At 30.6% G+C, this 69,874-nt stretch overlaps 8 protein-coding genes across 15 annotated transcripts in view; 7 read left to right on the top strand and 1 right to left on the bottom strand.

Annotated features, from left to right (window-relative positions):
• Positions 1-1,295: 1,295 nt before the first annotated feature.
• Positions 1,296-10,706, top strand: LOC108334118 (uncharacterized). Of its 3 annotated transcripts, none has more exons than XM_017569767.2 (12): positions 1,296-1,551; positions 1,838-1,985; positions 2,545-2,643; positions 4,282-4,385; positions 4,735-5,519; positions 5,641-5,763; positions 5,890-5,978; positions 6,058-6,258; positions 7,116-7,556; positions 8,511-8,594; positions 9,333-9,574; positions 10,383-10,706. In XM_017569767.2, the coding sequence occupies exons 2-11, from the start codon at positions 1,851-1,853 to the stop codon at positions 9,372-9,374; spliced, it is 2,103 nt and encodes a 700-aa protein (XP_017425256.1). In that variant the 5' UTR covers positions 1,296-1,551; positions 1,838-1,850; the 3' UTR covers positions 9,375-9,574; positions 10,383-10,706. The 3 variants fall into 3 exon arrangements, with proteins under 3 accessions (XP_017425256.1, XP_017425257.1, XP_017425258.1); XM_017569768.2 differs by having other exon boundaries at positions 1,838-1,973; XM_017569769.2 differs by lacking the exon at positions 1,296-1,551 and having other exon boundaries at positions 1,968-1,985; positions 4,328-4,385.
• LOC108334119 (probable peroxidase 61) lies at positions 10,626-12,739 on the bottom strand. Its single transcript, XM_017569771.2, has 4 exons — positions 12,201-12,739; positions 11,652-11,834; positions 11,366-11,525; positions 10,626-11,273 (listed from the first exon to the last, which is right to left on the bottom strand). Exons 1-4 carry the CDS (start codon positions 12,447-12,449, stop codon positions 10,852-10,854), a joined length of 1,014 nt encoding a protein of 337 aa, XP_017425260.1. The 5' UTR covers positions 12,450-12,739; the 3' UTR covers positions 10,626-10,851.
• Positions 12,740-18,352: 5,613 nt separating this feature from the next.
• LOC108332474 (uncharacterized) lies at positions 18,353-23,777 on the top strand. The gene is made up of 7 exons (XM_017567755.2): positions 18,353-18,880; positions 19,964-20,063; positions 20,758-20,823; positions 21,869-21,983; positions 22,192-22,274; positions 23,144-23,205; positions 23,381-23,777. The coding sequence occupies exons 1-7, from the start codon at positions 18,726-18,728 to the stop codon at positions 23,493-23,495; spliced, it is 696 nt and encodes a 231-aa protein (XP_017423244.1). The 5' UTR covers positions 18,353-18,725; the 3' UTR covers positions 23,496-23,777.
• A 6,169-nt stretch (positions 23,778-29,946) lies between these two features.
• On the top strand, positions 29,947-34,511 carry LOC108333584 (uncharacterized). Its single transcript, XM_017569053.2, has 11 exons — positions 29,947-30,318; positions 30,652-30,767; positions 31,362-31,474; positions 31,554-31,750; positions 32,255-32,536; positions 32,625-32,683; positions 32,801-32,837; positions 32,958-33,029; positions 33,147-33,297; positions 33,579-33,722; positions 33,805-34,511. The coding sequence occupies exons 2-11, from the start codon at positions 30,659-30,661 to the stop codon at positions 34,201-34,203; spliced, it is 1,563 nt and encodes a 520-aa protein (XP_017424542.1). The 5' UTR covers positions 29,947-30,318; positions 30,652-30,658; the 3' UTR covers positions 34,204-34,511.
• Positions 34,512-35,928: 1,417 nt separating this feature from the next.
• On the top strand, positions 35,929-40,813 carry LOC108332472 (uncharacterized). Of its 5 annotated transcripts, XM_017567751.2 has the most exons (11): positions 35,929-36,204; positions 36,340-36,536; positions 36,621-36,681; positions 36,912-36,960; positions 37,672-37,726; positions 37,818-37,905; positions 38,157-38,275; positions 38,642-38,767; positions 38,916-39,003; positions 40,030-40,184; positions 40,470-40,813. In XM_017567751.2, exons 1-11 carry the CDS (start codon positions 36,000-36,002, stop codon positions 40,527-40,529), a joined length of 1,203 nt encoding a protein of 400 aa, XP_017423240.1. In that variant the 5' UTR covers positions 35,929-35,999; the 3' UTR covers positions 40,530-40,813. The 5 variants fall into 5 exon arrangements, with proteins under 5 accessions (XP_017423240.1, XP_017423238.1, XP_052726962.1 ...); XM_017567749.2 differs by having other exon boundaries at positions 36,340-36,681; XM_052871002.1 differs by lacking the exon at positions 40,030-40,184 and having other exon boundaries at positions 36,340-36,681; positions 38,909-39,003.
• Positions 40,814-46,139: 5,326 nt separating this feature from the next.
• LOC108333468 (protein SHORT-ROOT) lies at positions 46,140-48,073 on the top strand. The gene has a single exon (XM_017568922.2). It carries the CDS (start codon positions 46,323-46,325, stop codon positions 47,679-47,681), a length of 1,359 nt encoding a protein of 452 aa, XP_017424411.1. The 5' UTR covers positions 46,140-46,322; the 3' UTR covers positions 47,682-48,073.
• A 5,841-nt stretch (positions 48,074-53,914) lies between these two features.
• LOC108333322 (60S ribosomal protein L38) lies at positions 53,915-55,485 on the top strand. Its single transcript, XM_017568731.2, has 3 exons — positions 53,915-54,075; positions 54,635-54,818; positions 55,178-55,485. Exons 1-3 carry the CDS (start codon positions 54,073-54,075, stop codon positions 55,198-55,200), a joined length of 210 nt encoding a protein of 69 aa, XP_017424220.1. The 5' UTR covers positions 53,915-54,072; the 3' UTR covers positions 55,201-55,485.
• Positions 55,486-65,697: 10,212 nt separating this feature from the next.
• LOC108334415 (uncharacterized) overlaps positions 65,698-69,874 on the top strand; it is a 4,379-nt gene continuing 202 nt past the window's right edge. The window contains exons 1-5 of one of the 2 annotated variants that reach the window (XM_052870630.1): positions 66,523-66,663; positions 66,743-67,484; positions 67,702-68,004; positions 68,398-68,489; positions 69,016-69,874. The exon at positions 69,016-69,874 is cut by the window's right edge and continues 202 nt beyond it. In XM_052870630.1, the coding sequence (XP_052726590.1) occupies positions 66,942-67,484; positions 67,702-68,004; positions 68,398-68,489; positions 69,016-69,874 (1,797 nt within the window). In that variant the 5' untranslated portion in view covers positions 66,523-66,663; positions 66,743-66,941. Of the gene's footprint in view, positions 67,485-67,701; positions 68,005-68,397; positions 68,490-69,015 lie in introns of both variants that reach the window. The other variant, XM_017570252.2, reaches the window with a different exon arrangement.

Raw genomic sequence — 69,874 nt, forward strand, 5'->3', positions numbered from 1 at the left:
TAATAAATGATATAAACTTTTAATTTCACATTTTTATATAATTGTATTTTGATGCACTATTTTGAATATAAATGTTTTTATTTAAAAAAAAACAACTCCTTATCATATTTTTGGAAAGCTTAAGAAACTTTAAATATAATGTATATATTAAGTTAATATTTATGCTTAATATTTTAATAACACTTTAATTAGTAGTGTTATTATACTAATATAGAATGTTACATTTAAAATTTAGTTTCAACTTTCATATTACAAAAATAGATTTAAAAAACATGTATGTGAGCTTATGGGTGGAGCCAGTCAATTTTTTTAAGCTCACTTATAAATGAGCTAAGTAGGTTTCACTATAAAGAACCAACCTTTAATCAACTGAGTCGAGCTGACTAAGTGCTCCTGACCCCTCTATCTTAAATATTAAGAATTATGCGTATATATTAAATGTTATGATTCTGTCTTATTTTTATTTCTTCTAACTTTTTTTTTAATAAACTATCAATAAAATAATAGTATTATAAGTTTCGATCTAATTTCAAGAAATAATATAAATCAAACCAATTAAAACTGTCCTGCACAACTTTTTTTTTCTCTCTCTTACTTTTGACATTTTTTCATGAGATTAAACCAAATTAACCTGGTTAAAATAAATTGGCTAGAACTGTTGGTACAATATTACTATATTAAAACCGGAAATTATTTCATATTATTTAAGAAAAACTCAATAATTCAAACCCATTTCAAAACCAGAATTAAAGAAAATTTTAAAACATATGTATTCTTATATTTGTTTTAGATAAGAACATTTTCTCATAAATGAACACAGAAAAACTCGTGTTTACATTTAAATTTAGAAAAAAAATGTAATTATGTTTTTCGTTTAGGAAATATGTAATTATATTAAATAATATTAAAAATTATTTCTGTCGTCTATGATAATTTATCTCATAAGTTTTTTTAATTTTATATATATATATATATATATATATATAAAATTATATTGTATTTTGGTATACACAAATCTATATAAAGAAAAAAAAGAAAAAAGAAAATGTTAAGATACAGTATATGGTGGTTTTGATCAACCATGTACAACTTTTTTCAATTTATCACGCGTTTTTATGATTGAGGATTGAGTAATTGTTTAATTTATTTGAAAGCTCTTAAACACGGTATTATTATTCTTAATTATCAATTATAATAATTATTAATGGTTTGATTGCGTACTTAGCATTTGGCAGAAGGCAGTGAGATTTGGTTAATCTCAAATTATCGAAGGTACTTAATGGGGAAATACAAACAAAACCGTCTTTTCACTAATTTTTGTTTTGTTATTCGAACAACGACGATGCACGCTCGGAGGAGGTTCTCCTCAACCTGAATTTCAGCCTCCACTAACACCATTACTCCAGCACTCCACCACTCCCTCTCTCTCTCTCTCACTTTCTCTCTCTCATCGCAACTCAAACCCTTTCCGTTTCAATCAATCAATCCATTCCGCCATCGTGTCTTCTATCCTTCTTCCATTCCTCTCTCGATTCAACTGCTCACATTTCGGTATGATTGCGATTCATGATTCCGTAGTATTTTTTATTTTCATTTTGTTAACACATTCTGTCATCTGCGTATTTTTTTTAGGCGACTATTGCTCGTTCAATCTCTGCTAAAGAAGGAATATTCTGTAGTCGTTACGCATAGATCGAATTTTGAAATTGAAACGGAAATAATAATAACAACAACGATAGAAATGTAACATTGAAGGTTTTCGTTCGGCATGCAATTAGGGGTTTGTATGTTTGTAGTTAGTTATTGACATTACTGTGATTGGTGATTGTGGTGGTAGGTGAGCTAGGGTGATGTATTGTTGTGACGAAGAGAAGCAATGGAATTGTGGAAAAGCTGGGGCTATCAATTTTCGAAAACTGAGTTCCATCGTGCGCGACATTGGGGATCCTTGCCTTTCCCACTCACCCGTAAAGGTTGTTATAACTGTAAGACTACAACTCTACCGCGTTTTATTAACTGTGTTGCTTATGCTCAAGTTCGATCGTTCGCATCGTCATACTCAGTTTGCTGCTCTTTATTTTTATTTATTTTTTATCTTAGACCAGTGGTAGGCAGCATTTTGTTATTTGTTGAACAATTTTTTATGTTTCTTTCTCAACATTGTTTATATTGTCAAGGATTGTCATCAGGGCTCTTTTGAATGGTTTTCTTTGTGTAGAATGGGCCTAAGATGATCAGTCCAAAGCATCTTCTGTAATTTGATTCTAGTTTATCTATTGATAATGCTCTAGAACTTCAGAGTTGATTTCACTTTAGACGTTTTTTTTATAGCGGAGTACATAATGTCATTTGAGAACGCTCAGACTCCCTCCTTGGAATTATATATGTATATGTATGTATGCGAGCATGTATGTATTATAGCAAATTCCTCTGTTTGTCATTTGAACACTTGGGCATCTATGGAGATCTTGTTGCTTATTGTAGATATATAATCTTATTATAAGGTGACCTTTTTTAACGACTGTACTAATCTTCATGGAGCAGGTAAAGAGAATGCTTAAGCCAGACAAATGGCAAGCAATGTCAGATAGTGAAGGAAAGGTATCTGGTTTCCGGAAAGCTCTAAAATTGATTGTGCTGGGGGTATGTTGTCATTATGCGGTGATTCTTTTTCTTCTTTTATTTGTCTGCACCATTATCTTTGTCATCCCCTGTTCTCCATAATCATTTTGTTCCAGTTTAGGATGATGCATGCTCATGAATTTGGTGCACCCATTCATGTTTTTTAAAACAAAAATTATTTTGCATAGAGTAATAGATTTGAACAAACCTGCCAAACTTTATTTAATATGTAGTTATTTTTTTTAGTGTCCTTAAGATCATGGATGCTTTTAGGTGGAGGGTGTTCTTTGTTAGTGGTTGTCATTGACCAGCTTTTCTTGAATTTTAATTTTAATTCCAGAGGTGCAAATTGCCAATTTTACATAAAAGATTAATTTACATTAGCGTGCAAACTTAAGAGAGTAGGGATAAATTTTGGGCATGGCATGGGGCAGAGTGATTTTATTTTTATGGAATCCATATTCTTTGGAATAAAGCCTCAACTTAAGGGAGGATTTATTTGTCTATTACTCTTATGAAAACATGGATGTTGCTCACAACTCAAAGGGGAATCTCCTTTGTTTTTCTTTTTTTTTTAATGAAATCATGAGGTTTCATGATGCCACAACCTGTTAATTTATTATATGTGAAAGTCACTTTGGTATATATAATTACTGGAAAAATAAGCTGTAGGCAGTTTGTCTTTATTTTTTGTTAATGTGATAAAAGAAAAATGGATTTTCCTTAACTTTTACCTTCAAATTTCTAATGCGCTGGACAGTTTGAACCTAGCCCACATTCACTGTGCTGCATTCAATGTTTTCTATTGTCAACAAATAGTTAGTTCTATCACTAAAATTTTTGTTTTCACCATGGCATTATAGTGAAGTCTCGTGTTCCCTTTGATGCTGAATTTACGAACATCGCAAAACTGATATTCACACAACCATAACACCTTCGTTCATCATAGGCATTACTATGTTTTGCTTTTGGGATCCTATTGAGCCATTCTACAGCTTTCAGATGATCTGACCATGATGACAGAACCCTGTCTGCTTTACTTTATATGCTGAAAGCCTAATAAAATGCATTCTGTTCATCATTTTCACAAAACATATATATAATGACTTTTATTTATTTTTCCCATTACTATATATTGTACTACAGTCTCTTGCACATGTACTATTTAACAAATAGTTTATCAGTAATCCACCGTTTCATTAAAATAGAAAAAAAGAACTCCCTTAAGTCATGGCCTAGTGGCACAACTTCAATAAATCCTATACCATGCCCTCGACTGAGTCTATTCATTTTACTTCATACTAGTAATTAATCTCTAATTATACCAAATTGGTGATATGCAATTTAGTTTGCATGGGATAACAAGTTGTTTTTCTTCTGAAGTTCTTCCACATGTATGTGTCTTTATTCATCAATCACATCATAGAAAGCTTCGAGTTATTTTTCTGTGTCAACCAATCTGGTTACTTTCTTGCTGTGTTCTGTAATTACTTTATGTTTACTTAAATTTGTAATGTAATTTATTTTTTCATCAATATAAATGTATAAATCTGTACTCTAGAAGGATCAAACATTTGGTTTCAAATATCTAAAATTTAAGCTAATTAGTGAATTGTTTGTCTTCCTGATTTGTTACACTTTTTACGCATTTTTTGTTAGGGTGTAGATCCATCAATAAGACCTGAAGTTTGGGAGTTTTTACTAGGTTGTTATACGCTGAGCAGCACTGCTGAGTATCGGAGAAGGTTGAGAGCGGCTAGGAGGTGTGCATTTTCTTTTACTTTTTTCCTCCCATTTTGGGATCTTGTATGATATTTTTCACATAATTAATATTGAATTTATGATCTTAGCCAGGAGTATCACGACATAGAACTTGCTAAATTCAATCTTTCTATCATGGATGATTGTAACCATATGGTAATGCATGCATAGCTACCTTCCTTTGGCATCTGGTTACTATTTGTGTAACTGTGTCAATCTTTGGAAGTGTCATTTGTAAAATGACTTTGGCATCCAATGGCCATATGGTTTGTTTCAACTAGGGTAGCATCTTTCTTGCACTCTTAGTATGCAATTATTATTTATGGACTTCAGAAGAATCTGTCCTTGCAGGGAGCATTATAGGGACCTGATTAAGCAGTGCCAAACAATGCATTCAAGTGTAGGAACTGGTTCATTGGCATATGTTGTTGGATCCAAAGTAATGGATGTGCGGACTTTTTCCAAAGATGGCCGGAAATTACAGGATAATATAGAAGAATCTACTTGTTATGATAATAATGTAGAAGTAGGAAAATGTTATGATAGGAGCAATATCTCTACACAGGAAGCAAAAGCAAGCCATTGGAAAAGCTCAAATAATGGGGTCGAACTGGTTAGTTTGAGAATAAGCACTGATAATGTAGCGTGTGATTCTTCTGGTCAACAAAATTCTAGTTCCCCAAAGTCAGGAAGAGAAGACGAGGAATTGGATTATGTAAGTGGCAGTAGTTTTGATTTTCCTCATTTATCTCTCACTAATATGTCTGAAAATAGTGGTAAAGATCAGTCAGGCATAGAGCTCAGGGATAAGCTTCCTGTGCCAGAACAATCAATATTTGAAGATGACAGTATGCATAGCTTTCGAATTAATAACAATGTAGATTTAGTTATTGAATCAAATGGCAAACAACCTCTTGCTACCTTACATCCCATGGACTCTGAAATTGGAATTGCTTCACCTGATGAGGAAGAACCGGAACTTCTGTCTAAGAATCAAGTTTATCAAGCACAGATGGTAAATCAACTAAAAATATCAGATGTACCTCAGCCAATAATGATAAGATCCTCAATTTCTCAAGCTTGGCCTGTCAGTGAAGAGAGAGTATCAGAATGGCTTTGGACCTTGCATAGGATAGGTACCTAAGTTGTACAGTGTGTTTCCCTCTCCCCCCTAGTTAAACAAGGAGAGAGGGTTTATCTTCTCTTTTTGGTGACAGCATATATTTTGACCTGATCTTCTTTCTAACTCCTTTTCAGTTGTTGATGTTGTGAGGACTGATAGTCATCTTGAATTCTATGAGGACACGAGAAATTTAGCCAGAATGTCAGATATTCTTGCTGTCTATGCCTGGGTTGATCCTGCTACGGGGTATTGCCAAGGTTGTTTTTTCCTTGGTATTTCTTGACTTCTTACAGATGATTCTGTTCTATTTTGTTCTATCAAGAGTCCTGTCACACTGACTCTGGATGCCAACACTTATCTTTTCACTGAATATTGGATTTTAGGTATGAGCGATTTGCTGTCTCCCTTTGTTGTAATCTTTGAGGATAATGCAGATGCATTTTGGTGTTTTGAGATGCTTTTAAGGAGAATGGTATTCACAAATTTTGCTAAATTTCAACTATGTAAGTTAATTTGTGGTGATTGACATGTTTTGTTTCACATATCTCCAGAGAGAAAATTTTCAAATGGAAGGCCCAACAAGAGTGTTGAAGCAGTTGCGAGCATTATGGCATATTCTTGAACTGTTAGACAAAGAAATGTTTGCCCACCTTTCAAAAATTGGTGCTGAAAGCCTTCATTTTGCATTTCGTATGTTGCTAGTTCTTTTTCGAAGAGAGTTGTCTTTCAACGATGCTCTTTCAATGTGGGAGGTTTGTGATTAATTCCCCTCTATCTTCAAAAGAGAACCAATTAATTCAATAGCTACCTCTCGGGTAACTACTTTTTTACTTGCCTGCTTCTACTTCAACAGAAAGTCTAGAGATTATTGGATTACTGCAAAACATTGAAATGATTTTTAATATAAAACATAAACACTCTTTCATTATATGCTTATAGTTGTGCCATTTTTAGAGAATTTGACAAAAATAATTAAATAAGAGGAAATAGACTTTGCATTGACAATGTATAATAGTTTTTCATGGTCATCCAATTCTAAATCATCATGTATGGTAAATTTGTTAGCTTTTGCATTACCTTTTTTTTTGGTTGACAGTGTGAGGCTGTTTTACATTGTTAGTGTATAAATTTTAATAATATATAATTACAACTCAAGGGTTGGATTCAGTGAAAATCATAGCGTTTATAGAGTTATTGATAGTATAGCAGTTTTTGTAACTTGTAACAATGTAATTTGATTTGTTCTCTCATATGTATACAGGAAAGAGTATTTAGTAAAATTATCTGTTATTGTGAAAAAAGAGAACTATAAAATTGTTAGATCCTATTGAAAGGTCAAACAGAATAGATAAATGAAAATACTTTTTTTAAGTGGTCATATGCTCAGTAACTCACTTTTAATCGTGGCTCTTCATGTATGATTGTATCACACAAATTTATAGTTCCCATTTTCCATGATAACCAAGAGTTCTCTCTTGATACATCCTTTCTCCGTGTGTGTATTTATGAGAATGTTGCCTATATTTTGCCATTTTCTAATGATCCCTTTTCATATACATCAATGATTTAGTCCATCAATACATGATCAGAATATTCTCGTTTAGTGCAGATGATGTGGGCAGCTGATTTTGATGAATCCTTGGCTTATGACTTAGAAGAGAATTGCCTGGAAGCATTGGAATTACATCTTCCTGGACACTCGAGCAATGATCTGAGAGAAGTAATTGCAGACAGTGGTGATGCTAGTGTGAAGGGTGGTAGGTCACAATCAAATCATAATGAAAATGACAACACAAAAGCTATCCCACATTCAAGTCATGAAAGAACTTGTACCTCTGGATACAGCATCAAATTGAAGTCGTTCTCATCCCATTCCTTTTGTGGATTGGCAAGGAATATCTGGCAAAAAAATGGTCGAGCTCAAATGAACAGTATTTCCTCTTCAATGAAAGAAAATAATGAATTGGCCATATTCTGCGTTGCAGCAATTCTGGTTTTAAACCGTCAGAAGATCCTTCGAGAAACTCACTCCTTTGATGATATAATAAAGGCAGGTGCTTCAATCTTTTGTGTTTTTATTTTTTATTCAGCATTTAATTACTGCTTCAAAAGTTATAACTATTTTACCATTCTTACTTTGTCTTCTATTTTATGTTTATAATGTTTGGTTTTGGGTACCTTTGTTTGGATTATGGTTTTTGAAAATGTAAAGTTGAAATTGTACAGACTTCTATTTCTGGAAGCTTGTATTCTTCCATGGACTTTGTACCTTCATGACATTTTCAAACTAACTTGTAGAATAATTGCATATGATTGTTATCATTTAATGATGTCTGTTGTTGTACTCTGTTGAGGAAGGTTAAAGGAGCTTGTTGTATTGTACTTATTTGTTGACTCTTTTCTTGCATCAACTTATAGCTTGTTCTGGTATTACTATATATTACTAAAACCCCATTCTCAATATATTTGTAGGCTTAAAGAGCCTTTTAGTTCCCATGAATAAAAGGTTGTTTTGTTTTAATTCTCTTTTTTTTTCCTGGTCGGCCCTTGTCTTTAGTGATGTTGTGGTTAGCATAGATTAGAATACAGGCCTGGTGATTAGGGGCTAAAATGAAATATAATATTATAGGCACCCAAGCATGACAAAATTAAGAGGGCCAAAAAAAAAACTTATATTATGGTGACCAAAAAGTTATTTTTTCATTTCTTTTATCATTTCACCATGTTTTGTTTAGGTTATTTTATTGTATCCAATTTTATGTCCTTTTTTTGTGATTTTCCATAATCATTTCTTTAAAGTCGAAACAAATTTCTTTAAGTTCTTAATGAAATCTGTTTTTAACTGTGTTGTCTTCCTCAACCAATTTCTTTACTTTTTTTAATGAGATCTGCGTTCAAGTTCTAACTTAGTTTTCCTTCCTTGGGTGGTTCATTAAATTCATATATACGAATTGAATCATTATTGTGTGTTCTCTAACTTATATACCAAATTTATATTTCATAGATCTTCAATGACAAGATGTTAAAGATCAATGTGAAAAGATGCATAACAACTGCAATCAAACTCCAAAAGAAATATTTTAACAAGGTAAATCTTAAATTAGTTATGTTCCTCTATGTGCAACTCATAATAGAAGGTATTAACTGTTTTTGCTAACCTTGTATAATTTTTTATTTGGTGAGTGCTTAATCAGTGTTTTAGTTTGTTGGAGATTCTATATTGATTAGTGATATATGACCAAAATAATGTATTCAAGTAGAAGATATGTCTCGTCTCATCAGCTTATTTTTGGATTTGAGTCAGGCATTAGTCCAAATTGTAAGACGGTATTAGTGTGCATCCTAGTCGTTGTTAGGTCTAAGTTCATCAGTTATTGAACCATCTGTGTATGTTCAGTTTTGTGAATTTCACACTTGTAATGTTCAATCCATAGTGTGAAGAGTGAGTTAGGGATCTTACATTTATTAGTAATATGGAGAAAATAGTATATATATATTAGTTTTGTGAATTTCACACTTGTAATATACAATCTATAGTGTGAGGTGGTGTGAGTTGGGGATCTTAAATTGATTAGTGATACGTAGAAAATAGTACATATAAGTGGTGGATAACTATCGTCTCCTACATTATCTTTTTGGGTTGAGTTAGTCCTAAGCCTGAATTCAAAGATAATCTTTTATGGATAAAAAAGTTTGGAAATATTGCTAGTCTAGTTCATTTCATTTTGATGCGCTTTGGATTCCTGCTTTATTTGCTACAAATGTATTTATTCCTTATATATTTCTAATATTTTGTTTTTGAAATTAAAATCTCATCTCTCGATAGGTAATCAAGAAAATGAATTATGGTGAAGAGAAAGTGGACTAAGGTAATGTCGCCAGTATACTTGGGACAGAAGCTCTGAATGAAAAAAACTATCTCACGTATATGGCACTGCGTTTCCAAATGGGAGTATGGTTGTAAAACTTTAGTCATTACTTATCCACTTTGGATGGAAGACTTTGCAGCTTGAAGTGGTTTTGCTTCTGGAGGTTCATTCGATTGTCTTCATTACACTCTTTAATGAGGTAATATCAATTTGTTCTGCATCACATTTTATTAGTTTGATTGACTATTGAAAGTTTCTATTTTGATTCATGGACGGTCTTTACCAAGGCATTTCTATAGAGTGCTGCACTCAAAGTTCTCTTCCCTTGGAAATTTGATGCAAGGATTATTAATGACCAAAAACTATTTTGTCGGGTAACAGCGAATACTTAGGGTATAACTATTGCGGAATGAACAAAAGGAGAAATTAATTGTCACGATTTTCATCAAAAGCCACAAATATGTAGGGAATCAAATATAGGAGCAATGATCTATTTTATTTTTGTATGTGTATGCTGGTGTATCTGTACGTTGTTGTTTCTATTTCTTTAAAATTTATCCCTGCTAAACTAAGACTGAACAATGTAGAAGGTATTGTTGCTTTTGTTGTTTCTGCCATATGGAGAAAATTGTGCACAGCTACATCCCTGTCAAGGGGGTTTTAGGACTTAATTTACTTATGTCATATCTTGTAAGGGATTCTTTTTTTTCTACGCACTTGTGTGCTTTTGTCGTTTGTAAATAATGTTATTTATAATTGATTCACGCATGCAATATGTCGTTTGGGGATGCACGGACTTCAGTAATGGTTTCAGATAATTGATTACTCGAATTTTCAAAAGAAATTTGATTTTAGTGAAGTCATTTTGAAGGTGAGCATACATACATGCGTTTTTTTAGTATTCCTATTTAGCTTTTCTTGTTTATTAGGAGTTTGTTCCGTCAGTAATGCATTTGATTTTCCTTATATTGTATTAATATATTCTCTATACTTTCCTCCTCTTGAAGCCACTGGAAAGAGCGAAAGGGAACTTTTCATCACTCTGGTTGCTCCCAGGTTAATCAATTTATATCGTGGATAAGTGCACAGGTTATGCAGACAATTTATTTCTTTGAATTTTTGGTTCGACTCATTTCTGGAGAAAATTGTGCAGAAGTTTTTTTACTACCCAGAGAATTTGGAATACGGAAAAAGCACACGCATACTAGTAGAAATAGAGGGTGGATGTCATAGGAAGGATTGCTGTAAGATATGGGAACATGTAGTCAATTTTTGTGGTGGTTTCATTTAACAGAAAGGATTTGTTTTATGACGCTGGACCAAGAAGAGTGTTTTAGTGAATTGATTTGCTGAAACTCACAAGTTATAAAAGACAAAGAGGGTATTATTCATGTATTATTCTTTACCTTCAAAACACAAACAAATCTGTTTATACTGGGCATAACTTGGTGCACTCTAATCATCCGATTTCGCCTCCTACTTATTTGCATATCGGCAATTTTTGCGTATTTCACCTTGGTTTCCCGTTAAAACCTTGAAATTCCCCATTTGGTACATTGCTGCGGCAAAATTTTTCCGAAAATCTTCAAATCCCGCGGCGAACTCCTCGGTTATCTGTTTAGTGTTATTACCATTTAGTAATTGTTGATCAACTCCTAGGACAGCGTCGTTGGATAGGATCCTTCTGTAGTATGACTCTGTGAAGTTGTAATTTGATCCAGACTCTGGGTTTAGGTATACCAGAGGATCTGGCTGTCCCTTCTTCCTTGGCGGGCAAAGTTTCCTAAGTGACTCTAGTAGAGTGGCACTCATGCTTGGATCGGGTTTGCCGGACCCAGCGTAGTTGTACAGGCGGTCAACAATGTAGCTACAATGTGTTCTCCCCAGTGTGTGTGCTCCTGTGTTGATTTGCAGCAAACACATTAATTCCAACCAAAAAATTAGAAACATTATAGTATGTAATTTCTAGTGGAATGTAGGTCTTCCTTACCTAGAAGTGTTGTCATGTGTACTTCATTCAAGTTCCTCGATCTGAAATACTCTAGAAGTTCCTGCAGCGAGATGGATGGTGATGGAAGGTCTACCGATGCAGCATCTGATGTACTGCTGTCCTTTCTTCCTGTTAAAACTGGGTAAGATGGTCCACCTGCCTGTTGACATCAGTCCTGAAATCGGTTACTTTTTCTACCGCTTAAATCGTAGCCCTTTCATAATGAAGTGACAAGTGGAAAGTAGACTAGTATGCTTCTATATAGAAGTGGGTGTCGAGAGAGTACCAGATGAACAGCATCTCTGGTGGCGAGGTGAAGTATATCAGCACAGGAGACTTTTCCAGGGCATCGTGATTCGAGAACATATTTGATCTTGTCAATGGCTACAAATCCTCCAAGCCCCCGGTTTTGTGCCGCTTTTTTCTCTGGATTTGGTCCTTCGTCAAGCAGAATGGACGCATCACATCCCTAGGCCACAAAATGTTATTTAAGGTATAGAGGGGGAAAAGAACAAAACATCCTTTCGTCTGAAAGGTTTGTAATACAAATCATGCATAAGTAACTGTCATGCTATGATTTAAACTCTAATTTGTTAAACTCCAACGACCTAAATGAACAAAGTGATTTGATTATGTTGGACTTTTGACAACACTATCTTCGTATGCCTCCTGGTATACAAGTCAAGGTGTGGCTATTTTGTTATCCATGCGTAGATATAGTCAGTATTCTGCTTCTAAACTAGCAGGCTTTCCTTTGTGTTGTAAAGTTGAGAAGTGAGTTGGAAAGAAAAAAATTACAAGCAGTATCAGGATAAACAAAGTTAAGAGTACATACAGTGACAAAACAGTCGGTGTAAACCAAGCGGAGGAGCTTTGCCGTAATGCTTCTGTCACTATCCCAAAACAGTTTAACTTCGTGCCGGACGTACTCCTCCGCGTCGCGGCATGTATTGGTGATCTTGTAATAATGCCACTTCAAATTCGTCGGCGGAGACCTCACCACTGCTGCGTCTGCCATCCCATAACATAGGCTCGCCACTGCAAAAACTACAAGTGGAAAAGCCACACGCATACTTCTCTCCATCTTGAGTGACTACCACTTCCAGCTTACTCTTGCTCTTTGTATAACACTATGCTTGTTTGTTTGCGGTACTGCCAGTAACGTATTCCCTCTTGCTGCTTATATAGCACACTGTCATGGTGGCATAACCGACCACAACATCATAGTGGACTATATAATAATTAAACAAAATTATAGAATTCATAGAATAATGGGTTTCTAATTCGATTTACGCCCAAATTTGAAATGTAACAATCCAAGCATTGCGGCACCGTGTGGCGGAAGAGTGAGGCATGGAGCTGTTCACATGCACCAAGGCGTTTTCAGCATCCTTCATTCCTTCCAAAGCTATTTAATGCTCTGGCGTGGGTAGTAAGGAACGTGCTTTGCATGTGACCACGACTTCGATTTTGGGTTTAATACTCTGCCCACGATAATGGTTCTTTTGTTGATCCAATATTTCCTGCATATCGAAAAAACTGCAGTTTTCTTAGGGAACGATGAGTATTGTTATGGATTCAAGATGCGGCATGTGCCATCTTGGTCTTATCTCATCGCAGTCAAGGTGTTATTTTTATTATGTTGAAACCACAAACATATGCACTAAATAAATTCCCAGTGATCACTGAAACAAATCAATACTATGCAATTTTTGGTATTACCCTCAGAGAAAAATTATCCATCATTCCTAGTCAATGGAAACAAAGAGAAGGTAAGCGTAGCTTGGGTATTTTATGAATAATAATGGGCTTGTTCCTTCTTTAAACATACTTTACGATGCTTGCCTTAACGCAACTTGATTATAAAGCTTTTGACTGTTTAATATGGAAAACACTACCAGTTGGATCACAAATTGGGAGGTCATAAAAGTAAACACGTTAACATGTGAATTGGACTATAATCCTCGTACAGGCAAAATAAGCAAAGTTGGAGCTGATTTAGGTGTTTTAGAAATTATAAAACGAGCTTAATTGCATTTCAGGAGGCGAAAGCAAGCTTAGTTAAAGAGGCTTTTAATCTATATGTGAAGTAAATACCACTTCACCCTAAACGTTTAACTGAGCATGCAACCATTCCTTTTTCTTGTGAATGTTCTCTAAACACCGTGTTATGACGATGATCAGTAATATTAAAGCGACGTCGCGGCTTCCAATATGCAACGCAAGAGGCCAAAGAAAACTCCACAAACACGTTGTCTTCAGTTTAAGTAATAAGTCTGCTTGAGTGAATTCCAAGTTAATTAGTTCCTAATAAAGCTTTATGATTTTGTTGTAAAGTTATTCATCTCCGAATCTCTTCTATTTCATTTACTTCCATCTTCAGAAGACTTAGGTGTACAAAGGAATATTACACTGCAATAATTATACGCATTTAAAAAAGAAAATCCCTGGTTTTAATCTTTGACTAAGACTAATGGATTTTGGCCAATAATTTTATTGGATCAAAATAATAGTTTCAAATATTATAATGTTTACTATTCATATTCATGTAAAGTTAATAGAGTTTATTCTGGAACACACATTCAGTGACTTTTTTTGGAAAAAAACCACATAATTTTAGTTCATTTTCATAAATTATCAATTTAAATTTTCAAAAGAAAAATTTAAAGAAACCGGTAAGAAATTGAACATAGTTAATTATAATTACGTGACTTTTCCCTAAAAAATATACTTAATCCATTACCATTTATTTTCCACGTATTGTCAATAGCGTCAACAAACTTCTCTTCCTATACTTATTGTATTATCCTACACTTTATACATTAATAAACAATATAATATATATATATATATATATATATATATATATATATATATATATATATATATATATATATATATATATATATATATTTTAAGAGTTTCATATAAATTAGAGATAAAACCAATTTAAAATATATAAATAAGTATAAATCTTATCTTAGGAACTAATTTTTGTGGAATAGAGTTAGGCTTAAATTCACTTCTTAATTACTAATAATATAAACTCGTGTCTTTTCTTTCAAAGAAAAATGTTAAAAGTTATGATGATGATGAAATTAGGAGGAACCACACTATTAAGGTTTGTCTAAGACAAATCGGTTGATATTCATTAACTACTAATATGGTTATAATAACCAAAGGTTAACTTTATTTTTTATTTTTAAACTATAATAGAAAATTAATTTTTTTTTCAAATTTTGATTCAAAAATTTAAAAATAAATTAATATAATTATTATCCCTAAATGATGTTAAAAAATTATTGACGTGATGACATGATTTACTTATCATAATTTTTTTTAACCATGGTTACAATGACTATATCCTTAAAATAAAAATGATTAAAAGTTTGAGAAATAAATAAAATCAAAATTTACATTAAAGTTAATATACTACAAACGTATTTAACCTTCTGTAATAAGAAAACAAGATACTATCAAAATTGTTTTATTACTCATTTTATTTTGTTGACAAGTGTCTTAAAAGTTAGTTTTTTTGTCATTTGAAATTTTTAATTTATTTTTAATTTATTTTTTATTTATATTTATTTTGTTGTTACATGTGGATGGAAGTTCTTTTATTTTTTATCTATTTATTTTATTTTTTTAATTTCTGTTTTATTTGTATTTATTTGTAACATAATAAACTAAAATATCGTATTTAATAGTTCATTTTAAATATTTATAATAACAAAATTATACTTCTTAACATTAGACATTTTGTTTTACATTTTTTTTTAATTCACTTTTTATTATTTTCAACTTAAAAATGTAGAGTTTAAAACAAAAATAAAAATTAGCAAATTAATTGTTAAAAAATATATCTATAGTCGTTAGTTGAGTCTACAAAATATATATTAGACATATATTAATTTGTAGCAACACATACTAGACAAATATAATAAAAAAAATTACATGAATTTAACAATATTCACACTAGACGAGTCTTTATGTATATTAATTATACTAGTATAAAAAAAATATTAAACAAATTTATCGATGCAATAATTAAACAAATTTAATGATATACATTGAATGAACTTTTTAATAAAATTATCATACAAATATAAAAAAATATATTAGATGAATTATTTCACACGTTAATTATAAAATATAAGAATACTTATTGAACGAGTGTATCATGTACTAATAAAACAAATTAACAATAAAACTAAATAAGTTTTTTATCATAAACTAATAGAGTCTAACAATATAAATTATAAAAGTTTGTTTTTACATTAAACAAACTCTATTTCTAGACACGTATTTATAGATGAAAAAAATAAAGTTATTAATCTATATGAGAAATAAAAATAAATAGTATATTATATTGTAATATTACACTATTACATTTCTCATGTAGTTTTTTCTTTTTATCAGTGTGATGCATCTGGTGAGTTTTCTGATTCTTCATATTTGTAAAAGGAATTTAATAATTATCTGCAGTGAAATATCTCTCCCAAAAAAAATTCTTTTCATCAACTGATCCACAAAACAAAAATTCGACTCTTTATTTAAGAAATTCAATCCAATTCCAATATAACGAATTTAATGTAAGTTATTTAATATAGATAATAAGATTTATAGAACTATTCGTCCTTCCAAGTTGACGTCTTTTGATGTTGACGGTGCAAATGATTGATTCCTATTGGACTGTCATACCTTTAATGTTTGTTTCTTCATTATTATGCCATTCACCCTTTGCCTATTTTTTTCCTCTTCAAATTTGTCCTTTTTTTAATATTTTTTACTACATGTTTATTGTTTTTAGAATAACAATGAAACGATGAATAACATTATCAAATACTTAATCACAAGTGGTGTAATTTAAAAATAAAAATAACTTTAAATTATATAATTCAAAAGATTGTTATGTGTTTCGGTTAGTAGGATCGAGTGAAATGATTGTCACACCTTTTTCCAGATAATTTTCAAACCAATTGATGTTTGACATGTAGAATATATTTTTCATCTAATGAATTAAATTTAATGAATTAAATTATGTTCAAAAATATCTTTATCTCAATATCAAAATTATATTTATAGAATTTATTATTAATTGATTATTATTAACCATTAATATTTATTAACTGTCTATTAATGACGGTTACACAATTAATTAGTTTTTAGTTAGCAGTTCATCTTACCGTGTACATTTGTAATTAAAAATTCATGAATTAAAAGTAAAAAACCGTGAAAAGTAATTTTATTTTTAAAGTATACAATTGAGAAATATTTTAGAAAATAAAGGAGAAACTTTCATATTTATGGAATAAAAAATCTTCCTTTTTGTTATCTCTTCGGCAAACTTAGTGGGCTGTTTTTTCCATCTACATAGGCCCATAACCACCGCCATTTGTTTTTGACATTCATAGAACATTATTGTATACAATTTTTCTTTTTCTGATTAATTCCAGTTTCCTTAAACAGAATCTTAAATTCAAAGTTCATAAATAAAAAAAATTCATCAAAAACTGTTGGAATTTTAAAGGAAATTAATCACTAATACAGTCAATAAACTCTGCATTTAAAGTCAATAAATGTTGTAATTTTTTTATAATATGCGACACTTATTTATTAATTTAGCATTTTATTATGTTGTTGCTGCAAATACATTTTCTTAGTTTCATAAATATATATATATATATATATATATATATATATATATATAATTTATTTTTTAATTATGAAAAACACGAAACCAATAAGAAAACAATTTTATTATATCATTTTCAATAATTGTGAAGAAAACGACTGCTCTTATTTTTTATTCATTAAACTCGAAAGTGTCTTTATTTCTGTGATTTTGTTAATTATTACGTTGAAAAATAAACAAAGGGTTTTGCTATGCAAAACACCACGTCTCAATAAAAAAAGCAAGAAGACATCGTATTGTTTTTTAACATTATAAACCACGTTATACAAATATAAATTGACAAAAATTTCCGTAACTTATTTTGTTTAATTAATAATGTTTATTATTTATTGTGTAATATTTAATTAAAAATCTAATTTTACGATTTTAATTTTTAGATGCAAAGTAATGGTGCACGTTTTTTGTTTTTTTTTCTCCCAAGTTCATGTTCATATTCAAAATGCATTGTTGTGTTTATTTTGTTTCTAGTAAGATGTTTCAGAATCTTTATTTTTCTCAAATCTATATAGATGAAACAGTGAATCTACTAAAAAATTGTATTCTTTTATAATATTTCTATTTTATTTCCTCGAACAAAAAAAATCTACTTCTTAATACTATTAATAAAAAAGAAAAAAAAATGCCGTTTAGATAAAAAGAATCTAGACAATATACTACTTTATAAAGTCAAAAGTTAAAGCAAAGATTTTGTAAAATTTAAAACTAAAATAAATAAAAAAAACTTATAATGCGATGAAGATTTATTCGGCTAAAGTGTTATTTGGCCGACAAATTATTACAGAATAAATGTAAAAAATAAATAATGTATATTCATTGTGGAAGTTTATTGATGTCGAAATTATTACACGGACTAGTACTATAAAAATAATCCGTAAAGTAAAATCATTTAATTAAAAATTTTAATTAAAATTTATAAAAACAGTCAAATTTATTTATATTTGTCGTTTAACTTATCCATTTAAAAAATATGTTTTATTTATTATATATACAATTTGCTTAGTTATTTCTTACAGCTTTAGATGAAATGAACTTAAAAGGGATTAGAAATAGAATATATTAAGACCAATAAATAAACTTTGCATATTTATATAAAAGTTAAATGAATAATTAAAGATGAAATTTATTATTAATTAATGTTTAAAAGAGTGATTAAATTTTTTAAAAATAAAGATATCGGTGAGATGCAAAATGGAAAATAGGAGGGCAAAAGTGTCATTTTGCGCGTAGCATGAGAAGTTCATCCCGTACAAATTCTATGTATAGTGGCCCAGTGGGTGAGGAGTTGCAGAAAATCTTAATTCCTTAAAAGGCAACTATTTTTTTTTTTCTCTTAATTTTTTTTCAAAAAAAAATAATACCCTCTCTCTCTCATCCCTCTGCAGTTTCATTCAATTCCGCCTTCAATCAAAAACCCCTCTCTGCTTTCGCTCTCTTATCTCTCTCTTCCATTTCCTTCCTTCAATCTTACCACTATTTCTTTCACTTCTTTCTCTCTCTGGCTTCGATTTTGATTTTGGGTTTTTTTCTTCCCCTTTTCGTTTGGGTCGATGGTGTTGGGCGTGTGACGGTAATTGGCGGGAAGTAAGCGTCAATTCCGATAGGCCATAGGTGGAAAGTTTGAAACTTGAGGCGTTTGAAGGAAAGGGGTTATCGTTTTTGTCTTCGATGGCTAACCCATCTGGGAACCATCAAGAACACACGCACGTGTCGTCTTCTGCTCCAGAGACTTCAGGTGCGGCTCTCGCCATGAAGCACAACCCTGGCATCTCCCTCGATTGGACCGCCGAAGAACAAGCCATTCTCGAAGATGGACTCTCCAAGTGAGTATATTTTTTTTTTCTTTTGTTTGTGTTTGGTCTTTTGGGGTTGGGTTGTGTTTGATTTGAGTGTTTATTTTTTTGGTGGAGATTGGGGGTGTTTTTTGGTTTTTTACATGTGCAATTGCTAAATCTTATCTTTGTGGTTTTATGTGATTGGAAGTGGCTTTCTATGCCGAGCTGTGCTTTCTAGGCTATATCAAGTTCATAAACAAATCGAACTCATTTTCCTTTTATAAAACGAGTTGAATGAGCTAATTTCTTCCTTAGTTTAAACATTAGTTGAGTTTAATATTTTAGCATCAACTCTACTATGTTCCACTTTGTAATTTTAATTAATGAAGATTTCATTTTTTTTATTATTCAGTCAAATTCATAAAATTAAGTACTGAATCAAAAATATTATTTGCTATTATAATTGCTGCTGCTACTACTACTGCTATTATTATTAATTATAACTAAAAAATTATGATAAGCTAACGAGTCTACTGTGAACTGAAAAGCTAAAGCTTGTTTGCAACGAGCCAAAATGCTAGCTGTCTCATGAATTCAGTAGACTGATTTCCAATTCGACTCATGGATAATCCTTTCCAGCTAAGTTTTCAGTTTGGGTCTAAGAGTAACCAATTTCGGATTTGGGTGGGTGTTCAGAGCTTTATTCATAAAATGTTTATATTGTATTTTTAATGTCATCATCTTGTAAATGCCTGCTTACTTCATTTACACAAAGAGTTACTAGAAAGTAGGACAATCCAAAACTGAATTGGGTCATATGTATCGGTGGAGATATCTTCTATAAATCGATCATTGACTCGTGGTTGTGATGGCTATTTGAAATCATTACAACATAGGAAACTGACCTTTTGAAATTAATATTATTTTCAAAATCTTTATCAGTAGTGATATTAAATTTATTGCTTAAATAAAACAGCTTGATTTTCTATGTACTTAGATTGCACGGTAAATTCCTTTTTGTTGTCGTACTATTTGATTCCTGTCTTTGGATGAGAAATTGTGTATTTATGAAGTTCTATATGGGTAGTTTTAGTTATTAAATTAATGAAGATTCCAAATATCTCCTCTTAGGTATGCCTCAGAATCCAACATAGTGCGCTATGCGAAGATTGCTCTACAGTTACAGCATAAAACAGTTCGTGATGTAGCACTGCGGGTCAGGTGGATGAATGTAAGTTAAATACTTGTTAGTTGCTGTCTTAAGTTGTTTATGACATTCTGAAAAACTATCTCCCCTAAGTTGATAAGGGTGCTGTTACATCAGGTATAAGCATATATCTATATGTATGTACATCAATCTCTTATCGGTTTGAATCATATATCTACAAAGTTGGAGGCTATCACCTTTTCATGATTCCTTTTTAGAAGATTGCCATAAAAGTGTTCAAGGGTCTAATGAGGGTAGCTCATGCTTGTTCAAATTTCTTGTTTGATGGACACGTCAAAATCTATTCTTAGATATGTTGTTGCATGGTAGATATCAACTGCATATTGGAACTATACGTTTATTAATTTGATCGGGTTTTGGCCTGTTATGCTCTCCCTTGTGAGTTTTTCATGACCTGTTCTTCAGCTTAGATGAAAGATTCTTAATTAGGTTTATTGAATTACGTAAGATACCTGGTCAAATTCTTCAGGACTAACCGTAATTGTGCTTTGTAAAAGAAAAAAGTCAGTGATGACTGGATCTACCATTAGCATGGTGTGAGATACTTTTTCTGATAAGTTCTTAAAGACTGATTGCTCCCCACCCTTTATATAATGCAAAAAGAAATAAAGAAGCTTACTGTTATTTTTGGGATTGCTTTATACTTAGTGTCTGTGATCACTTTTTATAATGACTTTTATTTTTCATTTTCATGCAGAAGAAAGAAAATAGCAAGAGAAGGAAGGATGATCATAATTTAACTCGGAAAAGTAAAGATAAAAAGGTACTGCTTTCATTAATTGGATACTCTTATAATTATTGTATTAATTTTTAGATTGTTTTTGTGTTCCACTCTTGTGCATGCCTATAGAGATGCCTTTTTAAATGTCTTCTAATATATGAATATTGGTTGTGTTTAAACCTATCTATGTGGGTGAATATATCCAATACTTGGTGCCTTTTGCTTGCTCATGCTGGGACCCTGGGACTCCTAATTTCAAGTTTCAAAATATACATATTTAAGTAAGAAATTTGTTTTTAATAACCTATTTCCAGGGTAAATTCTCTTGATAGTCTTCATATTGGTTCATCCTTTTGTTATGTGGATCAAGAGCTGACGTCTGGACACGTGCTTCTGTAGACTGCTTATGACTGTTGAGAAGACTGTAGATTGCTTTTGAAATTTGTAAAGCTTATAAACTTATCTAGAAGCTCCTTTTTCTCAGAAAGCTAAAGAAAACAAAAAGAAGCTTTGCTGCATGTCATGACACCAAAGTGATATATTCCACTTCTTTTTACAAAACATTGGTAGCTTCTATAAAAGTAATATCCCCTATTTTCTAAATCTGAATATCCAAAAGTATTTAAGCATTAGGTATTCTTGCACCTTCTATTGCCGGATTTCTAGAAGTTTCATTTCCAAGGAGAAAATGTTGCATGAATGTTTCATATGGAATTTGAGTCTGCTTTCAGTATGTTCCTTTAAAACGTGTGATGATTGCTCCACCAATTGCATGATGATGGTTATTATTATTGTTTTAGTTTTGGGATAGACTGTTTATTGTATGTGTTAAATTTTCTAACCAGGAATAATGTTGAATGGGATTTTGTCCCCTCATTTCTTTTACTCTTCAAATTTGGTGATGATTTAGCATCACCGAAGAAGTTTGAAATACTAGGAAAGTGGAACGAAAGAAAAGTAAAAAGGAAGAAAGCTAACTAAGTGTTATTGGATTTGTGAAATACTGGAAACACTAGGCTCTTTCTTTATTGTTATATTGATGTTCAATCGAACTTTAGATGCTTAGCGAGTTATATTTGCTTTCCAGGAAAGGGTTTCTGATCCTGCAGTAAAGTCATCTAACTTTGCTGCTCGGTCCAATGTCTCTCCTTATGCTCCACCAATGATTACAATGGACAACGATGATGGCATCTCTTATACAGGTTCAGTAACTTAGCCTAATACCTTGTGAATTTTTTCATAAATTTGGATGTGATTTACACCATGCAAAGATAACAATGCAGGCTTCTGTGTCTCAATGTCTTACAGGCACTTCTTTCGCCTTTGAAAAATTTAGTGTACTCGCTTTATTTTTTTAAACGTTCGAACTTCTGTTTTTGAATTTGGAGTTCTTTTTTTTTTTTTTTGCAGCAATTGGTGGTCCCACCGGTGACCTATTAGAGCAAAACGCACAGGCCTTGAATCAAATCTCCACAAATCTTTCTGCTTTCCAGGTGAGCTGACAACAATTTTAATTGATTTTCCCTATTTTGTGTGGACGAAACCGCTTGACCATACATTGAATTTCTGAGTCAGACTTCTTATGAATGCTTTTGTATTCGCTGTGTGGCTGTGGGTGTTAAGCATTTTATTTTTTCCTAGTTCTCTTTTGACATATTTTCTCTGCACACCCATCTTTTAAATTCATTGCAATTTGGTCTTTCAATTCATTTTTGTGTTTTCTTGTCTTCGTCAAGAATTCTCAGATCTAGGATGTTGTCGGAGGCACTGGAAGCCATATTTGAGGTTTTGGTTTGTCTAGTAATGCGAGAAACCTGTGCTCAGGTTATAATAGAATAGAATTACAGTCCAGACGCGGGTTTCTTCAATTATAACTTGAAGGGCAATAAAACAAAGGGAAAATAGATATGAACAATTATATTCTTTAGTTATTTTTCTAATTTTATAACAATCAGTATATATTTTCTTCAAGTATTTATCACACAAATGGATAACTGAAGCAAACATTAATAGCATGCCTTAATTCTGGAGGCAATATCACAGGATTAAGTTAAAATTCCAAATACAGAGAATGAAGTATTAATATCCTATATTAGCAGAGAGTGATAACAACATTTCTATGCTTTATGTAATAAGGGCAGTTTACGTAAATGCAAGTAATTGTACCCTGAGTATGTTTGTTTGAATATACTTGCCGAAAATTTCTCTTATGTGTTTTTGTTTTGTTTAATATCTTGTGTTAATTTAATCAACAATCTGGCATGATTGTATGTTCTAGTTTATTGTTGTTGGTAATCGGTTCCATTCTGAGGGGTATTATTTGTGGTTTTAAAGCTAACATGTTGGTGATTTTTGTTTCCAGGTACAGGAGAACATCAATCTTTTCTGCCAAACTAGGGACAACATCCTTAAAATTGTGAACGAGTGAGTTGTATTTTTTTTGTTCGTTTCTATGTTTATTCTGTTTGTAAGTGCTATATTTGTTTCTCTTTTTATATTTATATTGCGGTCTATGAATGCTAGCCTGTCCTTTCCTATTTGAGTAGAAAGAATTTATAATCCAAGGTTGGCATTTTAATGAAAAGATTTGTGTTTTCAGGTTAAATGATTCACCAGAGGTGATGAAGCAAATGCCACCTCTTCCTGTGAAAGTGAATGAAGAGCTAGCGAATTCCATACTTCCAAGAACAGCTCTCCCTCCACAATCATCATAAACATTCATTGCCTCTTCTTCATGCATATTTCTGCCTGCACTTGGTCAGGACAATAACTTCCAAACGCCAATCAACTTCACCCAAAATTTACTTTTGGAAAAAAGAAAGCAAGAATGAATAATTGTTGATAATCATCAAGTTGAATTAATTTCAAAATAATTTTTATTTTATTTTTCTGATGTTGCTTTCCCTGCTTTTTGTTTCCCTTGTTGGCCTAACTTAGTTGTACTATAGGAATTATTATTTAGTATTCTTGGTATTAATTGAGTTAAATTTAGGCAATTAGGTCAATAAGTTGTGGTATAATTTTATTTATCGTTCGTTATTTATGTGGGTACATTTCATTATGCATATATTTCATTATAATTCTTGTTATAATGATCTTATGAGAGTCGTTTATGAAATTAATAAATATAGGATTGTCTTTTATACTCTTGCCTCCTTTGTACTATTAAATGGTAAACATTTTTGAGCAGTGTCTTTCACATTTTGGATACGTGAAGGGTGTGAAATGCAAGTGTCGTTTTCTGATGTTAAAATTAATACGTGGGGACATGGCAGAAACTTGAATTCTGCAGTCAAATGCGTATTGTCAGCTACTTTCTGTCATCTTTCCGGAATCACCACCCACATTTATTCTTCCTCACTTCAATCTCTTTTTATATATGCTTTAGGGGGTTTCTTTCTGCCACCCCCCGGTTTCCTTCTCCACCTCCATGGGGTGCAAAATAGACAAAATTAATCATGCACATTCTTCCTATTCTCTCGTTTTCTCTTCTACTACATAATTTATAATTTTCTTAATTATAGAATCTGAATATATTTTTGGGAAGAGTATTTATTTTTTCATAAAATGATTTTTGAATTGTATAATTTAAAATATTTTTATTGATTTCAGAGCTACTCCTACATTGGACAATATGAAAGTTTACTAAGTCGTGCAATTTAGAGGTTACTTTTTTTTTAATGGAAAAATTGACTTCTAAATTAAATAATGCATAATAGGTTTGGAATATGAAGTATACATTATTCTTTTCTAAAAAAGTTGGCTTTTGGATAGGAAAAAAAATGACTTCTGGATTATGCAATTTAGTGCTTATTCCAGATTTTAAAGCCCATATTAGAATGCACGGACTTCCTTATAATAAGAGTAAAATAGTAATTTTATGGGGATCAAGGAATAAAGTATGGGGTGTGAAGAGAATATCCTGCTTTTAGTTTTCGTTGTTTTGTATATTTGCTTCTTGCACCCACCCTTCCTTGTCAATACCGTTGGGTTCCATACTACACATTGGAAGGAAGTCTGCCAAGTCCAAATCATACACAATTTTATTTAGTCACATTTATTCAACTATTTTATATTATATTAGAAACGTTTTGTAAATTAAGCCAGATTAAAAAAATTATAAATTAAATGAAATTATATTATTTTTTTATCTGTTTGACAATAAATTTAAATTTAGTATGGTTTGTAAAATAATAGTTGTATTTATAAAACTTAAAATATATATCATTTTTCAAACATGTTAATGTATTTTGATCTATCTACTAAATTTTTATATTGAAATTAAAAATTAATAATATGATTAAAAAATTTTAAATATATACAATGTTTTTATTATTCTTTTTATAAAAGTCGAACAAAATAAGCTGTTAGTTTAATACAGAATTATATCAGATTGAAAAATTATATATTGTTAAGAAAGTGTACTACCACCCATATAAGTTTTTAAATAATTCATTAGGTTAGATTGAGTCGGAACAATATTCTTCAATCAAATCAAATTATTTTAAATTTTTATTATATAAAACCTCTAACAGTTGACAAGAAATCCACTTGGCTTAAAAATATACTTGGGTTATTAATATTTTTACAAAGTTGAGATTTTTGTATATTTTGAATTATATTTATTTATATATATTGTAAATTTATTTTAGGTTTAATAGCTTTTTTTTTTCAGTTTTATTACATAATATCAATTTAGTTTTTCAAGTGTTTGAAATGTGTCTTCAATTATTAATAAAAAGATATTATTAACATAAAATTTAATAATTAAGAATCATTTTAAATACTTTTAATATGAGAAACTGAATTGATATTATCCAGAAGAAAAAATAGGCTATTAAACATTTATTTTATTGTTACTTGAAATGATTTGTCTCGGTAAATTCCTCTCCCTTCCCCCAAAAAAAGTGTTCAAATTCTTATTTTAATTTTATATAAATACTTTTATACTAAACAAATAAATCTTGAAGTCCTACATAACGTCATTATTTAAAAAATGTCCTTATAAATAAACCTACATCCTATCTTCATATTATTATTTATTTTTTATTTAATGTTACATTAGCAAATATAGTAATAGAAAACTATTACTCACTGTATTGAACTTATTTAATTGTGAGATATTTAAAGGTATATTTGAATTGAATGTCCTTATCAAATTATTTATTTGGATTTCTTTTCTTTATTTTCACATGTTGTTTCAATGTTTTTATTTAAAATTTGTTTAGATAACACTTTTGCAATCAACATTGTTTTATTTGAAACTTGATATTTTGTTATATTTTTATTTTTAAAAGAATTTTTGGAAGATAAAAGGTGTATTTAAACTATCTTTAATCTAATTCACTTTATATTTGAGTTTGTTTTGATACACTTAATAATCTTACGTCACTCAACAGAAACAACGACAATAAAATAGATTGGTAGAGTTTTATTATCTTATATTCATTATTAAGATAAAAATTCATCCACATAATCATATCCAATGGGTATAAGATTTTTGTTTCATCTCCATTTTCATCGAATAACGATATAAGTTGATTTGATGAAAGTATAGGATTGAATTGAAATGTGTGAAGGAAGGAAGAACATAACAAGAAGAACAACGAAGGAGAAAAAGTAAATTGTTGGATTAAGCTTTATTGATAGATTTATTGACAGACAAATTTATCAATAATTTTTTTTAAATTATTAACGAATTTTATGTATGTAATTATTGAAATTTTCTTTATTAATAATTGAAATTTGTATTATAAATAGATTTATTAAAAAAAATTTGTCGATATTTAAAATTTTAAAATCCATTAATAAAATCCATCCACAATTTAAATTTATCAATAAATTTATTTATGTTGATAAAATCTTGTTGATAGTTTTAATAAAAAATTTTATAATAAACTTTTATATTATTTAGTAAATAAATGAATTATGTGATTGAACACTTGACATTGAGAGTCAAATTTTTATATATAAAAAATAATAAATAATAAATAAAAATATTAAAGAATAAAATTCCAAAAATATGGGTCTTAAAATTTATTTTATTGATATAAAATTTGAGAAACACAAAAGAAAAAAAATATAATAAAAATTGTGATAAAAGAAAAAATACCTTTGAATTATGTATATATATTTTTGAATAATAAATCAAGCAATTAAAAAAAACAAATATACAAATATATAAATATTAATAATTTAAGATAAAGACAAAATATATATTAATAAAAATATGAAGATCAAAATAAGATAAATATGTGTCTGTTCATCTTTATCTTCGTACTCAATTAAAAAAAATAAATTTTATCTATTGTATCCCTCCCGTTAAAGCATAATATTTACATTTCATAATAAAACACACCATTATAACAATAATAAAAAAGTGTAAATATAATTTTCTCAAAAACTGAGTTATTATTGTAATATATTATAAATTTAAAATTTAAAACTGAACACGATTTCTCAATTTACAAAAACCCATAAAAAGTTAAAACCTTCAGTTTCCATGGAGTTTGATTTCCATTCTAAAAACGGAATTAAAACATTATTTTTCATCTGTTTCGTTATCGTCCATAATCAATCAGACAAAACAAAACAAAAAGGTTAGTAGCAAGTTTCTTAGTGTTTAAGAATGGAACTAGAAATACAAGAACAGAGAGAGATGTGGAAATCACTTTGATTGATTCTTTGTTTAAAATTAAAATTTATCTTTCATAGTTGCATAAACCATCTTCCACTTTGCCACAGCTCAAATATAAAAACAAAGAAAAAACACAATAAGGGTCCAAACCAAACACAGCCTCCACAATTGCAGAAATAATTTAAAATAAATAATAAAAAATAAATAATAATAATAATATAAATAATCGATCACACTCACACAACACACCTTGAGTTGAAGTGTTGAGGTTGTCCATCTTAGATTCTTTCACTTTTCCTAGATTTCGGTCCGGTTTACCAATCAAAAGTACTGTCCACGTCACCATTGGTGTCTGTTTCATACTTTTTTTTTTTCATTTTTTAATTTGTTGAATGAATAGTCATAGTTTATATTCAGAGAAGCTTTATATATAGAAATTATAATAAGTTTTTTTGTTGCCTTTTTTGACCCTTGATCATGGAGGGAGCCAAAACAGTGCCCTTTATTAGGGAGGTTTTTTCTTCAATACAAATAAATGCTGCCCTTTCAGTTTGAATTTTTCTCCATGGCTTTTAATTCTTGACTTTTAATTTCAATACTTTTTAAACCTTCTTGACCCTTTTAAAAGGCAAAAATATTTTAATTTTGGGTGATAATTTAAAAGTGTAAATAATAGTCTCCAACAAATATTAATATATTTCAATTTTAGTATAATATAAGAAAAAATATTAGTATAATAATTTTAACTTTGTTTGAACTATGTTAATAATTAATGTAAATACCTGCGTTTCATCTTTAATACTTGTCACACGTATTTATTAAATGAAGAAATAAATTTAAGATAAAAGTAGAACTATTAAAGATATTTTAAATTTATTAAGAGCTCTAATTGAATACTATTAAACTTAATGTGTGTGTGTGTCACCAAATAAATGCATAATTGTTTTAAATATTAGCAATATTTAAATAAAAGTAACGAAATTAAAATAATTTTTTTAATAAGATTGTAATTTTTATTTTATTAAAATTACACATTTCAATATTTATTTCATTAAATTAAAAATAAAGTATATCAATATTTATTATACTAAATTAATTATTTATCTTAGACACAAACTACTAATTTTAAGAATCCTATGTAACAATCGTATTTGATTTTAGGGATTTGTGTTTACTTCCCGGATCCTAACGCAGAAAGTTTGGTATATTACATACGGTTTTGGTTAATAAAAAAATAAAAATTAATTAAAGACTTTAATTAGTTTTATCATGGGTGTAAATATGTATATACGGTTAATAAATTAAAGCCACGTCTAGTTTATATTGTCCGCTTTGGACCAACTCTCGAATTTGTTTTTGGTACTATTCCAAAAGGTCTCTTATTAATGGAATATATTATATGTATATAAACTCATGTTCATTTCTTATTTTATCCGATATGAAATTTTGTTTGTACACAACATACTTAACATCTTATGGTATTTTCAATGAAAAGTTACATCGTTTAATTTTCTAACTTTTTCCTTAAAGTAACCTTTAACATACAAAGTGGTATACTTACCTATTCAACTTAGTGATTAAAAAAAGTAATCTCTAGTTAATAAATTTATTTTGAAAAAAACATTATACTTTAACATATATAAATTTTTTACATTCATCTTATATTATTCTCTTTTACTTTATTTTCTCTTAAAAAATACAAAAATTCATTCATTTAATTTTTGTATTACTTATTGTATTATCAAATAAATGTAAGAGTTTATCACTCTTTTCTACTTTATTCAAAATTTCACTTATTAAAATAGACTTCTTAATAATTTTTCATAACAATTTTTTTGACAATATTCGTTTAAATTTATTTTCAAAATAATATTTGAAACAGATTAAACACTGGTTATAGTGTTGTAAAAAAATTATAAAAAAAAATTGTTAGAAAAACATTTTTCTTAAAAAAAAACAGTTAAAAAGAAGAAGAAGAAAAGCGCGTGTGCAATGGTGATATCAAGTGGCATGGTACCTTGACCAGAAAGTCGTGGCTTTTCCATCTTTTGACTTTATGTGGGAAAACAAATAGAAAACAAGGTTTGGGTCGAAACGCATTTTTTCAGCTTCGTAGTTTAGACAAACTACAGTATCATTTGGTATTACCATGTCACATATTTTCAATGCTTAATTTGAAGTAGTTGTCTGTCAGGTCAGAGGTGGATTAGGTACAAAATTTTGACGCTAAAACTTGTCACTTTCTTCAACTGTAGGGAAGTGTTTGACACGATTTTCTTCACCCTTCTGAATTCACTAACCCATTTTAATGATAATTACAGAAAAAAGTTCTCCAATCTTATCAGTTATTGTTTTACTTTATTCTTTGATTTTTTTATTGAGGAAATTGCTTATTAGGTAATTACTTTTAGAAAAATAATTCTTTTATACATGATCGATGAAGATACCACGAAAAAGTTAACGTGTAAGCTGAAAACTTTAAAAGGGGTGAAAAGAATGATCCATTTGATCCATAAACAATTTGGCTAAAGAAACCAACCCTTCCACGCTCTTATTTTGTTTTTTTTTTGTGTTGAGTATTAGTTAAAGAGAGACATCAAAGATCTCATAGTGTTTCTGTTGATGTTGGATTTGGCTTGTTGCTCCTTTTGAATACCATTTGACTATTCTGAATTCTTTTCATACTTATATATATATATATACACACACACAAGCACTTCTCTGCACCCAAATGTGGCTATTCGAGCAGAAGCTGTTTGTGTTAGAGAAGATTGAGAAGGAAGATTATATGCACTTTTCATGTGCGATGTGCAGTTCTGCCGATAAAAGGATTAGGCAGTGAAACTTCTTGCAGGGTCTTGGAGAGAATTTGCTGCACCTTTTGTAGCTCAGATTATCGAGTAAGTTATTTGGAAATGATCACATGCTCTTCCACAGTCAAAATGTTCTTTCCTTGTACCCAACTCATTCTGTGTCAAAGGAAAACTTTAAAAGGTTCTTAGCAATTACACCACAGAAAACTGCTACAAGTTCACTTCACGTGAAGGATATTGCTTCTTCTGTGTATCTAACATGCATATACATATATTATTACATCATGAACCGTTTTTAGATACTACTTTCCTCTACCTTGGTTGATTCCGTATGTTTTATTTCTGGTTCAGTTACAGAAAAAATGCACAGACTGAATTTAAGGAGAATATGTGAACATTTCTTGGTTCTTGATTTGGCAGGTTAAAGATGGTCAAAATTAACAGCACCAGCACCCTGGTATCTGTTATAGTTGTTGTAGCCTTGATTTTCCCAGAAGTAGCATCACAAGCCCTCTCACCAAGTGATTCTGTTGCAGGTAACATTTGGTTTCATCATAGATTCAATATATTGCTTCAGATTTTTTCAAATTGCCATGCACTTAGGGGTATTCGAGCATATGTTGATCTGAAAAAGATTAGGGATGTATGATGTATGAACTTGTTTATGTTAATCATATGACTGAAAAATCAGTTCCTTGTCAAATCTCATGAATTGCCTAATTGGGTAAGAATTAAATAACGTACACGACTGATTAACGTATGGTGGAAAGCAACAACCGTAAATTGAGGGCATACATTTTAGGGAAAAATCAAATGGAAATCAGTCTCTGTGATACGTACGAATATGATATCCATTAACGTTTTGCACCATTTATTATGTTGTCCTTCAAGCATTAAAAAGCTATTAACAACGTAATTTTAAATAATCTATTATCTAGTATAGAATAAACGTAAAGAATTTGATGGTCCAAAGTGAACGATTATGGTGATCTTGCAGAACATGATATTTAATTTTGTATAGACCAAATTAAGTGACTGATACATATATGGTACAGATTCCACTTGTTTCAAATTTTTGCTATTAGCTGTGTCAGTGACAATAAGAATTATTATGTTTACGCTTGATGCAGATAATGTGTCAGATACCATTAGACAATCGGATAATACCATCAGAGTGGACCCTTTAGATCACTTCGAAAAATACAGAGGAGGGTTTAACATCACCAACAAGCACTATTGGAGTGTAAATCTCTCACCCTTTTTTCATGAATGTGATTTGTAGCATCAAAGATGTTGTTAACACGTCCTTAACAATTTTGCAGTCGGTGATCTTCACTGGAGTATATGGATATGCAATTGGGGTGCTCTTCCTTTTGTGTGGAATTGTGTATGGAAGCATTTTGGCAATAACATTGGTTTGCCAAAGAAATGACAGAAGGGTTAAGAAAGTCTTTCCTTGTAATTACAAGAGTTGTGATCTTTCAATTCCTTTGGCTATATTACTCACTACTTTTGCTATGTAAGTGATTCATCCCTGTCTCTCTAGCCTAAGTAACAATGTTATTTCTGAATAAGAGCTTTTGTGATTTCCTTTTCTTCCAAACCTCAAAGGGTATAAACCAGTCCAAATAACAGTCCTGAAAGGCTTATTTTAAAGGTTTTAAATAGCTACCAATGCAGAAAATGTTGGAGCAGTTGCTGCCGTGAAGACTCCAAAAACTTTGAAATTGACCTTTTTTAAAACTATAGGCAAGAACTATATAGTCTTCCAAATTGAAACGGAATTGTCTTTAGCTTCAATTTTTTACACACTAGTTGGTTATCTAAAACCACAACTTGAACACGATGGACATAGATTCAAAGAAAGGCATGGACTTTGTTAATTAGTACCATAAATTTAGTTTTGAAAGTAATAATGAAAATCACCTCTACAATAACTTGATTACTCATTGGAGATTGGTCGATCACAAACTCCTGGCTTTTCCACAAGTGATGTATGTATACACCGATCTTGTTTTTGCAGAGTTGCAACTGGGCTAGTTCTTGCTGGGAGTGCAAGATTCCATTCTGAAGCTAAGACTGCTGTTAATATTATAATCAAGACAGCGAATGAGGCATCAGAAACAATTCAAAACACAACAGGAGCTTTAAAAGGAATGGAAAGTAACCTTATGGAAGCCAATGTCACTGCTGAGACATCCGTAAATCTTGACTCCACTACTGAGAAACTTGATGATGCATCTGCAAACATTGAAAAGCAAGCCAGAAAGAATAGGCGCCTTATTAACAAGGGCTTGAAACTAGTGTAAGATTCCCCTCTATCTCTCCTATTCCAATGATATGTAAAATGAATAACTCGTTTCGTGGCAATAAGGGAAATCTTTTGATTGCAGTTTTGTAGCTACCACAGTGATTATAAGCATGAACTTGGTTGCTGTAATAGCTCTGACAGGTATTTTCAGTTGTTCTATGTGCTTAACATTAATGACATTAAAATCTGTACATCTTATTTTGATTTTCTACAGATTATACATGATTCTCATAAAACGTTGGAAATTTTTGTGAACAGTTTCTGGAGTACTTCGGTTACGGCGGGCACTATACATGTAAGAAAGCTAAACTGCATTAGCTTGAAGTTATAGAAGCAAGTGTATTCAAGTTTACATGTATCTTGTGTTGCAGATCTAAGATTTTGTTTTATTGTTTTCCTCTTCTTTTTTTCACAGGCTTGTCATATTATGCTGGTTGATGACAGTGGTATGCTGGCTACTCTTTGGGGTCTTTTTCTTCTTAGAAAAGTAAATCCAAGTCCTTTCTGAATTACATAGTTTCAACAGCTTAAATCTTTTTACAGCAATAAATATGTTTATAATGTGGAAGTTTGAGTTAAAATTAAGAGTTCTTCTTTGTTACAGATTTTCTGGTGATGCATGCACAGCTCTTGACAACTTTCAAGAAAATCCCTATAACAACAGCCTAAGCTCACTCCTCCCTTGTGATGAATTGCTCTCTGCAAAATCAGTTCTATCTGATGTTAGTGCGGGGATCTACGACCTTGTTAACAAGGTAACTTTTTGCAAAATCACAATTCACAAACATCACCTCTTCTACACTATGACTGCACACAAATCAACAGAATAGTAGCACAAACTGAACCTTCTAATCATATAAATAAGAGTAAACTTCAACTTGTTCCCTAAAATGACACAACCAATCAATTTGGTAAAAAACAAGTCTAGTTCTTAACATTAACGATTGTTGGTCTATTATTTAAACAACGTTGGTGTTCAATCCAACGTAGCCAGCTGATGAAGGAAGAGTAATGTTCTGGTTTTGGTCATTGCCAGGTGAATGCAAACATATCAGCCATGCAGGCAACATCAGATGTAAATCTTGCTCATGTTTGCAACCCTTTCTCAGCTCCACCAAAGTACTTATACCAGCCAGAGAACTGCCCTGCTAACACTATAAGAATAGGAGACATCCCAAAGGTAATATTGTCTTCATGAGTGTTCTATTTCTGCCCTTAATTACCAGACCAGGATATACTAACACCACCATTTCCCTGTGAAGGCATTGAAACCATTTACTTGTCCGAATGCCATTGATGGAAGCTGTGACAGTTTGTATTATATAACCGGCAGCCAATACACAAGAGTTGAGGCTTACACAAATTCAATTCAGGATGTGCTGAATGTGTATCCTAGTGTGGAACACTTGTTGGAATGCCAACTAGTAACAGAAGCATTCTCTCAAGTCCTTGTCAACCACTGCAAGCCTTTGAAAAAATATGCTGAGATGGTATGGCTAGGAATGCTGTTTCTTGCAGTGATCATGGTGTTGCTGATTGTGCTGTGGACTGTAAAAACTCGTCATGAGCATCGATATAATCTTTCAGATGGTTCTGTGGAGCCTCATTTTGCACCAACCAAAGCCTTGGAATCAGGAACAGTTAAAGAGATTGAGATTTGACAGCATCTGAATTGATCAACAGTGAATTGTTTTATTAAAGATTTGATCCAAAAGAAGTTAGGAACAGGTTAATGGAATGCAAATGCGCAAGCAGCTTCCGATAGAACATTTGTAGCGTGTACATGTACATAGCCAATACACACACAAGTCAAAAGATGAACCAAAGGTGTTGCAATTTGCCTTTTGGTGATATATTTTTCACACGACTTTTGTTTAAAAGAGAATGCACTTTGGGAACAACCCCGAACCAAGCACTCTACCGATGTACAAAAATCATCCAACAATAGATGAATCAATATTTTTGTCCATTTGATTAGGTTTTCAGATCATATAAATATAAGTTCTTGATATGTAATTAGGATGTTTTAAGAATGATAACAAAAATTATAATAATATATTTAATATATAGATATTATAATTATCAATAATACTTTTGGAAGTTTCACGTCGACTAGAGATAACGTCAATTCATAGTTTATAATAGTTTATAAGTGACTGCAAATCTCACTCTACAAGCTGGTTTTGTAAAATTGAGTTAAACTTAAAATTCAGTTATAACAAGTATTAGAGTGATAATTAAAACTTATAGAATTACTATAACATTTTATATAATATAATGACTAATATTCCAGTATCAATATCTAATAGATTAAAAAATATTTTCTTCTTCTTCTAAAATAAAACATAACATATTAGAAACACAATGAGCTTGTGTTTTATTAATGAAAAGAAAATAATTGATCAAGTGAGAAAAGAAAATAAAAAAAATTATTTCAAATTTTTTTCTAATTGTATATTTAGTGGATGAAAATTAGATCTTACTTTTATATTTTCTTCTTATATATCCTAATTTGTTTTGAAATATTCATTTTAGTTATTGTTATTATATCTTTAGAAAATGTAGTTTTAAAGTTCGTATTTGATTATTAAAAGAAGTTAATTTTTGTATTTGTGAATATAAAAAGAAATTAAAATTTAAACTGAAGAAAAATATATATTTATGGCTTATACAGGGTGCAGAAATTATTTTTGAATTGTAAAATTAAGTAATATATTTTTGAAGTATACAATCTAAACAGTGACAAAAATTTATTTTTTTTAATTTAAAATATATTTTTGAATTACACAATTCAAAAATAAAAAAATTAGTTTTAGATTATATAATTCATAATACATTTTTAAATTTTACAATTAAAAAACAGTACAATTCAACGTAAATATTACAAGACTTTTTGCTTTTTGTGAAATTGACATTCTAGAAAACTTTGGGATCATTCAATCTACTAGATTGAATCTAGAGTCCTTCTTATGAGATGGTATTTTTGACATTTCTCATGATATATTTACTTGTAGGAAGAACAAGGAGGTAAAAAAGTAATTAATTTACTGGACAAACAAAATTTGGGCAAGCTTGCAATCTGGTTGAGCCTATGATTTGTAAGTGACAATTACTTTTTGCATTTTCTTGATTTCCACCTTCACCTTAATGGGGTAGGAAAGGTCTAAAATATCTCTCTTAAATTTTGGATCATAAAATTCGGAAATATTTTTCAAATTATATAATCTTTTATATATTTTTCAGTAAAAAAATTATAAATTAATATTTTCTAAATTATACAATTCAAAATATATATTTAAATTTTAAAATTATGTAGTTCGGGATGTATTTTCAAATTATATAACTCAATCGTAATGCTATTCTAGATTCTAAAATGTATTCAAATTTCATAATTAAATATTCCACGAAATTCAACCAAAGAAAGTAATACAGTAGTAGCGACAGAATTGAGCGGAAAATGGACAAGAAAGGCAGTGTTTACGATGAAAATGGTGATCGGTGTTCGTTTCCGGTGAAACTGGGTGATTGTTTAGAAGAACTTGTTAGGTTCAGTTTCAGTTCTCGCTCTCACCATCTCAATCTTTCATCCCAATTCTGCTCCACTCTTCTCAAAGATGACCCAACATACCCATCATCCTCACACTCACAATTACAACCACATGGTACTTACATACAATTCTGTTTTGTGTGTTTTCAGTTGAAGATGTTTTTTTTTATGTGTATCCTCGAATAACCGTCCAAATTCTTGAGTCAAACAGTCAACCCAACATATATGCGTCTTTGGACTCTTTTTGCAGATTCTTTGGAAGGAGTGCCACCGTATCCCTTATACAAGCGTCTGCCTTCAGCTCTGTTGAGGTGTATTGATTCTGGAACGTTTTGTAGGACAGGCAGCAATTTAGCCATGGGCCATGAATTTGAAGATTCTTCCATACAGCAGAAACAACAACAGTGGCAAAAATTGATTCTGGAGAAGGGGTTTGAAATAGGAAACGTAAATAATGCTGTGTTAACTGATCCATTTGTCCACTTTGTTGACTGCATACGCTTGTTTCAGTATATTGTTTTGTTTCCACAGGTTTTGAAGGGTGTTTCCTTTGAACTCCACGTCCAAGAGCCTTTCTTTTCACAGCTAACTGGTATTTGTAGTCTGTACTTTATTTGAATATGATGAAGTTCTATGTAATCAGGTCTGGAAATTATGTGTTCTTGCTGAACCGTGTTGCCGGGTAGAAAATTTATCTATTGCCACTTAAAGGAAGAATAAAAACTGCATCGAAAGTACCTTGATTATCAGAACAGGACATTCTCATTCCTGCTGCAATTTATGTGTACTAAGTCTTATGGAGTATGATTTTATTTCCTGCAGATGGCCTAAAAACAATTGAAGGGAGGTGTGCTAGTGGGAAGTACAATAGGTTCAATTTATTTACTTTTAATTAAAAATATGTTCTTAAATATGCACAACCGTAATCTTATTTCAATTTTTCACCATCCAGTCACATTTCCTCCACTATAAAAGAGTGGCATACTACCATGCATGTGATTCAAATTGAGTTAGTCCTAGACCAATTAAATGATGTGGTCTGAATTTTTGGAACTGAGTCTTCTAGATGTAAAATACATATGAAAGTAGTATTGGGTAATCAATTGGAGGCAAAGTCAACCAACTGAACAAACAGCTGGGTTATTTGTGAATTTTCATGTCAAGAACAGAATTCGAAAGGGTTTGTGGCTTCAATTAGTATGGGCTGAATTCTTTAAGATTTGGTTGTGAAGACGTGAGATGTTTGATTCTTCCTTTGGCCACATAACCCATCCCTTATCTAGGTGCTAGTCCTTCCAATATAACAAAAGAAAAATGGAATCAAATGCCTTTCTCACCTGTCTAGAGAGCAAAATTATGTGATATTTTCATATTTTCTAAGTTCTATCAAAATAAGCTGCATAACAAAGTCCAGAAATGCATTTAATACGATACTATATCATAGTCCCTGAGCCATATCATATGGACTGTCCTTGGATATTATCTCTGTTAATATTTTTCTACCAATCTACTATGAGCTATAGAAGGCCATTTTACTTTTAATTTTTTCATTTATCGTTCTAACTCCTAATTTGGTTTCTAGGATTAAATCAGGAAATCTGATTCTCTTTAACAAGTCTGTGGTTTTCGAAGTTCAGGTACTGCTTTGTGTTGTTAATAATTTGCTTTATTCTGTAATGGTTTTTGTTTGCATTTCTCTCTTAACTGCATTAATGCTTTGCTGTGTAGGGAGTAAGACGGTATCCAACATTCTTTGCCATGTTAGAGGCAGAAAGCCTTGGAAAAGTTCTTCCAGGAGTTGAAAGTGGGGAAGAAGGTACTGCATATCCTTCTTATAGACAAAGAAGGGGAATCGGATTGTGTATCTACTAGACAAATAGCCATTGTAAGAGTTATTCAATTCCAAATGAACAAACTAAGTACCTCAAAGTGGTTATTTGTTCTCAAAATTGTGTTTATAATCCTGAAAGTTTTTAAGATGAAAGAAACACCATTTAATCTGTCTTAGCTTAATCAATTCCAGACTTATATGGATTCTTCCAGAATAACACTTGGATAGCATTACAGGTGTAAAAGTCTACCGGAGGTTCTACACAGAGGAGCAGGAACATGAAAATGGTGTTCTTGCAATCATTGTTTCAAAATTCACCCCTCAACCATACGATTCTTTGGCTAGCTTATTCTGTGTGGGCTCAATTTCCTTTGATACCATATTAACTTTTCTGTTATTTGATTTGAAAACCATCTATAACTCTAAAAAGGCTGATTCCACTTTGAGTATACATGATTAATTATTGGTTTGATGTTGTCTTTGATTTGCGAAAGTTCAATACTAAACCTATGATCATAGTATTTATTTCATATGCAGAATAACAATGGTTAACTTAGTCATCAGTAATTATTCACTGATCTGTTGCATAAGAGGGACAGAACCCGTACCATAACTGCTGATGCATTCATACTTACATGTGTTCATGGCATTACTCAAGTTTTCTCGTATAGAAATTCTTTAGTATAGTTTCTGACTATTGTATTGTCCTACTTTTGTATAGGGATTAAGCTATGAAGGTGTTCAAGGCCTTCTAGGTCTGATGCAGACCACAGGGACAATTTCTGATGCATTACCTCCGCCAATATCAACTCTATTAGCCTCTTTTAATTTTCCCTGCAATCCAAATGTAAGAACCTTAAGAACAACTGCTCCACATTAATAACGACTGCTAAGATTCTGGAGAACTTTTCACTGTTTTTGCTATAATAATTTTTTTTGGTCGGATGATGCTATTAGTCAAATTATATATGCCCACTTATATGACCAGTATTCAGGAAAATGGCTTGACTCATGGAGCTCGTGCGTTGGCCAAGCATGCTTGTAGGAGTATCGGTAGTTATTGGGGTTCTCTAAATGGAAACGGTAAGGATTCTTTTTCTTTAAAATGAAATATTTTAGATATATGTTTGTAATTTCCTTTTGATTTTGATGCCTTGGTTGTCTATGTTTGTTGGCTCATGGAATCTGTTTCCCATAGAAGAATTTGATAAGGTTTAAAAGTGGAACTTAATGGAATTACAGAGTACACACAATTTTGGTAGATGAACTTTCCAACCAGCCTTATCCAAGGCTCTTCTCTGAGAAAACAATTCTCAGTTCTGATTACCAGAACAACAAAATGAGCATGAAACAGTGTTAATCATGTTGGGAAAACTCCCCAACCAAAGGAATGATAATAGGAACACATTCACAATGAAAAGAAAATGATATACACAACATTGGTTCGACATCTGTTGCCTATGACTCTTTAAGCACTCCAGTAAAGTATCCGCTATCTCAAGGAGATTGTAAGTTTTTTGTGAAACTTGAAAACCTTTTCATTTCACAAGAGACTCTCCACTTAAGTGACCTCTCATACTTGTGGATTCCTCACTCTTCTCTTGAATTCGAATGCATTAATTCTTCACTAGACCACCTACTCTTCACATTCCCAAGACCCTTGAAAAGTCACATCTCTTGTACTAGGAGCCTTGAATGAATTTCATAATCGAACAACTTAACCGTAATCCTTCTTTATTTCTAACAAAACATAATTCACATTGTCAAAAAGAGAAACAAAACATACTTTCTGTAACTACACCACATACAATTAAATAACTCCTACATAATTGTCCTACTATACTATTTCCCTACGGCTACCCTACATAACTACGCCACATTCAATTAGTTAACTACAACAATATCCGTGTTTTGAGCTTTCTCTTGGCATGATCCAAAACCAGGCAGACATCTAGACTTTGGGCTCAAACAAAATTTGTCTGAAGATTTTATCCGAGTTAGCTTCACTATGTTTGCTGGAATGGTTAATGAACGTATTAATAGTGTGCACTGCTTTCACATAACTTGATCATGTTTTCACTGGTCCTGTCTTTTTCAATGTTCTTCTAGATTCTAATAAAAATAGGCTTGCAAAGGATGCCATTAACCGCTTAATATCACATTGTTGTTGGCTGAATGTGCATACTGTCCCACCGCATGGAGTTGTCTTTGAAATAAGGGTTGCCGATGGATATGGTGCCCGCTGGAATGAAGATGGAAGTAAGGTGTGTGGATACCCACTAAGTTTTGGTATTTATCTGCTTCCATTACTGGTTAATGCATGGTATACCGTCCTATCTTGTCTCGTAACTTAAAGTATGAAAAATATGTTCAACCTTCATTTTGATGTAACTACTGTTAGACTCATCTAATATTCAATGGCTGGGAGTAAGGTTAAACCTGGAGAGAAAAGTTTGTACTTTTCAACTTGCAGGGTTCATTTTTAGCAAGCACTTGTCAATTTAAAATAAATTCTTAACCTACTTCTTTTCAATGTTTTTTATTTTCAGTTTATCGGATTTTTAGAGCCTTACATGCAAGATGGTCACTCAAAGGGATGGAAGCACTAGTTATGCTAGCTAGACCACAGCAACTGCAGCTTTGTAATTGAACGTCACAACTTTTCCTTTTTTATCGTTTGATGGAGCTGTGTTATGGTACAGTATTTGTTTTTTATCTCTTGACTGTAGCTAACACTCTAGCCTATATCTGAGAGTAATCTACTTAAGGAGACTTCTGTATATAGATAGAGGGTGGAGTCAGTATAAATGCTACTTGTTTCATCTTGTACTTTCCAGAAGAAGTGTCCGTTTAGCCCAACTTGATCATTAAAATATGCTGACAAGTTCCATAATGACTCCTTTTTATTGGGTCCGTAAGCTCCTTTTTATCTTTATCCATATGACTTCTAGTAGTTTTGGGTCCTTGACATTGCCATATTGGGGCTTCATGGTCGGTTTTATATCTTGTGTCTTTTATTCCTTTTCTTGTCGGCGTTTACATGAGCACATGTTGTGAAACATTTAAAACAACGAAAGCCATCATTTCACTAAGTAGAGGTGGCTAAATAGATTAATTTTCATTAAGCTCCACCAAAATAAAAAAATTTACAACCCCCCTCTAAAAAACAGAATATTAGTGGTGTTTGTTTATTACACAGCACCTTTGATTTCCAATTAACTATTTTTCTGGGAATGGGATTCTTGGAATAAGATTTTAGATGAAATTTATAAATTGTATTTGACCATCATTCAACTTTCTTAGTAATTATATATTTACCGCTAATTTCTTTGAGAAAGTTCAGTAAAGGTGGGAAATTATATTTCCTTATTCATACATTGGCATTGCCAAGGATTGTTCTATTTTTAAGTAGTACATGAACTGTGCTTGAAAATAATTGGTGCTCGTTGTGGTGGCAATTACTAAGGTATATTTGTTTTTACGTTGAAAGTGTTAAATCATTAGTTCATCCCAATCTATCAAGACACTAAATGAGACCATGGCCTATGTTTGAAGCATTGGCATAACACAACAGCTGGAACTTATCAATGTGTTGTTCCAAACCTATCACAATCATTACCTTTAACTCTGCCATGGCTCACATCCATTCTATCCGTCTCATTGTCCTTCCACTCCAGTGAATTACAGTTATACACGAGACACCACCTTCTGTTTCCTGCTTATGGTTGTCATGCCTACAACTCTGCATAGGGTTGCACGGTTGTTGTAGAACAACTTGGGAGGTAACTAGGTTGTAGTTGTCTCTCTTTGTTTGCATGTATTTATGTATATTTGCGTGTCTAACAAAGCATGTTAGTGTGAGGTAAGTTAAACTGTCTCTAGTACTCTAGCTCCATGCATATAGACATCTGAATGAGGCATGAAATCGATGTCTTCTATTCTAAAATTATTACACTTTAGTGTCCTATTTGGTCAAGTTTAAATGGAGATTCTAGGAAATAATAAAAAAGAAACAAAATAAAACAAAAGTATAATATACAACGTTCTAGTGAAATTAGAAAACGTTGGACTTTAAGGTAATTCTTGTGTAGGAAGAATCCATAGGAAAATAAAATTAGATTTGGAGACATATCCCATTCTTGGATGTATCGATCAATGTGTGCGAGAAGTTAGTGGAGGCATGTAACGTCAGCCTCCTCAAAGTGCTGCCTCCATCTGCCAAATTTTGAAACAAATCATGTGACTCCAAGTTTCCATCAGCTTATGTAAATTATTGCTTGCATATGAAGCTAGAAGAGTATGATAAGATATATCAAAGGCGTGATTGATAAGAGTTATTTTCAAAAATATTTCTTTCTTTATATTAGTTCTGTAAGGAAGCACATGGATCGCTGCAAATTAATAGGGCATAAAAGATGAGTTTTGGGTGATCAAAATATTTATTCATGGAATATAAAGGACTAATCTTTTTGGAATTCCGACATTTATTTACAAAATGATAAGAATTTCAAGATTGAATCTTTGATCACATGCTAAAGTCTTGATTTATGAAAACAACTTGTCGGGGGTGATCTTATCTGCATAATTTACCTTAGAAGATTTATTTCAACTTACTTTGTAGATCACAATTGAATCACATGGATGATCATCACTTTTTCATCCATAGTTAATCTTGTCGGCTGGCAAGCATTTAGAAAATTGTATGAGATCAACTGTTGCATAAGATCTTCAAAGAATGTGCAGTTAGTTAATGACAGTTGATGAACATGAAATACATTTTGAGAAAAAAGTTTTCATGCAGATGCAAAAATTTTCTGTTAATTTGTTTGTCCCTTGTTCTGTCCCTAGAATTAAAGACGCACATTTACTGATAACAATATTGATTAACTGATAGCTTTTGGTGAGAAACAATTTCCAGACCCTTGAATTAGCTAATCATTTTGTTAGAGATGTGAGAATAATTAAGTTTAATTAGTCTAAGATTAAATAGTGGATGACGAAATTATATCATCAATATTACGTACAAAACTGGAATTTGAGAAGGTTAAGTTGAAAAATCATGTCAGAAAGTATGGTCCTTTACAAACTTGTGACATAACTTTATATCTTGTGGAATGTGATGAATAAGGCGACACATGTAGTGGACAAGGAAAAGTTGGAAAATCATGGACCACCATCAATAGGATCGCCCATAAACCTTTTTAACAAAGTTAAATAATTATTAAGAAAGGGATGAGCCTATGGCAAAGACATTTTCTCCAATGATTAGATGGAATGCTGGTAGCAAGAGCTTTTCTCAACCTTGTCTTCTTGCCTAATCATTGGTGGGGAATAACTTCCATTTGATACCATTTTATTTTCAGCTATTGTTAATTGCAACTTAATGTAAACACGCAAGGATGCTAAACTTCCTTATTAATTATACATATATCAAACATCTTTAAGTACTGTAGTTTCATTTTTTACATTTGTTAATCATCCATCTCTAAATATCAGCTCTCAACTATACTGTCTCTAAAACAGTTAAATTCTATAAGTAATTTTTAAGTATTAAGCATCCATTATTTTAGTCCCCATGCTAATGTATTTTGAGAAAGTTTAGGGACTCATTGAACAAGAACTTATTGTTTCGGTCTGAGGGATCGAGGTTAATTTTGCTTCTTCAAATGGTCTCCAATCTCAAAGTTTAAGTCAAAGTTTTTTTTCCCATCTACTTTAATTATTGTTACTTGCAGAAAGTGCTCTAATACTAAAGTTAGTATTGTATGCAATTAATGGAACCAACTACCTAAATACCATAAACCTATATTTATAGATTTTGGGATGAGTTTCTGATTAGTATTAGCTAAATTACAGTTCAAACTATAATGGTCTAACTTATAATTAATGTAATTGTTTTTAGCATTAACTCTGTTTTTAATCTGACCGATCTGTTGATCAACCGACTCATATGAGACTGTATTTTGGTTAATTGTCCGGTTCTTGACTGAGTGGATGGTCATACTGTACGGTCATATTATACACTTATTTATGTATGACTAATGCAATTTTTTTAAACTGTAGAAACCAGAAGAGAGGTCAATAAAATTTTGTAAACTGTAGAAACTACTTAATTAAAACACTTCAAAAGAGAGGTCAATAATTTCAGATTGAAACTGACGGTTATTGTGTGTTACAATTACTTTTTACAAGAGTTTTTTAAAACAGGTTATCATTTTTCCTAGAAAATCGTTTATCTTGTAAAGCTTAATAATTCTATTGTATGTCTCCTAAGGTTTACAGTTCAAGCTTTTGAAAAGTATCTAAGTTCAGTACATAAAGAAACAACACATGCCCTCTTGTCTGTCTTTTGGATTTTGATATTTAGTAAAAGGTTATGCAGAAAAAATTATGCAGAGATAACTTATTTGGTGTTCTAGCCAGTAGAATTAAGAGGATCAAAAGATGACAACATGCCTTAATCGGAAGCATTGATCATGGATGACAACATACATGAATTGGAAGCATATTTTCTTGACTAATTTTTTATGCATGCAATAATTTAATTTCCTAAACCTGAACTTTACAAGGTGACATATACCCTCAAGATTCAAATCAAAGCAGGAGGAAGGTCATCATCAGGCATCTCTGTCGTTATCATCATCTTCTTATGCATAATTTTGTTAATTAGTAAGCAATTGACAATACATATATATAAGAACATATATGTACTCATGCTTGTGGGAAAAAATTGAAAAGAAAACTTAATAGTTTTTCTTAAAAAAGAGATTAATACGAAGTCAACAGAGTTTAAAATATCTAACAACATGAAGTAGCATAATAAAATGTTATGTAGTATTTATCTATATCCTTTATCATCATGTATTTGTTTGCATTCAGTAAAGAAATATGTTGTTTGTTATTTTTCTTTTAGAATGATCTGATTGCCTTATCGAGTGATTGAGGATTCCTAACCCACATATTTTATATGTTGGAATTTATGTTCTATCCCTTCCAAAGCAACTTGTGGGATTAAAGTACACATTATACCATCACAATGAATTGATGGGTTCCTTTCTTCTGCCAAGTAGATCTTCCTTATATGAATTAATTCCTATGCATGTCACACAATATATATATTACTATATATTTCATTAATTTATGCAAATTGCTTGTAGATTTGTGATTATTTTAATACATTTCTTTTATTATTGCCTTAAGTTAATTTCTCTCATGCTGTCTCCATTAATAGATATACTCAACTCATTTAATCAGTAGAATTAATTATCATCAGGTGGAATTAATAGCGATCAATAGCAGCAAGCTATGTCAGTATTGTCACTCACAGATAATTTCTGTTTTGTTTTTCCTTTCTAATCTGCAAAATGATTTTAACATTATCTGCACAACTCTACAATACAAAACTATGGTGATCGTTTATGACTTCACCCATCAAACAAATGGAATTAACATATATAATTAAAATTATAAATATACTCACTGTATTTTAATTTTTTCATATAATCGATGATTCATTAGTTTCAATCTTAAGCTTCTTTCCTTAATTTTGTTCAAAGAAGATTTAAGATAAGTATTCTATAATGTTTGGTGACTTCATATAGTTATACTTAATTAATATCTCCTTGTTTTAGAAATGTATGTAATTTTCTTACTTTAGATTCATAAAAAAAATGCCTAAATAAAATAACAAAAATAGGCACTTTTTCAAACGGTCAATTAAACTGCCACATATTATATAAAAACTTAAAATAAAATAAGTTTATTTTCAATCAAACTAAAGGGCTTAAAATGTTTTTTCCTTATAAATATTTCATGTTCTCTAAAAAATTTCTCAATTATTCAAGCATCAATCTTTGTAATTAACATCATCATTATTTAATAGAAAACCTAAAAACATCTAATAACAAGAAAAAAGAACAAATAAAAAAATATTAAGCTAAAATAAAATTAATATCAAATATAATAATGGGGATTAAATATAAGAAGATATATATTTAACCACATCGTAAAAATAATGACAGCTGCTGAAAGTCAAAAAAGAAAAAAACAGGTGCCACATGTATTATTGAAATTATTTTCCAAAGAATATGTAGATAGAAAAATCCTCTGACCCAGGTAACAACCACATAGTCCTTGTACTTGAAGAACATATATACTAAGTATATGAGTTATTTATATATAGAGAAGGAAAGTGATTAAAATAGATGAGGAAGTTGTGACAAGGACCCTGTATATAATTTCCAAATCACGGTTTTGTGTTGGCCATTTGAACACAAAAGAGATTGGAATTAGCTTCTCTTCGACCTTTTCAGTTCAAAGGGCCTTTCAATAATCAAACAACTTGAAGGAGTAGTCCATTGTTGTCCACAATCGATTCTTTCCCAGAAAAGTTACACATCAATATGCACTTAAGTCCTTACACTACAACTCCAAAGAAGCCATCACCACGCTCCGACAGCCACCACCACCACAACAACCACCACCACCACCACCATAGCAACAACATTGTTGATGAAGCTGCAGCGTTAGATAACAACAACATGCATCGGAGCAACCAGAGCCACACATCCACAAGTCGTTCTTCGGACTCCAGTGAGCCGAATGAAGATGGCAAATGGGCACCTAAGCTTCTGAGAGAGTGTGCAAAAGCAATATCAGAGAGAGACTCGACGAAAACGCACCATCTTTTGTGGATGCTTAACGAGCTTGCTTCGCCCTACGGTGACTGCGATCAAAAGCTCGCGTCTTACTTCTTGCAAGCCTTGTTCTGCAGAGCCACCGAGTCCGGCGAGAGATGCTACAAGACGCTCTCCTCCGTGGCGGAGAAGAACCACTCGTTCGATTCCGCGAGGAGGTTGATTCTCAAGTTTCAAGAGGTGAGCCCTTGGACCACGTTCGGACACGTGGCCTCCAACGGGGCCATCTTGGAGGCCTTGGAGGGAGAGCCCAAACTCCACATCATCGATCTCAGCAACACGCTTTGCACGCAGTGGCCTACTTTGTTGGAGGCTTTGGCCACGCGAAACGACGAAACGCCGCACCTGAAACTCACCGTGGTGGCGCTTGCGGGGTCGGTGATGAAGGAGGTTGGTCAACGGATGGAGAAGTTCGCGAGGCTTATGGGCGTGCCCTTTGAATTCAACGTGATCAGTGGCCTGAGGGATCTCACAAAAGAAGGCCTGGGCGTTCAGGAGGGCGAAGCCATCGCCGTGAACTGCGTCGGGGCGTTGAGAAGAGTGGAGGTTGAAGAGAGGGAAAACTTGATTCGCGTTTTCAAGTCTCTCGGTCCTAAAGTGGTGACCGTTGTGGAAGAAGAAGCCGATTTTTGTAGCTCCAGGGAGGATTTCGTGAAGTGCTTCGAGGAGTGTCTGAAGTTCTACTCTCTCTACTTCGAGATGCTGGAGGAGAGTTTTCCCCCGACCAGCAACGAGAGGTTGATGTTGGAGAGGGAGTGTTCGAGAAGCATAGTTAGGGTTTTGGCATGCTGTGGTGGTGGTGGTGGTGATGACATAGAAGACGAGGGAGAAGAGTTTGACTGTTGTGAGAGGAGGGAGAGAGGAACACAGTGGTGTGAGAGGCTGAGGAATGCATTTTCGCCGGTTGGTTTCAGCGATGATGTGGTCGATGATGTTAAAGCATTGCTGAAGAGATACCAACCAGGTTGGTCACTTGTAGTGTCTCAGGGTGATGATCATCTCTCAGGGATTTACTTGACATGGAAGGAGGAACCAGTGGTCTGGGCTTCAGCATGGAAACCCTAGAATATCATATCATATCATATCATATGAATGAATGAATGTATCTCACTGTATCTATCTATGATTATTATATATACATATATATCTGTGTTTTGTAAGCATTACTATATATAGCTATGAACGTAGCTAGGTAGAGAAAAGCTGGTTAAAAAGCAAGGGATTGAAGAGAAAGACAGTGGAAAATAAGATGCATGATTTCTGAGGATATATAGCAATAGGAAGTGGAGTTTATAGCAATGGATTTTTCTTTTAACTTTGTCTTGTGATTCTTGCATGCTTTGTAATCTTTCTGGTGTCGAAAAGGGGAAGCTTTTTTGCTTGGGAGTTTGTGTTGTTAGACTTTACACTTTTGCTAGAATGAAGTTGAATTCATTGCTTGGTTGTTCTTGTTTGAAGGTGTTTGAACTTTGTGCTCTTTTTATGAATTCTATGCCATGCCATGCTTATTCCTTCTCCTTTTTCTTTCAGTGTCCACTGCTACGCCATGTCAGATATATCTCAATAATGCTCTCTGCACAAATTATTTTTCTCAAATTCAATATACAGAGAGAAAGAAAAATGAATGTTCTTCAGAGATTCTGTCCATGGAACTTATTGGTGTTCATATCTATAAGTACAATAATACTAATGGAAAATCCATATGTAGCTTATTTAGTATATATACATATTCTAAAGTCACATATAATGCCATAACCACATCAATTTCTTTTCAGTTTCACACTCATATTATAGATACTATATATGGCTTACAAAAATTAACATATGTTTCCTATTTTTAGTGGATCTGCACAATTTTTTAATGGCAAAATAGGGAATGTATAATTTTCAACCAAAGTGTTGATGTAGTTAACCTTGAAATCAGTATAACTTAGCAAAAGGTTTGTTTGGAAAAACTATTTAGGAAAAAAACCAAGTTTATCTATACATTAAAATTAATTTAGATACTATTTAAATAAACTATATTTGAAATTCTATATCTTTATAAATAAGTTAATTTTAACTTATGCAAATTTTATATCCTTTTGTAAATTATTTAAATTTTATTTCCCAACAAGTTTTGTTAATATGGGTACAAATTAAAATTATTTTTCTATTTACATTAAAATATAAAGAAAAAATAGTAGAGAGTTTACAAATCTTTTTATCTTTGTATCCAAAATAGACTCGGTTTTTATTTCCATTTTCAAGTAATACACCGTTTAATGAGTAAATGAAAACTCTTATTTCTTTGCATTTCTTCTTATTAAAACTTAAAAAAAATCATTTATTAAGCTTATAGATTAATTACTTGTATATTATGTAACTTTTATCTCACAAAAATTAACTATGATGTATCATTCTACAAGAAAACTCCAGAGAAATTGATACATCGTAATGAAAATATAATACATTTATTATTATATAATTTCTATAAAGTTAATTAGTATTATATAATAATTTAATTCTCATGAGACAAATATTTTATTAAGAAAACTATTTCTAGACCTATTTTCCATCATTTAATTTTATTTCTTGTTAATTAAGATGATAAAAATATGATGATATCAACATGTGTAATAGATTATATATGTAATCTTGCCTACACACGATCTTTTGTCATAAAAGTTACTTCTCTTATATGTATGTGGAATCTTTAACTTACACATACTAGTATATTATAAAGTAGAAATGATGAAAAGGAACAAAATACAAAAAAACAATGACTATTTTTTTGAAAAAAAAAACATTTTTATTTTATTTTTAATGCATAAATATTAAAAGAATGTCTGCTACTTAAAATTTTCATATGGGAATTAGGAATCTTAAGAATATGTGATTCTTTGAAATTGCTAATTGGTTGGTAAACTTTTGTAAATGTTTATATGATTTTTCTAAAAAGTATAAAGTAATATGCATTATTATTCAAAATTTTAAACTCTTTATCGTATTAAATACTTTGGTAAAAATAATATAATACGTTTTAGAGTATACTTTTATTTTAACTCAAAAAAGTTATATACTACCTCTTATAAAAACTTACGTTATGGAAAAATTGAACCAAAATCATTCTTGAGAAATGGATATTTATTGAGAATTTTAATTTTGTAAAATCTAAATTAGACATAATTTAAAAAAAAACTATAAAATTATTGAAAGGGTCCTATTACACTTTACAAATGTCTTATATATGAGAATTTGCATTATTACTTTTCACTTAAGACCATTAATATATACCAAAACATCACGTTCAGTAACTGGTCAACATGTCAAATTAGATAGGATCAATTTGACAAAGTAATCCATGCAATTACATTTTTGAAAAGTCAAACTTAATTAAGACAATTAGTTCAGGTAAAGGACATAATTAACTTTTGTTATTATTGTTTTACAATTAATTAATTTTGATCTTTATTAATTATATTAATATTAATTATTAATTAAGATAAAACTTGATTTTTTTTGTCCTGAGCAAAAATAGTACTTACATTTTCTTCTCCGATGGAATTACCTTGGACGAAATTTTTTTTAAGTGCAATAATTTTTCTCTATATTATAATTTAGTTTACCAACTCAAGTTTTAGGGGAATTTAAAAAAAAGGTTAAAAATCAAACAAATCCCTAACACGGTTTCCATTTTTTAAACGAATCATTATAATCTCATCGAATAATTTCACACTTATATCATTATAAGTTATTTAATATGTCCATAAGTATAATTACAAATGATTTCAACCTTTAAAATTATGAAAATATATCATTAATCTAAATATGACTCATCACTTAATAATATTATTATTCTAAAGGCTTTAAAATGATTTGAAGAAGGACCTGATAAAATGAGTTATGTATTAAGAGATATAATATTATTTTTAATGCAAAATTTAAAGTTAGGTTCCGACCATCACTAATGATGAATATAATATACCAATTTCAACAAAAATCTTAATTTTTTTTTTTCTGATATGTTAGTCATTTCTACTCCTTACATAACTTTTCAACCCATATTTTTAATGCTTTATACAATTAAAATATCTTAATTTTTTTATAAAGGTGAATTAAATTTAAAGTCAATAGCATATGATAGTAGACATATAGATTCCATGAGAAGATAAAATGATGAATGTATCCTTGTTGAGGCTTTAGGTTTAAAGAAGCAAGTTGGTGAAAAGAGAGAAATGCATGAGTTAAGTGGGAAACAAGGAATCGTACATGTGCCATAATTTTCAAAAGTTATGAAGCTCTCTACATTTTCTTCTTTTTCTCCATGGCCCACTCTCATGCAGAAAAAGCAAGAAGATTTAAGAGAAAGTTGAGAGATTATAGAAATATAATAATGATTTGATGATAAAAGGGTGTTTAGAAATGGGAGGTAGAATGAAAAAGAAAAAGAGGGGACCCATGAGAGGGTGATTTGATTTGAATAGCATATTTGCTTTAATCACTGAGCACTTGCCATACCTGCTTTTTAGTTTCTATAGCCCAACATTCAGTAGTGGCAAGCAACTTTTTGGATTTAGATTGGACTTGTTGGTACTATTAGTACTCTTTTATACGTTACTTGCTTATCACACCCTCACAATAACATTCATTCTTGGTTTCTCTCTCTCGTACTCATGCATATATACATGCACAACAATGCAAACTCTGCATAAATACACTACATGCATGACAACCAACATAACCTTCTTTTCCATTCTTCTCACCAATTGCAACCCTATTATATATTCCTTGCTTCCTCGGATCGAATGCTCTGTTACAAAAACAACCCTAAACACTTACATCCACTGTTCAAACAGTATACATCAAAGGAATATGCAGATCATCCAGGGAAAAGGAAATAGTAAATATGTCGCTGCATATATAACCCTCTTTATTCCCTTTTTCCAAACTTGATTACTACTACTCATGCTCCGTTTCAGACACTCGTTTGCCATATATTATGATTCATGGTCCATCCTAACATATTCTTGATTAAGTCTTCCTTTTTATTAATCCATCAATTAAGTGTGTTGAAAGAATTTTAGCATCGATTCCAAAGCCTTGATTTAAATTGTTTTTGTATAAGAGTTAAAAAGTGGATTTCGTCTCATTCCAAAACATTAATTAACTTTTATAAATATTTTAAATTATAAATTGATTTTAAAATATTTTACATTAATTATTTAATTTTTATTATTTGCAATTTAATACAAATTTAAGATCCAATTCAATTATCTTAATGGATTGGCTCAACTTAATTTGGGTTTAGTCCAACTTAACTTTGACTCAACTTGGGTCCTATCAACCTGATTTCAATTCAACCTAATGTGGAATTATGCTAAAAGTGGCTTCAACTCAACCAAATGTAGGTTTGACTCAACTCCGTCCGAAGTGGGTCAAATTAACTCATTCTTATGTAGGTACACTCTACTCAACCTAATAGGAACACAACTCTACTCAATTCGACATGGGTCTAATTTGACTATGGTCGAGATGAGTCAGACTCAACTTAGTTCATGGTGAGTCCAACTCGACTCAACCTAAGTTAAACTCGACTTAACTTCCTTAAAGTGAGCCTCACTTAACTTGACCTAATGAAAATATGACTCTACACAACACAATGTGGGTCTAACACAACTCTGTTATATGTGGACCTAACTTGAATCAACTTGACATGATAGAGACCCAATCTTAACCTGAGGTAGGCCCAAATCAACTCTGCTTGAAATGTGTCTGATTCAATTGAACCTGAGGTGGACTTGACATTAGTCCAACTTTACTTGATTAGGCTCGAGTGGATACTCAACTCGATTCAAGTTGTGTTCAACTCAATTCGATCCTATGTGAATTTGACTTGACTTACCTTTCTTTCTATAGTTGACTTTACTTGATTTTTTTTAAGACTTAACTTAGACTTTATCCAATGTATACTCAAGATTATGTGACCTTATCAACATCAACTTAACCTAAATACAAATTGGCTTATGTCTAACATCAATAACCTACTTTAGTTGAACCTAAAACAACTCTATCTATTTTAATCTTTGACATATTTATATAGAATAATCCATAAATTATCCCATCCTCGTTTTAACCCTATAAACTTATTCTTATGTGAGTTTTCTAGACTTATTAGTTTTTACATTTAATTATTATAATATTTTAATTTACAAGAATTTTTCATGTTAATTACATCATATCAAATTACTAATAAATATCTACTCATACATTTACATATCATGTCTTCAACATTAGTCAAAAGTATTTTATCTACGTATTCATATTATAAATTTTATAATTTATTATTGATTTAGCAAAACAAAATTAGACTAAATAAAATTTGAGTTTTTCTTTAATCTAGATAAATGTGAAAAGATATACATAAATTTGCTGTTCAAACTATTTTTATTATATTAAAAAATTGTTTTTCTCACCGACAGAACTTTAACAACAATTCAAAACTTTCTCTTGCCGAAGTGCGTGTACTAAAAAAAAGCTTAAAAAAAGTTTTGCATAGTTAGAGATATGTATCATTCATTGTATACAATAAGGAAAGCCTAAATTAATCTTATCACAAACATGCGATTGCTAAATTTTGACACACCTTTTACTTTGACTAATCGACTTTCATGGGCCAGTGCATGGAAAATTATTATTTTCTATCAACACTTTAATATTTATACATAATTTTTTTTTACAAAAAAATAATTAATCACAAACAAAAAGTGAGTGGCTTCCGATTTATTGGACAAATTGCTTGGTGAAATAATAAAAGTCAAATGAGGTCACTTTTTTTGTTAATTGAAAATAATCAACACATTTCTAGCCAAATTTTAAGGTCTACTTTAATGTAAGATCACTCTATAAACATTAAGTCCATGTGTAGATATTTTGGGGGCTAAAAAGTAAGATTATAATATTTATTATCGGTTTTAAAATTAATAGTCTTGACTTTAAACTGTAAAATTATTTATAAACATTTTACCTTTAAACTGTAAATTATAATATAAAATTATTTATAAAAATGTTACGTTTATAAAAAACTTAGCATAAAATAATTACATTAAAATAATAGCATCTTATGTTATTAAATAACTACAAATCTACAGGATTAAATAAATACTTAGTATGATTAGTGGTAGGATAATTGATTTTATTTTATAAATAGGTCCGAAATAACTATTTGGGCCACAATTTAGAATCCATTAACAACAGTTAAACGGGCCATATACTTTTGGGCTAATCCGTGAGGCTCATTTTAGTGAAGGATACGAGTGTCATTTAATCAATGCTTCTGGGGAAATAGGTATGGAAAATTTTAACCTAGGGTTTGATTTATAAACCCTAAAGGGGTGGATCCTGAAGCTCTAGTGCGAGAGCAAAGTCGACGGGCCAAGATCGAGGCTTCGAGGAGGAAATCGCAGCGAATTTCATTATGGTAATTATTTTCTATTCTGATTAGCTTCTCCAATTCTTCCAGCATTGTGCAGTATCCTCTCTGTGATCGATTTGCATTTTACGAAGTAAAAACAGAGGCTTTTACATTCTCCTCTTTCAATTTCTTATTAACGATCAGCCAACGCCCATCTTGGATTTAGTATAGTACAAACTCTAGTATATATGTAAAATTTTGATTATGTAGCTGAAACAATTTTTTACAGTACAGGTAAAGCCATTTTGCTTGTGTAATTCTTTCAGCAGCAGAGATTAGAACAATTAGAGATGTCCTTTAATTTGTAAACTGTTTGATTTGGATTGCATCTCCATTGTAAATAATACACATCTCAGAAGCTTGAGTCTTTAATTGAGTCAGATGACAATGTGATCCATGTAGATGACTAAAATAGTTGTATAAAGCCTTGTTATTGTTTTGTTTAATTGTGATGTTTTTTCAAAGTATTGTGGATTTTACTATCATTGTTCGGTTATTGCCTCTATGGTTTTCTATTGTATTTTGGTAGTTGATGCTGACGTGTGGTGCTTGGTGTTTTGTGCAGCCGAAGCAGATTCATGAGATTAAAGACTTCCTCCTCACTGCGAGGAGGAAGGATGCACGCTCTGTGAAAATCAAGAGGAGCAAAGATGTGGTAAAGTTCAAGGTTCGCTGCTCCAAGTACCTGTACACCCTCTGTGTGTTTGACTCTGAGAAGGCTGATAAGTTGAAGCAATCACTTCCTCCAGGTTCGTTACTCAACTATTTCTGCTGATATTTTTTATGCTTCTATAGTGCTGCATGTTAGTATGTGTATATGGAAACTTTAGGTAGGAGAAGTAGGTAAAAGGTATATTTCTGTTTTGGCTTTAATTGGAGTGGTTCTTCAAGTGGGAAAACTACGGTATAAAATTGTATTATGGCCAAGAAAATGAAACAAGTTGCATTGCAAATCGCCACTGGGTCTTGTTTTTTTTCTTAATTTTGGATGAAGTGCTTTGTTTAAGTGTTGATTTTACATGTATATGGGTCTTGTTTTTTTTCTTAATTTTGGATGAAGTGCTTTGTTTAAGTGTTGATTTTATATGTATATGATTTACCTTTGCAGGTTTGAGTGTGCAAGATGTGTGATTCTGGCTGGTGTTGATGAAGATCAGGTTTTGTTTTGGATTTTGGGGATTCATAGTTAGTAAAACGGCTTATTTTTATTTTCTTTTTGCTGTTCCTTTTGGGATCATATGTTTAAGACAGATCCAATTATGTGGCTAGTTGATTACACCTTTTTAATTTGACGTCAAAACTTTGAGTCGTTTCTGCATACTGGTTTTTGGCTGAACTGTGGTGTAGAATAGTATCCAACTATCTATCTAATCCTTATCTACAGATCTATAGATAAAAAAACCATATTTTGGTCAATATCTAATGCTAACTTCACCTCATTCTGAAACAGTAGTTATCTGCAAGAAAATTAATAATAGAAATATTAAGGGAATGTAATAGGATTTCTGGAATAAACTTTTCAGAATGAATATAATACTTTCTGTGATAAGTTTTTTAGAATGATTTTTTTCAGAAATAACTTTTCAGAAATATACCCTGGAATGAGCTTTCCGAAACTTTTATTTTTTCTGTGGTGGCAGTGGGTGGCGTGGTACAGATATGAAGGATATTTTAATGTATTTGTGGAGTGCAAAATGGGGGCAGTTAGTATTTATGGGGGTGGAGGAAGCAATACCTTTTATTATATCGATTATGGGCCTTGTTGAATTATGGTTCAAAGTGTGTTTTGAACAAGATTTATGGAGGTTGTGTTGTGCTTGTTGATTGTTTTAACATGAATAATAAACAATTCATTTTTGATTAAGATACTGCAAACTCTTAATATTTGAACATGTCTTAAATTTCTTTCATCAATCGTTTATCTAGTTCTTGAAATAACAAGACCCTAAAAATAGGATTGGAAGATTCAAATTATACGCTACAAAGACCAATACAGAATTGTAATGGAAAGCTCGGAGTTCTCTGTTCAAAGCTTGTTTGAACTTTTCCAACACTGGTTTTTAACCTAGTTGTAAGTTTTGAACTAAGATTAAAAGATATCATAAAAAACAAAAATGATTTATTTCAAAACAAATAATACCTTAATACAGATGTTTTAATAACATTTTGACATAATATAGATGTCATTTTTTTATTGGATTTAGAGTTTATGAACGTGATAACAAATAAACCAGCAAGAAAATCACATGTGTACAGTGTTAAAATGTTATTAAAACATGATTTATTTCAAAACAAATGATATCTTAATACAGACTACTATTCTTCAAAACATTTATACATTTTTTTTTTCAAATACTTCCGATTTGATTGTTATTTATACTGCCACTGGCCACCATGCAAGTTGTTATTTATTGATCGCTTTTGTTTAGGATTTACTATTTAATTTAGTTTTTTCCCTAGCAGTCACTGTTTTGATACAGTAAGTAAGGTTTTTGGGTGACATTTATTATCTCCTTTTGACCATTCTAGTGTAAGTTTTTTTATTTGGAGTTGAGGCATTAAAAGTATTTGACCATTCAACTTTCCACTTTTGTATGAATAATCACATAAAAGGATTTTCCAACCCATGTGCTATATGCCACTTTAAACAATTCATGGAGTCATCTCATGAATTGAACAAGTGGGAAATGGTAAAAGCAGAGGACCACACACAATCATATTACAAATTCATTGTGTTTGTAAATTCCGTCAGAAACAAGTCATTTTTTACTTACTCAAACTGTGCCAAATGTTCATATAAATATCATATTCTTTTTTTCAAGGTCAGAATTCTGAATCCTAATTTGATTTAAGCCATTTTCTTTCTATCAAATTTCATAATTTATATTTTGTTTATCAGTAAAATTTGTCTTTTCTTATATAATTAGATTCAAATCTCATTAATATTGTATTTTTTAAGTGAATCTCCTCATTAAACAAATGTTAACTACTCTTCAAACACATCTTTAATAGAATTTAGTGAACAAGGTTTGAATATGAACTACAATTTTAGTACCTTTGAGACTTTCATGCAAAGGCTAAAATACACCGTTTTTATGGATCAGAACTACACTACAGATAGGACCACGCTATTAAAAATTATCACACCTTACTCATTCATCTTTAAATATTTAATTCCGTGACATTTCATTAGGCTTTTAAATGTATTTTTTTATTATATATTATAAATCAATTTTCTTCTATAAATCAGTTAATAATTACTTAAAATATCATTTTATTATCGCGTATTATATTTTTAATGAAATATGAAGTTAAAATAATATTATGAAATTTAATATAACCGTATCATTAATATAAGAGATACAGTTATTCATTAACTAAATCGATATATAATGTGTGAAACTGCTTCCAAACATAGTCTCATTGAATCTGGTTTGGGTTGTGAAACATACATTGGTGTCTTTTTATACATTAACTAAATCAATAATAAGGTAACCCGGTTATATTAAGGGTTTAAAAACGATACCACTTGTGCTTTACATAGTAAATTTATTTCTTTAATTAAGTTTTCAGTTTTTTATTTGAGTTTTCATTAAAAAAAATTACTAAATATTTAAAATCTGTGTATTTTTTTAAGTAAATTATCATTGTTTGATTATTTTTTTCGTTAATTAGTTGACATAACTATGATCTTATTTCGGTATCTTGTACATTTACTTAAAAAATATGAGATTTTATAATTAAATATAAAATTATATCGTGATTAATGACACACATGTTTGATAAAAAAAAATGGTTACATTAATTATAATATCGTTTATATTAAGCATAGAATCTCTTATATCTTACGTAAAGATAAATAAACAAAAATAACGGATGAAAACAATATTCACATAACTTATTTAACAAAAAAAAACTAAACGACTAAAACTCAAATATTTATTTAAATTTGTCATAAACTTAAAAGTTAATTAAATCTAAATTTAATGTACCACTTTGGGTTAGTTTAATTGTAAATAGAAAATAATTTTAAGTAGTTAATGTAACGCAATAGAAGTGACTAAAATTGTAAAAGAAATATTTATATACTTTAGGATTCACATTCTCTTTCATTCTGTTTGCATCCATTCAAAGCTCAGGTCAGAACGAAAAAAAAGACGCCTAAAGATGTTGTGGTTTGGTTCCCACACAGAAATGGAGGAAAAAAATCACGGGAAGGGTTAAAAAAAGTCATTACATAATCAATTATATTTGTTATATAATTTATTATATTACAATTTTCTGTAGATATTTTATTAAAAAATATATATGATAAAAGTGTTTTTTTTTTAATTTTATAGTAATAATAATAGAAAAGATAATATTACAAATAATAAATTAAATTTTTAATTTGAAATTAGTATGAGAAACAAAGTTATTTTATTGTCATTGGCTTTCATATAATTTAAATAATTCCATTTTCCATTTTAATTTTATTTCTTTGTTGTCTTATCTTAAAAGATATATCGGAAAGTGAAAAAAATAATAAGTATTAACAAATTTATTAAGAAATTGTTAGAATCAATTACTATATATTTTAAATATTATAAAGTCTTATATATTACGGTTTTATTTTGAAATAACACTCAAAAACATAAAAAATAAAAAAAATGTTTAAACTGTAATTAATTTTAACTTTTAAAATATGTGAAACTGTTAAATATAATAGTTATTATGAATATTTTTAACAATATAATAAATCAGTCATGAAGTCAACTTAACAACTATAATCTTATTCATTAGTAAAAAAAGGACCGGAGAAAGATTCTCATTCAAAAAGACGATACACAGAACACTAAAATTAGATGACACCAAACGAGGGAAAAGAAATATTAGATAAATAACATATTGTACTAAATATTTATATAAATAGTATGATTTTTTGGGTTAGAATTTAGTTTTCAAATAATCAAATTTTAAACTGTGATCATAAGAAAAACTGATTGATAAATAAGTTATATATATATATATATATATATATATATATATATATATATATATATATATATATATATATATATATATATTAATGGTAAACTTTATTTTTGGCATTATTAATGTTTTGTTGGATAAGCAGTTATCCCAAGAGTTTGGTAGAAAAAATTTGATATATTAAAAGGATAATGATATTTTTACAATATTTATTTTTTTATAATATTTTAACATTATTTACGTATTATTTTTACGTATTATTCTGTTATTGATATATGTTGGTATTTATGATTATTATTATTGATTGTAGAATAATTTTGAATCAATCACATAATGACACGTAGATGATGTTAGAATGTTGTCAAAATATCATTATCTATATTAAAATGATTTCTTTCCTTCATCTACTCTTCATGCCATCCAACTTAAAACTTGTTACTTTACCTTTAATTAACTGTCACACCAACTAATTATGTCAATTACCTTCGTATCATTCATTCCTTGTTTTACAAAATTTGGTCGCCACACACTAACTAATTTATCATCTAATCAATCATGCTTAAAACAAACCATAGCTCAATCTTTTTAACTCTAATTATATTATGTGTTTTTCGAGATGGTAATATCTTCAGTTTAATTATATTCATCATTGTTTTCAAATTTAAAATGTATATACATTTTAATCTTATTATATGTTACTTGTGAAGACTGTCATTCATCCTAAGTATTGTCATAGTGACTATATTTGTACCCAGATTTATATATTTTTTACATTGTTGTAAATATTAATTAAATATTATTTTTGTGAAAAAAGTGGTATTATTAATATTTAATATTAAAATAATACATATTTTTAAGGACATAGTTGAACACTTGAAATTAATTAGAGTCAATCATCATGAGTTGAGAAAAAAATAAGTCAGTAAAACTCGATTATTATTTTTTGTGAATAAAAAATTTTATAAATTGGTTTGACTCGTCATAAACTGATAGATTAATAGATTAATTCACTTAAATATGTTTTATTCTTTCAATTTATTTGATATATTTATTACAGTACAAAGTTTACTGTGACTTTATATATTATTTTATAACATTGCAGTCGAAGTCTTAATCTATTTTATCAAATATGATTGTAAATAGTAGTTAAAAATTAAAATATTAACTTAAATATAATACAAACAAATAGATTAAATCATCAAATTATTAAAATACGATTAAACAATATCTTATTGTTTAAAAAATCAAATTGTCAATTTATATAAATGGAAATAATAAATAATTATAATAAAAACAAGCTTGTGAAAAATTATAAAAAAAAAACTAATAAAAGTTATTGTTAACTGATTATGAATCAATTCACATTCAACTCAATTCCAACTTGTTTAAAATTAAATAAGCATGTCAAGTTTGACATACATTTAAAAAAGTTAATTTTTTTCTAATCTAATTTAACTCAAACACTTGATGAGTTGAAGTGGTTCATAAATTAAAACTTATTTTAATATATCTAAAATACAACATCTCATCTAAACAAATTGTACAAAATTAAATTTGTAATAAAAAAATAAACTTTAAAGATTTAAGTGTATGGTATGAAATGATAGTTGAGGTAAATGAAATGGAAACTTTTGCAATAAAATAAAAATTAAAAAACAAAACAAAACAAAAAGAAATAAAAAATAATGAAAAAATATAAGTTATTTTATATTACCTAATAAAATTAACATAAAACAGAAATAAAAACAAATACGAAAATAAGGAAATACTATCGTATCTTATTTAAAAGAATCAAATATTATTTATACTTATATTTATGTCAATTGATATAAAAAAATTTATTGAAACCATCACTCTTAAAAAGAAAAAGAAACTCAAACTCAGCTATAATAATATATTTGTTCATTAGCTTTGCTAAGATCAAATTAAACAAAAGCCATGCTTCTAAATTATTCATAGACAATTTTTCTGTCCGCAATTAATTGTTGAAAGGCTTTACGAGAGGCAACTCAATGGTTGAACTTATAGTTATTCTATTAACTCTGTTAGGAAACTATCATATCTTACCAGATATTCTTCTTCTCTCAGAGTTCGGAAATAAATGCTTCAGAAATATATATATATATATATATATATATATATATATATATATATATATATATATATATATATATATATATTTCAGGAACACAATATATGAAAATTAAATTTACATATTGTTTTGGTAGAACATCAAAATATAATTAAAATCGATAAAGCATGCTACTTTAAAAAAAATGAAAGTGTGTAATTGTAGTAAACGCAAGATAAAAGATAAAGGGAGAAGACACTTTGAAGTAAGCAATTGCTTATATTATTCAATCTTAACTTGTATAAGAAGAATAAGAGTTAAAAATGTATATACTAAGTTAAGTATTTATCAATTATTCGGATACATTAATTGATACTGAATTCATTGAAAACTTGTATTTATGGGGTCTTTATTACTATGCAAATATATTGTCAATAAGTTTTATTCTATCATATACAAAATTAATTTTCCTTTTGTTTTAGGTCAAGAAATAACTCTTTCAGCTTCATGATATCTCTTTGCTTAAATCCATATATAAATGCATACACTAAAATAACACACAACAAATAGAATTTTTTTCATGGAATTCATTTCTTCAAACCAATTCATACTTACTTTATCCTTGTTAACCATTATCACATTCAAGATCAATTATAACCATCAACTTTATCATACTAATATACATATTTATCATTAATTTCATCATTCTATTTAAAACAAGAAAATGTAATAGTCTGATTTACACCCACTGCCAAAAATCCTTGCCTAGTAAAATTTTAACATAGGTGCTCCTAGAAGAATTTCGTCAAATGCCGACTATACGACGATGTCAGTTTTTACCCGACGTCTCTAATGAGAGAGATCCTGCAACTCCTAGGATTTAATTCGAATTTATAGTATCCAACGATCTTAAGTGACGCCTAACGACATCAAGTTGACGAGCTCTATGACTTTAGTGTCACCCAATTATAAAACCCATCGCCTAACGACAGAAGTTAGAGAACTCATTGTTTAAATGTTGCGGAACACTATCAATGGTGCTCGACGATGTATCAATGCACAAAATTTCTCATTCTGAGCTTTGATTGAATAATTAGACTCATCTTAAGTTAATCTCCACTTAATAAAGTTTTAATTACTTAATTAAAAAACTCCACCAAGACATTACAACCCATGGACAAAAAAAAACACATTATTTCAACATATAACAACAGTACATACATGTAACACATATCTATAACAAATTAAGTAAATTTCATATCATCTCAAATCACACTTCAACATACATATACATAAACACATACATATAATCAACAGAAAAACAAATATAATCAACTTCCCTTACCTGTAATACAACTCAAACAATTCTAAAAAGTACTAAAATGTCTCTAACTTTACAAGATGTTTTACCTAAACATAAAAATATCACAAGAATGATCAGAAGATACCATTATGATCCTTAATCAACAAAGACTCCGATAAAGTATTCAAATAACATATACAACCAAAAGAAAATTGCATGCAAACCATAAAATAAATTTGACCAAAAGAAAAAAAAAATGGAAAAACTGATCAATAAAAAAATAAGAACTTGAGAAGATCATTCTAACAATTTATAATATTTAAGCAAGTAGGAAGAACAAACAAATAAAAAATAAATAATTTCTACAAAAATAATTTATAAAAAAATAAAATATTTTAAAATAATAAAACTCATTTATAATTTTTTTTTTAATATTAAATGATCGAGTCTTTTTATTTATTTTAAATACACTATTACTTTTAAAATATAATTCGGTAGATTCTTACATTTTTAAATATAAAATTTAAATTACTCATATCATTCTATATTCACTAGATTTTAAATTTGTAAATTTAATTATTAATGTTACAATTTTGATCCTTTGAGTTAAAAATCACTGCAGACAATACTTTTTAAAGTAATTTCCATCAGAAAAAAAAATATTTCCAATATGTATACATGAAATTGATAATATATGACAAAATTTCCTAACCAGCTTATATACCTTTTTATATAACGTGTTATATTGAAATCAAATTCCCTTACTCTACCAAAGAACTACGAACTTTATTGATCCGAACAATGAATGAGACAAAAATTCTCTTATTTGAGACGTTGTTGATATATGATGGCAAATTATTGCCCACGATAATGCTGTTGTGGGACTCCATTGACGCTGATAGTGTTTTCTGCTTCTGTCTTACCATAAAGAAAAGAAAAAAAAAATACAATAAAAGGTTATAAATACGTATATATTTATATTTTAATTAATTCCCATTTATTTATGAAAATATTTTTTTTTCATTTTCAAATAATTCTTTTAACTTTTATATTCTCTTTTGGGCATAAGAAAAAAAATATGCAATATGATTTGAATGCATGTGGATTTTCCTGTATGCAGTTTATGAATTTTTTTTAATAAAATGTGATATTTCTTAAATTTATTGAAAAAATCTTATATTTGAGTACATACTTTCAACATATATGTTTTTATATTAAAATAATTAATTATAAATTTTTAAATATTTTAATTTTTATTTTATTTTTACTCAGTAACATGAGAGGTGTAACTAAAATAAAAGTGAAAAGTATTATTAATAAACTAAACAAAAGTTTGAATATTATTATTGAATGTATAAAATTATAAAACGTTATATTATAAAAAATCATTGTATTTATTATAGATTATACTATTTATTATTTTAATCCTCTCTCTATACATATATTTTTAAGTTTCTTATTGACACATTTATCATTTTAGAGTATAAGGTGTGTTTTGAGCTAAATAACTTAAAATGTATATTTGTCTTGCCTAGTTTTATTTGATATTTTAACAGATAAAAATCATTTCGTGTTAAATATCATTTTACAACATTAATAAAATAATTAAATATTTATTATATTTGTTCAGAGCGCATTACACATTGAATAACTACAGAAAACAAGTGAAAATCTCATTAGTATGAATATATATATATATATATAATTGCATCATAATTTTAATAGATAAATTTTTTTAATGGTGTTTCTGAATTCCTGAATCATGTGGATGGATGTTTTTTCTCTTATTGTTAAATCAGAATAAAAAATTTCCAACATGTTGATATTCAGCTCCAATAACAATTATCAAATATTAGACTAATATAAACTAATGAAATGTAAAAAGTAGACGTCATATGTTCAAATAATAAAAAATGTATAGTTTTAATATATGTTATAATAATATCAACTATACATGCATAAGTATAATAATTAGAATATGCTCTTTTGACTTTAACAAACAAATCACTCTTCTTTCCAAATATTCTTCTGTCAAATGTATTATAGTTATTTTTAGGTTTGTAATGAAGAAATTATATCCTTAATATTTCACCTTAATTACTAATTAATTGCTGGATTCTTTGTCAACTGTTGGATATAATGTCATTCACGTGTTGGGTGATAATGTCACAGGAATGTACATAGCTAACGACAGTTTCTAAAAAATCATAAACTCTAAAAAAAATTCATGAATATGCAAAGATCTACTTAAGATATGGAGTTCTTCAATAAAATGCTAATTATAGATACAAAGTACAATAATATGAAAATTGTATAAAATATATTTGCATTTAATAATTATCAAACACAAAAACAATAGTATGAAAAAGGTGTAAAAGTTATTTGTATTTAATTATAAATAAATAATTTATTCTTACTATTTACCCCATTTAGTTATTTATTTGAAAATGTTTTTTTTTTCAATTTAGGTAAAGTATCAATTAATCCATTTTAAATACACAATGTTAGAAATTTGTTATTAACATTTATATAAAAAAATTTGAAATATCTACAAATTCAATACTATCATGTAATTTATTTTTCCAAATATGCAGATAGAAAATTCATCCTTATCAACTCACAAATTAATTATACAAATAAAGTATAATACAATTCGATGTTAGAACAGTTTGTTCCATCCAAATTTGTTAAAATCTAAACAATTACTAACTTAATTAAAATTCCAATTTTCAAATCTGTATTATTAAAAGAAAATTGTAGAAACAAATCAATATTTAGGAAAAAGATTAAATTTACTTTATTTGTTGTTATTATTTCCTATGACAGTAACTCAATTACGTCACCAATCACCAAATAAATTCATTAACCATGAAAAGAAGGCCTAATTACTTCCACATTTTTTTTTACTAAATTATATTTTGAAATTAAAACAATTTATTAAATTCGAAATTGTTTTATATAGAAGGAAGGCTCGAAAAGATAAAATGTTTTCGTATTCGAGTCACACAAATAAAGATAAGGCATGCAAGGTTATCATTAATAACAATAAAAACATTATTAAATAATAATAAAAAAATGTGTATTAGCATTAATAGAGTGTTGTAATGCGTGTTATGTTGGTAGCCGACAACCCATTTACCTTGTTCCTAAGACGAAAGCTCATCCCACATGCATCAATTTTCTATGCAAAATTAAACCTTAATCATTCCACAATTAAAAAAAAAACATTTCTTTCTTAGTTTTTCAGATAATTAGAAAGAAACCAAACCATGGTAAAAGAAAAGAAAAGGGAATCACAAATTTAGAGCCTTGCTAGATAGCAAATAGAGTACTCTTTTGTCTCTGATAGAGCCAGTTAGAACATTTGGAATGGTGCCTCTGCAACAGAAGCTCTTGAATTCGATCCAACCAAAAAACAACAAAGCAAACTAGTGGGTCAGGTGAAGAGCGTATTGTGTGATTTGAAGAGCATGTGTATGGAGATGTGTTTGTCAGATGCTGACACCTCTTTGCGTATCAATCATGCAATGCAATAACCCTGCCGCCAATTATACTCTTCTCTTCTCTGCACTCTTTTCTCGCAACTTTTCACACCCTTTATCTTTCTCATTTGAAAAAAATATTCATTTCAGTCCATCTTAATTTTATTTTCCTCATCCGAACACAACCGTACCAACCCACCAAATAATTTCTGGTATTTCACCAAATATTTGGCGCAGGTTGTTTGTAATGTTATGTTCTGTACACCTACCTGTAGCGGTATAGTACAACAAACAAATTCCTTTCCTTTATTTTGTATTTTTTTTTCTATTGGTTATTCGATATTAATTATGTTCCTGTTTAGTGGATACTGTCCTATTCCTTGTTTTTTGTTCTAAAATTTGCTGCCTAAACTGGCCTATGGAAATCGGATTTTTTTCTTAATCTGAAAGCTCTCTGTCCTTTTTGGTTAACCTATGAATTAGGCTATATTTGTTAAAAGAAAATCAATTCCCTGGGTTATAGTTTGTAGTTTTGTGGCCTGAGTTTGTTTGAATCGAGAGAGAAAGAAGAGGGGTTTGTTCTTGTTGGGGATGCATATTGAGGGTGGTGGAGGAAACAATGGCGAATCTGGTACCGGGGGTGCTTCTGAAGCTTCTGCAGCACATGAACACGGATGTGAAGGTCGGTGGTGAGCACAGGTCTTCGCTGTTGCAGGTTGTGAGCATTGTTCCGGCACTTGCAGGGGGCGAACTTTTCCCAAATCAAGGTTTTTACCTCAAAGTCTCTGATTCATCTCATGCTACTTATGTTTCTCTCCCTGATGAACATGATGATCTCATTCTCAGTGATAAGATTCAGTTGGGTCAGTTTGTGTTTGTTGATCGTTTGGAGGGTGCTTCTCCCGTCCCCATTCTGAGAGGGGTTAGGCCTGTTCCTGGGAGACACCCTTGTGTTGGAACCCCTGAGGATATTGTTGCGACTCATTCCCTTGCTTTCCTTGACAATGATAAGGACAACAATGGGGTTTCTTCTGGTGTTTCTGACATGGATAGATCGAAGTCTCCGAGGAAAGCTTATAGCGGTGCGGTTGGAGAGAAGGAGAAGAAAGAGAGAGTGAGATCAAATGGTGGTGTTGTGAGTGGTAAGGAGGAAGTACAATCCAGCAAGATTAGTGCTGTGTTTGCTAGGGGCAAATCTCAGCCTCAGCCAGTGAAGCCTCCACTCAAGATTGAGGTGAAGAGGGAGTCTTTGACTAGATTGAGGTCTACCAATTCGCGGTCCATTCCTTCGTCACCGAGTAGTTGCTACTCCTTGCCGACCTCATTTGAGAAATTTGCCAATGGGGTCAGGCAACACCAGACTAAGGTTGGGGCTAAGGTGGGAGTGGTGGAGACGGGAAAGTTGGTTCGTGGGCCTAGTGGTCCTGCTGGAAAGAAAATTGCGAATCCGGTTAGAAATTTGGTGCAGGGAATTGAGCTGGGGACTAAGGCTCTGCGGAAGAGCTGGGAAGGGAGTATTGAGGTTAAGACTAGAGAGTCCTCCAAAACCAAGTTTGCAACCAAGTTTGATCCTAAGCCTGAACTAAGTGTGAGTTGCCATTTCTTCTTTTCAGAAACTCTTAATGTCAAATGCATAGGCTTGTTGGAGTAATTGTTCTTTTTTATTGTTTTCCTTTTGAAATTTTATGCAGAATAATCTGCTATTAAGTTTAGTCAGTATCAGAGATTTGGATTTCATTACCTCCATGGATTGAGTTAATTAAACAACTACATATACCTTTTCCCTTAATTTTTTGTCCTACCAGACTCCTAGGAGAAGAAGCATTTCAATCAGAAATGGGCCGTCTAAAGAGGAGGAGAAGATTCAAGCACCAGCAAAACCCTCTAAGGAACAACTCAAGACTCAAACGTCTGCAAAGAAGGCTAATGCTAATGGAACTACAGCAGAACCAGAAAAGTCAAGCAAGCAAAGAACTTCCACCGGAAAGAAAGCAGAAGTTTCTAACCTCCCTGGAAATTTGGTCAAAGTTTCTCTAAGTAATAGAAAAGTGACAGATGCGACTGTTCAATGGGCTTCACTCCCATCATCTATTTCAAAGCTTGGAAAGGTATATCAATTAAGAACTCCTTTACGTTCACATTGTACTTCTTTGGTTCTTGGCTGTCAAAGCATATACTGTCCACTGAATTGCAATAGAAAAGAGAAAGGAAGGCAGAGGTGTTTTAAAAATATTGTCTCGTGAGATATGTAAAAACAACTCAAATAAGTATAATGTATACCATAGAATAAGTGTTCTGAAGGTATGAAGTTGGATCATGTGATTGTTCCAAATATATATCCCTACTCACTGGATACATTATTCAGAATATTATATGACCTTACTTTAACTTCTGCTCAGATTATAAATTCTTAACCATATTGTTTCTTTTTATAAACGGGTGTGCAAAAGCAAAACTAACTATATTGTTTCATTCTTTTTCTATGTTCACATTTGTTACAGGAAGTAATGATGCAGAGAGATGCAGCACAGATAGCAGCGACTGAGGCTATGCAAGAGGCTGCTGCTGCAGAGAGTTTACTGCAATGTCTAAGGTGCGAATATATTCATACCTGAACATTTACATTTAAGGGTGAAGTGTAATAGGAGGGTAAGTGAAGGGTATTTGAACTGACTTGGAGAAAGGAGAAACATGTGGAGAATGTGACATTTTTAAAATCAAAAATCAGCCAAAGCTAAAAACTCCAAATCACATTCAGAATACCTGTAATTTACCCTCTAATTATTATGTGTAATCAAGGCAGAGACTTCTTGGACACTTTTGAATTTTTTTAGACAAAAAGGAAACAAAGTGTGTACGAATGCTATCCATGTCAAATGCTATCAAAACTGGTCTGTTGCTTGATTTAAGGGATAAGTTTGATAGACATATCATGTACATCTTTCACATTTTTAGTGATAACTTTTTCATTTACCATGGTGAGATGCTGAATATATAGAGGACTTCAGGTTTATCCATAAACATATTTAATCCATATGAGGGGCTATAATGTCAAAATGTTCTAATTCCATGCCACATACCAAGTTTTTGCTGACGTTTGTTTCTGATGTTTCTGGCAGAACATATTCAGAGCTAACGAATTCTGCTAAGGAACATAACCCACAGCCAGCAGTAGAGCAGTTTTTAACTCTTCATGCTAGCTTGAATAGTACCCGGACAATAGCTGAATCCTTAACAAAACACATCCCAGATTGTTCATCTCCAGATTATGACAAGGGTACAGCGGAAGACATACTAAAAGTAAAATCAGATAGACAAAAACAAGCGGCTTCCTGGGTCCAGGCAGCCTTGACCACCAATCTGTCATCCTTTGCTGTTTTTACAAGAGAAACTCAAACATCGAGGCCTCCAGCTTCAAGCAGCTCTCAAAACCAAAAGACTGTTGTGGGAAATCAACCCATGTTAGTTCTACACAATTCAAGTGAAGATGCTTCATCAAAAGTTCATGCAAAGACCCGTCTGACATCTAATTCTAAGCATGCCTCACAAGGAACTCTACGCAAACCAGGTGATGGGTTATTAAATGGGCAGAAGCAGCTAGTCCAACCACAACCACCTCCTGAATGGGTTAGAGGAAATGGCCTCAATGAGGTGGTTAATTTGGTCGAAACTTTGCATTTACAATCTCGGGACTGGTTTTTGGGTTTTGTTGAGAGGTTTTTAGACAGTGATGGGGACACTAACTTGTCAGGTAATGACCAAATAGCAGGTATGCTCACTCAATTGAAGAGTGTTAATGACTGGTTAGATGAAATTGTTTCAAGCAAGGATGAGGGAGAATCATGCCAGATATCAGCAGAGACAATTGACCGGTTGAGGAAGAAAATATATGAATATCTTCTTACACATGTTGAGTCTGCTGCTGCTGCACTCAGTGGTGGATCACAATCGTCACCTCAGATCCAAACAACAACACAG

The sequence above is a fragment of the Vigna angularis genome, chromosome 11 (genome assembly GCF_016808095.1).
Source record: "Vigna angularis cultivar LongXiaoDou No.4 chromosome 11, ASM1680809v1, whole genome shotgun sequence".
Classification (NCBI taxonomy): Eukaryota; Viridiplantae; Streptophyta; class Magnoliopsida; order Fabales; family Fabaceae; genus Vigna; species Vigna angularis.

Bases quoted from the DNA above. Each gene is read 5' to 3' on its own strand.
- LOC108334118 (XM_017569767.2), top strand. From the start codon at position 1,851: ATGTATTGTTGTGACGAAGAGAAGCAATGGAATTGTGGAAAAGCTGGG. The intron at 5,520-5,640 runs GTACCTAAGTTG...ACTCCTTTTCAG, and splicing joins TTGGACCTTGCATAGGATAG to TTGTTGATGTTGTGAGGACT. The intron at 7,557-8,510 runs GCAGGTGCTTCA...TATATTTCATAG, and splicing joins CCTTTGATGATATAATAAAG to ATCTTCAATGACAAGATGTT.
- LOC108334119 (XM_017569771.2), bottom strand. From the start codon at position 12,449: ATGGAGAGAAGTATGCGTGTGGCTTTTCCACTTGTAGTTTTTGCAGTG. The intron at 11,835-12,200 runs GTATGTACTCTT...TTTGTGGCCTAG, and splicing joins ACACCGACTGTTTTGTCACT to GGATGTGATGCGTCCATTCT. The intron at 11,526-11,651 runs GTACTCTCTCGA...TGATGTCAACAG, and splicing joins CCAGAGATGCTGTTCATCTG to GCAGGTGGACCATCTTACCC.
- LOC108332474 (XM_017567755.2), top strand. From the start codon at position 18,726: ATGGCTAACCCATCTGGGAACCATCAAGAACACACGCACGTGTCGTCT. The intron at 22,275-23,143 runs GTGAGCTGACAA...TTTTGTTTCCAG, and splicing joins CAAATCTTTCTGCTTTCCAG to GTACAGGAGAACATCAATCT. The intron at 23,206-23,380 runs GTGAGTTGTATT...TTGTGTTTTCAG, and splicing joins ATCCTTAAAATTGTGAACGA to GTTAAATGATTCACCAGAGG.
- LOC108333584 (XM_017569053.2), top strand. From the start codon at position 30,659: ATGGTCAAAATTAACAGCACCAGCACCCTGGTATCTGTTATAGTTGTT. The intron at 30,768-31,361 runs GTAACATTTGGT...CGCTTGATGCAG, and splicing joins ACCAAGTGATTCTGTTGCAG to ATAATGTGTCAGATACCATT. The intron at 33,298-33,578 runs GTAACTTTTTGC...GGTCATTGCCAG, and splicing joins TCTACGACCTTGTTAACAAG to GTGAATGCAAACATATCAGC.
- LOC108332472 (XM_017567749.2), top strand. From the start codon at position 36,000: ATGGACAAGAAAGGCAGTGTTTACGATGAAAATGGTGATCGGTGTTCG. The intron at 36,682-36,911 runs GTATTTGTAGTC...TATTTCCTGCAG, and splicing joins TTTCTTTTCACAGCTAACTG to ATGGCCTAAAAACAATTGAA. The intron at 38,276-38,641 runs GTGGGCTCAATT...ACTTTTGTATAG, and splicing joins CTTTGGCTAGCTTATTCTGT to GGATTAAGCTATGAAGGTGT.
- LOC108333468 (XM_017568922.2), top strand. From the start codon at position 46,323: ATGCACTTAAGTCCTTACACTACAACTCCAAAGAAGCCATCACCACGC.
- LOC108333322 (XM_017568731.2), top strand. The intron at 54,819-55,177 runs GTTCGTTACTCA...TTACCTTTGCAG, and splicing joins GAAGCAATCACTTCCTCCAG to GTTTGAGTGTGCAAGATGTG.